The 72089-nt window shown below is 33.9% G+C and overlaps 4 protein-coding genes, 1 long non-coding RNA gene and 1 pseudogene across 9 annotated transcripts; 3 read left to right on the top strand and 3 right to left on the bottom strand.

The window, feature by feature from the left end:
- The first annotated feature begins 6816 nt into the window (after nucleotides 1-6816).
- On the top strand, nucleotides 6817-7929 carry LOC114758978 (disease resistance protein SUMM2-like). The gene has a single exon (XM_028948073.1). It carries the CDS (start codon nucleotides 6817-6819, stop codon nucleotides 7927-7929), a length of 1113 nt encoding a protein of 370 aa, XP_028803906.1.
- Nucleotides 7930-18429: 10500 nt separating this feature from the next.
- LOC114758972 (tyrosine-specific transport protein) lies at nucleotides 18430-25478 on the bottom strand. 3 transcript variants are annotated; one of them, XM_028948068.1, is made up of 14 exons: nucleotides 25122-25478; nucleotides 24334-24374; nucleotides 23012-23104; nucleotides 22675-22749; nucleotides 22331-22380; nucleotides 21876-21965; nucleotides 21676-21732; nucleotides 21259-21328; nucleotides 20992-21093; nucleotides 20870-20922; nucleotides 19837-19975; nucleotides 19640-19724; nucleotides 18931-19059; nucleotides 18430-18733 (listed from the first exon to the last, which is right to left on the bottom strand). In XM_028948068.1, exons 1-14 carry the CDS (start codon nucleotides 25444-25446, stop codon nucleotides 18531-18533), a joined length of 1512 nt encoding a protein of 503 aa, XP_028803901.1. In that variant the 5' UTR covers nucleotides 25447-25478; the 3' UTR covers nucleotides 18430-18530. The 3 variants fall into 3 exon arrangements, with proteins under 3 accessions (XP_028803901.1, XP_028803900.1, XP_028803902.1); XM_028948067.1 differs by having other exon boundaries at nucleotides 21259-21324; nucleotides 22331-22390; XM_028948069.1 differs by lacking the exon at nucleotides 21876-21965 and having other exon boundaries at nucleotides 21259-21324; nucleotides 22331-22390.
- Nucleotides 25479-33335: 7857 nt separating this feature from the next.
- On the top strand, nucleotides 33336-38296 carry LOC114758970 (uncharacterized; annotated as a pseudogene).
- Nucleotides 38297-41526: 3230 nt separating this feature from the next.
- On the top strand, nucleotides 41527-45179 carry LOC114759007 (dr1-associated corepressor homolog). Its single transcript, XM_028948104.1, has 6 exons — nucleotides 41527-41750; nucleotides 42531-42603; nucleotides 42704-42797; nucleotides 43199-43315; nucleotides 43402-43456; nucleotides 44432-45179. Exons 1-6 carry the CDS (start codon nucleotides 41718-41720, stop codon nucleotides 44939-44941), a joined length of 882 nt encoding a protein of 293 aa, XP_028803937.1. The 5' UTR covers nucleotides 41527-41717; the 3' UTR covers nucleotides 44942-45179.
- Nucleotides 45180-49583: 4404 nt separating this feature from the next.
- LOC114759006 (uncharacterized) lies at nucleotides 49584-53568 on the bottom strand. 2 transcript variants are annotated; one of them, XM_028948102.1, is made up of 8 exons: nucleotides 52457-53568; nucleotides 52000-52339; nucleotides 51789-51892; nucleotides 51042-51119; nucleotides 50785-50952; nucleotides 50565-50642; nucleotides 50418-50481; nucleotides 49584-50240 (listed from the first exon to the last, which is right to left on the bottom strand). In XM_028948102.1, exons 1-8 carry the CDS (start codon nucleotides 53534-53536, stop codon nucleotides 49678-49680), a joined length of 2475 nt encoding a protein of 824 aa, XP_028803935.1. In that variant the 5' UTR covers nucleotides 53537-53568; the 3' UTR covers nucleotides 49584-49677. The 2 variants fall into 2 exon arrangements, with proteins under 2 accessions (XP_028803935.1, XP_028803934.1); XM_028948101.1 differs by having other exon boundaries at nucleotides 51789-51901.
- Nucleotides 53569-60229: 6661 nt separating this feature from the next.
- LOC114758996 (uncharacterized) lies at nucleotides 60230-68933 on the bottom strand. Of its 2 annotated transcripts, XR_003741870.1 has the most exons (5): nucleotides 68744-68933; nucleotides 68180-68296; nucleotides 67563-67644; nucleotides 61474-61846; nucleotides 60230-60308 (listed from the first exon to the last, which is right to left on the bottom strand). It is a non-coding gene; the product is annotated as an uncharacterized LOC114758996 (long non-coding RNA). The 2 variants fall into 2 exon arrangements; XR_003741869.1 differs by lacking the exon at nucleotides 68744-68933 and having other exon boundaries at nucleotides 68180-68443.
- Between the last annotated feature and the right edge of the window lie 3156 nt (nucleotides 68934-72089).

Raw genomic sequence — 72089 nt, forward strand, 5'->3', positions numbered from 1 at the left:
CCACTTCTTTTCAGCCAAGTCATTTTGTTTTTAAGGGCACGTTTGGAATCCAACGATCGTTAATGGAATGGGGGAAAACTTTTTACTGTCTTTTGGGTCTTGTTTGACTTATATCTATTGTGAAAGCTAAGGAAAAATACAACTACAATGTGACATTGGGACATATACTCCTTTCAATTCAAAACGTAGGGGTTAGTTGATTGAGGAATTTGCATTAATCATAAATAAAAGATATTAATCCATTTTGTCTCAAAAATTCATAATTCTTTTTCCGAACATTTATCCTATAGATTGCACATACTAAAAAAAGACTTCATCGATAACGGCAGTTTCCAATGCAAATCAATAAAGCTGTGTTTCAAAAAAACTAACAAATTTATTATAAATAATTAAATTAATTAATTTTTTAATTTATATAAATTAGTTATCCATGTCCTACATTTAGAATCAAAAGGAATATTTAACCTCTCATGGTAGATCTAAATTTTTGGATAAAAGTCTTTGGGTCATCATTATAGTTTTCACCTTTGCTAGAATTTAGGATATCTTTTGGTTGATACCATCATCCTCCCTTGCTTTATTTATATACATACATATATATATATATATATATATATTGCCTTGTTCCGCAACTTTTACCTTCACAAATCCAATACATTATCAATTCTTTTTTCTACTATGCCCTCACTTGAAAGGAGAACTATTTCAGAATTATCTCTCTTTTGTATAGCCCCTTCTCACTTATGATCTTTTTTTTTAATTAATTTTACTTTTCTTCGTCTCTCTTAACTATTCCATAATGAGAGGGGATTAAATAAAAGGGCAAAACTTAGGTAGAGTTTGTTATATCCTTTACACACAGGTATTTAATCATGCGTGGCACGTGTCTTTCTAATTTTGTTTAGAAAAAGATATAGCATTTAAAAATCCAAAAAAGACACGTGACATGCATTGATTAAAAATCATACATGTAAAATACAAAACAAACTGTATCGAATTAATTTTTGTTCTAAATAAAAATGTTTTAATCGCCGGTAAAAAATAAATAAAAATATTTGAATTAATAACACCTCTGTTTTTTCATATGGCCTTTATTTAATAATAAATTAAGACGCTTCCTCATTAGCTTATTAAAATAATTAAAAGGAATTATAGTCTTATTATTTGACTAACTGAAATTAAAAAAAAAAAAAAGTTAGTAATGGGTCGTCCTCAATTACTATAAATGACTAAGATACTAATTATATTTTTTAAGGTTGTCTCTATTGCAATACTCCACTTGGATTCAGTTTGAGTAGTGACGAGCACCAAACTTAGTTCATTCAGATTAAAATTTGATGGTCCACATTTCCTTCAATTTTATTTCTATATTTTCAATGTAAGCCGATTTTCTCTGCTATTGGGACTTCTGATAATAACCATTCAATGTAATCAGAACGGCCTTTGGCATCATCGAAAATGCTTAAGATTGGTCTTCTTCATATCAGCTTGTAATTTCTTAAGTTCGATATTCTACTCTCAGTGAAAGCACCAAAATAAAAAAAATGAAAATTTATGAATGAGGTAATTCGTATTTCTACTTTATCATAGTCACAAGGTGAAATATACTTGATTTGACGCAACAAATCTTCAACTTGATCAGTACTACAACTCTATTTTCCAGGTTGCTAAAGCTGAAAATAGAAGATATACATGTGGTTCTTGGGAAGCCTTGCATTTTGGTCGAGACCTATTTCTGGCTTTTCTGATAAACAATAGTTTGAACTATTGGTATATGATTCATAAATTTGCAAGTTCATTTTAATATATGGAACAAGAACGTTACCATGATCATGATGTTGAAAAGAGAACAACAACAACAACGCAAGGAAGAAGAATAAATGTGTAAAACTACAGAGAACAGTAGTTCCCACAACAGACCTCCAGGTTCTGCAAATGCGGGGACAAAACCTTAGCTGATATCTTTGGAGTTTTAAAAGTCAGAACCAGCAATCGCAATAACAGAGCATCGCTGGGAGGTCCAAAGAAATTGTGATGGTCCAAGCAGATAACAGCTCACCATGCATAAAGGAAAGAAAAATCTCGTTCTTCCTTCAGTTCTTTTTTGTCTAAATTCTGCAAAGTGTAAAATAATATGTAACAAAGAACCAGAGCGGGGGGACAAAAAAGTGACGGCTCAAGCAGCTAGGCCTACAAGGCATAGCGGGCTAGAGAAGCAGCAGCCTGCGATCCTTCCACCGGGAGGAGCCAGAGGTTGTCGCTCCTCTGTGAAACCAGCCTCACGCGGTGCCCTCTTGCCTAGAAAAACGCGAGACTCAAGGCATTCGCTTGGGACCCATGGCTCCGCTCTCCGCTTGGAACGGGCAGGCCATCAATCAAATTGCCTCCTTCAACCCAACCCAGCTGTTGCCGGAGCCATGTTTCATCACTTTAATACCCCGACTCATGTTACAAGATAGGGTCACCCGCCCGCCTGCTGCCAATTGTGTAAGGTTTTTATATAGTATAGTTTGTTTCACATGCTAGTCCATGTGGGACTTCTATATTCTTATTTTTGTCCCTTTGAAAAACACAATATTACATATTAGAATTCTGCATATAGCTGGAAAATAGTTCCTGAAGTTGGGTCCATGGAGCCAAAGTCATCGGCCTCGTGTGATTTCATTCCTGGATTCTGACTTTTAAAATATTGCTTTCATGCGGATTGGCTGCATGATCTCCAAGATGATAGAAAATTTGCAACTACCAAAAGTGATACTAATATTTTAAATTTCATTGCTTGTTGATACTTAATAAGAATATTTTGAAAAAAAAAATACTAGAAATAAAAGAAATTATGGTTTAATATTTAGTAGTAGTAAAACAACCCCTTCAAGCATAAGTGGTAATTTCTTGATCATTGAAATCTGGATTGGTATTGGAATGGAATGGCTTTATTTGAACGAAACACACAAAATGGATTGTCTAATGCCGGGTCGGGAGACTCAGAAAGGAGGACAATGAAATGTGAAGAATTTTTTTCTTTCTAATTTTTAAACGATGGTGACACCAAATAAACGGAATATTTCAGACTATGGATATGGAGCCGGTGGTTTGTATACGACTAAATAATAGATTAATTTATACTATCACTTTCATGTCGACAGGCTTTAAGATGATAGAAAATTTGCAACTGATATGCGTGTCTTATTTATGATAAATATATGTCAATTTTTTTTTAAATATCCTTTTGATTATTACTCTGCCCATCGATGAAGACCAATTTGATATATGTACAATCAATAGGGGATAGGTTAAAAAATTTATAAATTTAGGATGCAAAATAAATTGATGTAACGATTATATTTAAGGAGCAAAAATATGTAAAATAAAATAAATAGGGACAACATATTTATAAATTTAGCATGATATATCCATTTTTTGAACATGACCTCGTCAGAAAAATGACATCTCTACGTTCAGTGGATACTGGATGGTACAACCTGAATTAATAAAGTGGGGGAAAAGGAAATGGGAAGAAATTATAATTTACTACTCAATGATTTCCGTTGCAAGAGGTATAATAAAGCCAAAACAAGCAGGAAATCAACTAATGTGAACAAATTGACAAATAACATATTATTATTATTACTACTACTACTACTACTATTATTAATATAGAGAGAAGCCAAAGAATACGTCAACAAAATTACTAAAAGAAAGACTTGGAAATTTGACTTATAGTCTCCAGTAATTAAGAGGGCAAACATTAGAACTTAAGAAAGCCGAGGGGTAAAGTGGGAGATGTAGGGTTGTTTTTAAGGTTGACATGGCAAGCTATTCCTTGTTTTGCATCCTTTTTCAACTATGAATTTTCCAAATTGAGCTTGGCTACAACGATATTTCCTTTCTTATCGTACACCCTTCTCTCCTTTCCCTTTCACTCATCTTCGTCTTCACCTCTCTCTCTCTCTCTCTCTCTCTAGCTGGCTCTGTTCTTTCCCTCAGGTAATTAAGGTTGCCGGAGTTGTGTTTTCAGCACTTCATTTTCCTTCATGAGGAGCTACTCTGCTTTTGCTGTACTATTCTTATTCTTGACTTGTACTATATCTTTCAATTATACACAGACTGAAAAATAATGAATGTATCATCTTTTACTTACATGTTCTTTTTGTCATGCTTGTTGTGTATTATACTCATTACTGAATATTTCCCTTTGCTTTGCAGTTTGTGCCTCCTGATTGCTTTGTACTTTTTTTTCTTTTTTGCGTTCAGGATGCTTTGCACTTTGAATCTTCATTTTAATTGGCTTCCCCTTCATTGATTGCTTTGATATTCCACGAAGCAACAAAAATTTAAAAAAACAAAAAAAAGGAGACTTCCCTATCGACAAGCACGGGCGGAAGACTCAGGAAAAAAAAAAAAAGGGTTAGCATATATTTTTATTGTATTCATCATATCACTATTTCTCATGTGTTATCCACCATAAGCCTTCCCTCCTTTGAACCTCACCCTTAAATATTAAGGTGCTGCTAAATGGAAGGATCTTATCAACGTTTATGGATGATAAATCTTGGCATAGATCAAACTACCAAATCAGAATAATTAGGTGTTATCATATAGCTTTGTATCAGTTAAGTTCACGGGTTGGAGATATCCTCTATGTTTATTATGCATTTAGTGTGTATTGTGTTCATGACATGTTAACACTTCTTAGGGTTAAGTAAAATCTCCAACACTACTCGTAAACTATATGGAAACCTCCATTTATGAAACTTACCTAGTGTGAATGCATGTTGCTGTTATTGTTACAGAAGGAAAAAGTGTATAATTTTATATACATACATATGTACATATGCATACATACACATACGTATGTACATGTATACATGCTTTTGCTTTTTAAAATGACATCAGCATTGTTTTGGTCGATTATTTGTCCTTCTTATGTCAATGTTTTCAGTTGCAGTCATCACCAGAGTTAAGACCTCCAAAGAAGAGGTAAATTGTTATAAAAGTACTAAAATATAAGAGAGATGTAGGATGAGATAAGCAAGATAAGAGAGAATTGAAGGAAAAGAGGGAGTAACTTATTCACTTAGATATGCCCTATGTGTATTGCATAGCATCTTCTTCTATTCATAGTCTTCTAAATTCAAGCAAGAGTTACGTAATATAAATAATAAAATTAATTCACATAAATGCACAAATACAAATTTGAGTTAGGGAATGAAAACCCTAAAAACTATTTGTTAGGGATGCTAAGGAGTGTAGAATATGAAAAGCCAAGAGTTAAGAAAGTTTATGGACATCCACATAATTTAATACCTATAACATAAATATAAATTTTGGATGAATTTTCGCATCCTTTTGTGTACATTATTGTTATTTGTCGTAATACGTTTAATACTCCCTCTAATCCTATATATGAGAGAATTTTTTTAAGCATGACTTACTCCTATTTATAAGAGACAATAACAGTCAATCTAAAATTTTTTATTATTTTCTAGTTACTAATTATTGGTTAGTCTCATTCCATATTAATTACTGGTTTGCTCATTCTCTCTTCATAAGCAAAAGTGTTTTTGAAAATCAAGTTGCATGGGTGACATATTTACTGCCTTCAATCAATTTTAACCTTTTTTTTTTTTAATCTGTGCAATTAAATTATGTATATTTTATTAAAAAGATGGGAAGTGCTATATAGTTTACATGGAGACTAGCTAGCTAGTAATTTCACTTTACTATATATTTTCATTTTTTTTTTCATACCAAAGATTTGTATCCACCCTTGAGCCTTGACTCTTGTGGAAGTTCTCGACCTTTTTGTTTTGCAGTTGTTGGGCAGCTTGTTTTGCTGGTATTTGGATATAGCTTTCTCTGGGTTAATTGCTCTGTTCTTCTACCCATCAACAAAAATCTAAAACATAAACAAGGTTAGTATGCTTTTTTTTGTTTCATTTTATTTGCGTTGTGTATCTTCCTTTATCTTGTTCTTAAACTCTACCAACACGTGTGAACACTCTTTTACATGCACATACACACACAAGGTTTAAGAAAGTTAGTTATTTTCTTAATTATGTACATGAGATAGATTTTTTCTTGAAATACCCCATCAGTAATGATGACTATTTATTGTCGCAATCCTAACTATTCATCTGTTGTAATTTTGAGTAGAGGCCAAATTGGGAACATGCACTAATACAACTTAAAATGGGTAGCTTTTGCTTATCATAAAAATGAAAAAAAAAAATTGTTAGATTTTGCTTCTACTTAAGATGGGAGGTAGTACAATCTATCATTTAATTCAACCAAAGAAAATCTAAAAAATAATCGCATGACTAAAATCTCGATATATAATAAGAACAATAAATTAAGACACATCTTTGTTATATCATTGGCTTTCAATTTATATTTTTCTTATGTCTAGGGATTTTTTTTTTCCCTGTTGTACTTGCTTAGCTATTGCATAAATGGCTTACTTTTTTACAATTCTATTGAGGTTGAGTTGCTTTCCATGGCGGGTACAGACTTTGGAGTCAATTTTGGGGCTGGGCTTGCAGTAGATTTAGTGAAGGCAGTAGGACAGCAAGCTCGTTATTGCTATGAATTCGGCAAGCTTGTTACAGATCTGGGTGATGAACAAGAAAACTTAATAGCTACCGGAGATGGCGTGCTAGTCCAATTTAGAAAAGACAGAGCCAACAGCAAAGAGCCAACAGGAGACGTTCGGCTGCAGTTGAAGGCAGCAAATGAACTCATAGACAAAGTGGACAAGCTGAGAGAGAAAGCAGAAGCAAAGCAAAGCTGTTGCCATGGGGTTTGCCCTAACTGAATATGCCGATATCTTCTTGGAAAGAAAATGCAGAGAAGAAGACGGAAGCAATGAAGCAGCTTAATGGCAAGTTGAGGCAAAAGCTATCATCTGCTCATCGTTTATCACTTAAGTATCTGCCCCCATCAGAAGATTTCGTTCCATTTAAGTGCACAGAAGAGGCGTGCAATGAAATCTTAATGGCACTGAGAGATGATAAGAAGATAACTATTGGGCTTTATGGAATGGGGGGTTGTGGTAAGACGTCCTTGTTAGAACAAGTGCGTAGGGAAGTGGAAGACCATAAACTTCTCAAGACAGCATTTGCCATTGTGTCAAATACTCCAAACTACATAGCTATTCAAGACAGCATTGCAAACTGCATAGGCTTGGTATTTGAGACGGAGAAGAATGTAACTGATCAAGCTGCGAGATTGTCCATGCCATTTGAAGAGGATAAGAAATATCTTATAATCTTGGATGATGTGTGGCAAGTGCTTGACTTCAAAGCCATAGGGATTCCTGTTCGTGAAAATTGCAAGGTTCTTCTGAGAACTCGGCGCCGACATTTATTTGACATGATGAAATTTGATGCACCGATTTATCTATCACTTTTAACGCCAGACGAAGAATGGGAATTGTTCCAAAAGTATGCTGGTGAAATAAAAGGACCATTCCTGCAAGAAGTGGCTCGAAAGATCACTGCTGAATGTCACAGATTACCCGTTGCAATCAAAGCTGTGGCCAGTACTTTGAGGGGCAGAGAACTTTTTACGTGGACAGATGCACTGGATACATTGAAAGATCGTAAACAGCCACTAAATATTGAAAAAGGACTGGATGATCCTTATAGGTGTCTCAAATTTACTTTTAATGAGTTGAAGGATAAGGCAGAGATATCACTTTATTTGTTATGTGCTCTGTTCCCCAGCGATTCAGAAATTGCAATTGAAGCTCTGATCAGACTTGCATTTGGGTTAGGCATATTTCCAGATATTGATTCATATCAACGAGCTAGGTCCAAAGTGCGTACGACCATTGATAAATTCAAGAACCATTGTTTGTTACTGCAGGAAGGACGGCACGTTAAATTACATGACATGTTCCATTCCTTGGCTTTATGGGAAGCGAATTAAAAAACTCAAGTAATTATGGGGCTTACACAGATTGTAGACCTGATACGGGCGGATCATATGAAAGATACAAACAGATTATATTGCCATGGCATAGAAATTCCCAGATATGTTGTTCGAAGTGATGACGAAGTTGAAAGTGCTGGGCATAGAAAATACATCAATTGGGACAAACCAAATCTATTGCTACCTCCATCAATTGCAGGACTTAAAAAGCTTCGAACTCTTTGCCTGAAAGGATGGACCTTAATCATTATCTCTATGTTTGAAAAGCTCGAGATGCTTGACACTATTGAGCTACTGGATTGTGTAATGAAAGAGCTTCCTAAAGAATTAGCGAACTTGAAGGAATTAAAATTGTTAGACGTATCGAATTGCAAAATAGGAGGCAATCCTTATAAGTTGCTTGCCAAATGTTTACATTTGGAAGAGCTCTACTTCGTTGAAAATCATCTTCCAGAACTGATGCAGATTGGTCAGAACCTTGCTGAATTTTATCACCAAATTGGCTCCTTTAAGGTACTGAAACGGTATCATCTGGCAACTGGAGGCTCTATAAATACTCCCAAGGATGATTCATTGTCTAAACTCATATCTATAAATAATTTTGATGCCTCCATTACAAATGACGCATTCCAGGCATTGTGCCAGACGCTAGAGGGTCTTTTCTTTGAAAAAATTCAGGGAGATAGTGAAAGCATCATTCCTGGCATGTTTCCAATACAAGGTGAATGTTTGAAGGAGTTAAAAGAATTTGTGCTTCGTGATTCCGATCGCATAAAATGGCTGATTGACACCGCAAATGATCCTATATCAGACTAGAATCCTCTTGGCCAACTTGCAAAAGTTGAAAGTTGAAGCCATGGAGCGCTTGGAAGCCTTATGCCATGGTCCCCCTCCTTCTGGCCTTTTTGAGAATTTAAAGGAACTATTTATAATAAACTGTAGCCAAAACTGTTCAAGCTCATTAACTTGTCAAATATCATCAGAATTTGCCCAGAAAATTATTATCCCAAGCTGCCATTGGATAAAGCAATTATAACGGGATGTCCAGGGTTGAGTGGCATGTTTGATTTAGATTCAGAGGTGAGACATAAAGATGGAGACGAGGCCATGAAGCAGGTAACTCACACACGCTATTATAACTTAGCCTAACAATTGCATCAATCACTTTCAAATTACTTAGTATTATGGTTTCTATTCAGGCTGAGTTGCTTTCAATGGGAAGTGTTGAAGACTTGAGATCCAATACTAGGGTCAGGTCTGCAAAAGATTTGGTGCAAGCAATAGTACGACAAGCTCGCTATTTTTATCGATTCAATACTTTGGTTGCAGATCTCAGAAAGGAAAATGACTTATTAATGTCAAAATTAGCAGGTGTTAAGACATCGGGAGACCCTCTGCAGCAGGTGCGAATGGAAGAAGCAACAGCTGTCATAGAAAAAGTGGAGAAGTTGGAACGCAAAGCAGAAGCAAGCAAGAGCTGTTGTAATGGTGTTCTTCCTAATTGGTTGTCTCGATATAAAGTACGCAAGCATTTAGAAGAAATGACTGAAACAGTGAACCAGTTCAATGAAAGGTTAACAGTGACACCAAACAGTGTGCCATCTCAACCCAGAATCACACGCCGTGACAATGTCAGTACCTTTGAATCTAGAAAAAGGCCGTACAACGAAATTCTGGCGGCATTGGAAAATGATGAGATTTACATGATTAGTCTTTGTGGAATGCCGGGTTGCGGTAAAATGTCCTTGATCAAAGAAGTATGTAATGAAGTGGAGAGGTTGGAACTCTTTGATAAGGTGGCCTTTGTCGCGGTGTCCTTTCCCCTAGACATTAGAAGAATTCAAGGTCAAATTGCAAGCCATTTAGGTTTCAGACTTGATTATGACATGGATGAGACTGCAAGAGCTAAAAGACTACCCGTGAGATCAAATAATGGTGACAAAATTCTCTAATTAGTTTTGGATGATATATTGGAAGTGCTTAAACTTGAGGACGTTGGGATTCCCCTTGGCAGAAATTGCAAGGTTGTTTTGACTACCCGTTCAGAACGTGTATATACCTTGATGGAGTGTCAAAGAGTGGCCTATTTATCACTCCTATACGATGAGGAAGCTTGGGTTTTATTCGAAAGCAATGCGGGCTTGATACAAGATACATCAAAAAATTTGGCGCTGCTGATTTCACGAGAATGCCAAGGATTACCTCTTTCAATTATTGCTTTGGCTAGAGCTTTGAAAGACAAACCAGAAGATGTTTGGAAGGAAGCATTTGTGACATTGAGAAATCATGAAACAACCAATATACCAAGTCAGATGGGAAGTGTTTGTACATGTCTGAAATTAAGTATCGATCACTTGGGTGGTGATGAAGCGAGATCACTTTTCTTTTTATGTGCCCTCTTTCCAGAAGATTCAAAGATCGCTCGGGAAATTTTGATCAGATTTTCATTTGGATTGGGCATATTTAAGGATGTTGACTCTTATGAAAGAGCTAGAATCGAAGTTGTAGCCATCATTGATAAACTCATCAACTCTAATTTGGTACTACAGGAAGACCAAGAAAGACAATACATGTGCATTCATGACATGGTGCGTGACGTAGCCTTTCGGTTAGCACGGGAAAGTCAAGTGATCATGGCGCGGATCCAAACAGACTTACTAGAGAGGGTTTATGTGGATACAACAAGATTATATTGTCGTGATATAAATGAATACCCAGCTCAATTAAATTTCCCCAAACTTGAGTTTCTGTTTGTTTCTCATGATGGTGGGTGTACATCAGATTTTTCAGATACTTTTTTCATTGAGACGAGAGAGCTCAAGGTGCTGACCATAATAAATACATCTACATGGACAATCCCAGATCTACTCTTGCCTCAATCAATGGCTGGGTTGAAAAAGCTTCGAACTGTTTGCTTGAGAGGATGGCCCTTGAACAACATCTCTATGTTGGGAAAACTGGAGATGCTTGACACTATTGAACTTGTATATTGTGTAATAACAGAGCTACCTAAAGAATTAGCAGAACTAAGAACGTTAAGTTTGTTGGAAGTGCGGGGGTGCATAATAGGGATTTTGAGGTGCTAGCCAGATGTTCCCAACTTGAAGAGCTCTATTTTGTTGAGAATAGTCTTCCAGAAATGGTGTCAGATGATCATAATGTTGTTGAATTATTTTACCAGATTGGCTCCTCTAAGGTACTGCAAAGGTATCATCTTGAAATTGGAAGTCTCATAGATACTTTGGAAAATTATTTGATCACAAAATTCATATCTGTAAATGGTTTTAACATCCCTACCTCAAATGAAGAAATGAAGCATATGGCGGAAAAATCAGAAGTTCTGTTTTTGGAAAATATCAAAGGAGATTGCAAAAATATCTTCCCTGACATGATTCCAATAGAAAGAGAGTGTATGAACGAGTTGACAGAAATTTTACTTCATGATTCTGACAACATAGAATGCTTCATTGACACCACAAATCAGGCTACAACTGTTTTCTCGAGGTTGCTGAAGCTGAAAATTAGAACGATGAAGTGCTTTAAGGCCTTGAGCTGTGGTCGGCCTCCTTTCAATCTTTTCGAGAATTTACAAGAGCTATTTATAGTGGAATGTAGCGAATTGCGCTGTATTGTCTCCGTGGGCAAGCTGAATTTTTGTAATCTCAAGCACTTGCAATTTGAGGATTGTCCAAATTTGACATGTATCTTAACATATACTACCGCTCAAACTATGGTATTGTTGGAAACCCTGAAAGTATGAGATTGCATTTCCCTGAAGCAGATAATAAAAGATGAGGAGGAAGATGCACTTACTCAAGCAGGGCCTATTTTCCCAAAATTGAAACAAGTCTGCGTCCAGGGATGTCCACATTTGGAATTCATCATACCAGCATCTTTTCATGGTGGCCTTCCACAATTGAGCATCATATCTGATTCAGATTCAAAAGTAGCGATTCAGCAAGGTGGTGGCAAGTCTAGGGAGCAGGTAATGCTAACGTGTGATTGTTTGAATAGACACACATATATAAGAATAATGCATCTTAAATGGTTAATTATTTGTTCTTCATCATGATACTTTTAATTTATTGATCAAGTGTGTAATTTTGTAGGAGTTGGAACTTCCAGCAAAACAAAGCAGCGACATGGTTGTGCAAAGAGCAGGAGACCTTCGTCTTGAAGAATACAAAATGGAAGGCAGTTTTCACTCAACCGAACCTACGACTGATATGGAATCAAAGTCATTATCATTATCAAGCTTCCAAAATTTGGTTATGGAGAATCTACCTAATTTGAGGTACATATGTGAGTATCACAAACAACTTCACAACCTTCGAAGACTGAAAATATATAAATGTGGAGAGCTAAAATGCATTTTCTCACTCCGTATAATGACGTACGCATCAGCATTGCGTGAATTAATCATAGAAAATTGTTCTCAGCTAGAGCAAATCATTGAGCATGAGTATTACGATGGCGAGCACACAAGAACACTTAAATATGCACCTTTTTTCTTTAAAAGTAAAAAAAAAAAAAACATACATATATACTTGCTTGATTAATGATAAATGTTACTCCTCCGGTCCTTAATATAGGACCCAATTCTTGAGTTGGTTTTGGTCCTAAATATAAGACCCATTTTTCATATTTATTAATTTTCTCTAAATTACCCCTATGGATACTCTCTCAACCATAATCAAGTAGAAAAGGGAGAGGGGGTATTAAGAAAGATGATTATGGTGTTTTAGGAAAAATGTGTCACTTTTCTTATAATTAACTAACTTATCTAACTTCCTTAATCTAATCAAATTAGTTAAATAGGTCTTATATTAAGGACCAGAAGAGTATTTTTGTACATCTGATATAAAAGAATCTATGTGTGACTACTTTCAGGGCCATTTAGCGATAACCGCAACCTCCAAAAGATAACAGTAAAGTCTTGTCCGATCTTAGGGTCATTGTTCACTGTATCAGCTGCTAAAACCTTGAGATTGATGAAGACTTTGAAGATAGAAGAGTGTCCTGGAATGAAAGTTCTACTGAAAGATGATAGTGCTGAAGCACATAAAAGGAAGGCAATAGTTGAAGATGGTGGACAAGCTATCTTTCCAAAGTCTTTTCTTCCTAAGTTTGAAAAATCTACCAGAGCTCATCCATATGTGCAAAGGGGATAAGTTAAAAGCTGTAAAAGGTGTCATGTTTCCATAATCGTTCAATGTATCTAATCTTCAAAGCCTGACTGTAAAATCATGTCCAAGGCTGAGATTGTTGTTCACAGTATCAACTGCAAAAACCTTAATGTGGTTGAACTCTTTGGAGATAACAGAGTGCTCTGGACTGGAATACGTAATAAAAGGCAAGAGTAAGGAAAGCGATGCGGAAGAAATGCTTCCTAAGCTCAATGTTCTACATTTAGTGAAGCTACCAAGTCTGATCATTATCCAACGAGGCATTAAGTTGCAATGTGAGCTACGTCACGTGCATGACTGTCCAAAGCTGAAACAAATATTGGCTCATGTTTCGAAGCCAGACGACTTGCTACAAGAGTACGAAAGCCCAGGTGAACGATTCTTTTCAAATTTTCCAAGGAAAAAATTAGGGGAACAAAACGGTTTTACATAATGAGACAATGCAGTGACTTATTGCCATGACTCATATACGAATATATGACCTCTTTTCTAAATTAATTTTTTATTTCTAAAATTGCAATCAGAAGAAGAAGATTGCCATGAGGATGATGGTGAAGATATGGACGGAGAGAAGAAAAACACAAGGAAGTAGAATATGCAACACTAGAGGACAACAGTAATGTGATTGAGCAGAGTTCCACAAGCTGTCAAGAAAACAAAGAAGTTGATGTGGCAGCTGTTGGAAATCCATCTGTAGATTCCTTGTCACCTGCCTTGGCTTTAGATCCGAGTGAAGTTGTTGCCATCCACCAAGACGAAGAAGCACCATCACAAGCTGGATCAACTCATTGAAATGAAGATATAATCTTTGTTATTGTCCTTCTAATGTTCAAGATGTTAATATAGATAAAGATAATCGGAGGGGCAATAATGAAATTTAAAGTGGATCCATCCCAACAGGTTCAAATTTTCATTTGCCCAAGCAGGATGCTACTGGTATGAATTTCTTAGTTGTTCTCCCCCCCCCCCCCCCCCTCCATTTGTAATCTTCATGGATGCGAATTTTTCTTTTGTTTTTTTTTTTTTTTTATCTACGTACAAGCAGCTGCAGAGGTTCTTCCCCACTCACAAGAAATTGAAATTGTTGGCACTCAAGAAGGCCTTCCAAAGCAGAAATTCTGTCCAGTTGATTCAATGAACCTGCAAGAGGTTTATCCTGATTCCTATTACTATCTTTCTTCATTGGTGTTCTTGTGGTTGTTGTAGTTTCACTCAATTGTTAACTATGCCCCCATATATATTAACATGTTAATTTAATCCCTGACATGAACATGTATGATTTATGACACCAAAAAATTAGTCTAAATTTTACTGATGCATCTAATCATATGGAATTTTGATGTTATGCATGTGTCTGACTTGTGCCAACAAATGGAGCAACAGTAGATACTGAAGTAACTTTAACTTCCTTACGTGCTTTGTGATGAAAATTTTATAAGTAACTCGAGTTAATTGATTTGGATTGTACATGCATACACACACACACACACACACACACACACACACACATATATGAATAAGATGAAATCTAGTAAGCCTTGTATATTAAATATAAGGAATTACTGCCAGAAATATAATAGCAAATTAAACACTAAATCAACTTCTTTTTTCCATCTATAACAGCTCAATTAAGAATTTTTGAATTATGTGGACCAAAAATTTAGCCTTATCCATAGCATTCAGAGCTGGTATTAACTCCCTCCTTTAAACCTTATGAGTATAATTTAACCTGAGGCGTTCTTCTTTAGGTTTATCAGAGTAAGTTCATTTATGAAGGTAACTCAGAAACTCTAATTTGTCATTTGGAAATTATTGCACAGAGCTGCACAAAAATAGGAAAGGGAGGTTCTCATAAAGATACTGGACTAGCAGAATCAAAAGTGGGAACGTCAACACAGGTAGGCTCAGTACCCTCTTCATTATAGCAATAACATTTTATGGAATACAATGTAAAACGCTAAAAATGGTGGTTGGTGCACAGGAGTTGATCAGTGAAGAACCACAGGTTGAACTTAATGCAAATGTTGCAAAGGTTCAAGACGCTGTAGAGGTTCATTCTCAATCAGAATTTGATCTAAAAGTTGGTTCAATGAACTCGAGAGAGGTGTATTTCGAGCCCTGTTACTTTCATTTACATCAATAAATTAGTTTCATTTTAGGTGTATAAAATTTAAGTTAATCACTGAAGTTAAACTTAGAAACTAATATATATCAATTGTCAATTAATGCATAGAGTAACACGGAAATTGCAAAGGTCGGTTTTCAAAAAGATTCTGCACCAGAAGAATCAACAGTCAGAACTCCATCAGAGGTAACTTCATCACCCGCTTCTTGATGGGATAACATCATAAAGAGTACCTAAAAGGCTATGATTTTTGGTTCCATTACAGGTGGTGATTGACAGACAACCTCAGATTGGGAGGGACCCACAACAAGCTCTTCAAGAATACAAAGGTATCTTTCGAATTGCTCAAAAGAATTAGTATATCTTGCCAGGTTTCTCATAATGCAACAAGTTCAAAATTTCAGTTGAAAATGTTTCCAAGCTTCAAATAGATTGCAACTTGTTATGACTTCCCACTTTCTCCAACTTTAAATAGTTAAACCGAAATTGGTATCATTGTTATAAGGAGTGTCTCTTCCTCTGCATGTAGATCCAACAGTGTTTCACCAAGTACTGGCATCACTACCACTCCCCTAATTGCAGAAGCACTGACTTCATCTTCAACAAATGAGCACGCTCCTGCAGAGCAGTTGGTTGATTTTCATTGTCTATTTAAGATTAAGGAAAGACAGGCTCGCTTACTTGACGAGGCATTTGTCAAATATCCACATTTATGTGAATGGAAACTCTCACAAAGGAGTCTCAGGATTTGCAAGGTGGGGTACAAGTCCTTAGCTGACATGTTGGCATTTTTAAAATCAGAGACTCCTAAGACAATGGATGATTCAAAGATGGTGGAACTTGCAAATCTATATTATGACCTGGATTATTTTGGCTTTGACAAGATGTGGTTGGCATCTATTCGCCAGAGAGTGATGGATATGCAAGCTGAACATGATAACAAGTTGAAGCAGCTGGATCAGTTGGAGTCTGAAATTAGCACGTTAGAAGAACAACTTAGGGCCTGTTTGGGTGACTCCCAAAACCATGGTTTGGGTGGAATGTCACCCAAACAGCATCAATTTTGATGTCATAATCTGAAACCATGGTTTGGGCTGAAACCATGGTTGTGGAACCCAAAACCATGGTTTCAAGAGAAGTGAATTCATTCTGCTTCTGGCTCAAATTAGAAAGTATGATTGTGCCTGTCAGAATAGATCTCAACCATAATATGACTTTAACATCCCTCAATTAATTTTTTATAAACATATTAATCTTATATCTTATAAATATATATACACATATTAATTATTCCTTAATTATATTATCTTATGTATTATTAATTATGTTAGTAAAAAATATATTAGTAACAATTTTATTCCTTCAAATTAAAATATATCATAAAATCTATCTTTTGTGTAATTATCATATTAACTTATGTCTTTTTTAATAATTTATATATATATATAAAAAGTGCTTTTGATAACAACTATCCAAACACTCTCATTTCTCAGAATCACTTTTTCATAAAATCTACTCTTCACAAAATTTATTCTCCCCAGAATCTATTCTCCAGAAACTATTCTCTAAACCATGGGTTGATTTTATCTAAACACCCCCTTAGTGATGCAAGAGCAAGCTTGGCTAGTGTGAAGGGTGACCTCTCAAAACTTGGCGATGTATTTGGCTTTTTAAGTATAGTTACTATTGAGACATGTAACTCTCTGAGGTCACCCTATTTGTGTTAACTTTGATTGGGCATGTGTTTTTATCATACTTTACCTTTCAAGAACCTTTTTTGTTCGAGTAAACTTCTAAAGACATAATAGAGATGATCATGTTCATTAAATCTCATCTGTATCTTGGATTTCAAATACTTGCAATACTCACTTTTCTTGCACCACTATATATTCAACATACATTGAGTAATATATTTTATCTTTGCATGTCCTGTGGTTCGTTTGGCTCGCGCCCAAATCCCTCCAACTCTTTTTTTTTTTTTTTCTTCTTTTCTTCTTTCCCCTAATGAAAAGAACTTATACAACCAAGATGCCCATAAAAAAATTAAATTCGCTACTACCCATTTAAAAAATTTAAAGAGATGTTTGGTATCATTGGTTTATAAGACCCCAACCCCAAATGCCCCCAAGTCTGACCGCAACTTTTGTGACCACTATTACAATAGATTACTGTTATAAATAAATGGTTAGAATGGAGAAATAAAATATAATAATTAAATCAAATAAAGTTTAATTGGACATTACACACGCGCGCATTATCTCGTTTAACTAAAAACCTTCAAACCTACTTAGGTCTTATCACTGTTCATTGAGGTTTCTAATGAGTAATAACAAAAAAAATTAATGGAAAATGATCATAAATAAAAGTTCAAGTTTTGCCAACAAAAGTTCAAGAAAATAAATTATGATACGCTTTTTCTTTAAATAATTACTTTCAATTCTGAAACAAAAAATGAGTAAGTTAGTAGCAAGATTTTCGTCCTTTTTTGGCCAAGACTTGTTAACAAGATTTAATTAATAATTCATTGATAGGCTAACCATAAGGTTTTCGAAATGATGATTGGCAGGTGGGCTTCGCCACGTTACCTTTTGATAAGAAACTCCGATTTTTTCCCTCTATCTGGAAATAAGAAAATTTTATAAGAAACATTTCTAGAAAAATATCAAAATATTACTCACAAATATAGCTCTTACCTTCACAACAAGATTTGAACCTAGCTCTTGTAAAAACAAGTACTTCCTCGAGTCATTTTATAAGAAAATTTAGTTCTATTGGTCTTATTTATAAGAAACATTGTCCTCTTATTTGAAATATTTATTAAAATTTTTCTTTTATGCTCTCATTAAAAAGATACTCCTCTGTTACTAAATGTAGAAGTTAGTTGGGGAGTTTATATTGATTCTAAATATAATATCTTAATCTAATTTTTCTCTTATATTTATCATTTTTCCTCAAATTAATTTATCTAGCTTATTAACTTATATTGGATATAAGGTTATTTTAGAGAAATCAAATCACATTTGTTAAAATTATATAATTTACTCAAATTAATTAAATAGCTCTTCTAATAAAAAACAGAGGAATATATAAATTTAAGAAAACCTAAGTTGCTGTTGAATCCTTTTGCTTCAAGGACACAAAACAAGGCAAATATTTGAAACAGCCTGGGGGTGCAAGATGATGGGGAGAGATGGATGAAATCTGTACGGAACCACTCATTCCAAGGCACTCCTTTACATTATAGTAAGATATACTTCATTTATCGTCGAAAAATGGAAAAAAGAAAATTAAATCTTTTGAAGGCTCTGGAAGTTCTCAAGCAATTCAGAAAGAACAACATATCCAGCACCTCCAAGAACCAGAAGTAGAGTTATCTTCCCTCCGGGAACGAGCTCAGGTAGTTTCACAGTTGGAGATGAATCTGAATTCGAATTTGAGTACCTATCAGACCAGGACATTGCTGCTGGAATAATTCCAAAGAGCACCAACACTACAAATTGAAATGAAACTATGAGAAAAACTTGCTGCACCGAATTAATCCCCGATAAAAAAAAACTATGAATTATATAGAAAAAAAAAATGAATCATAAACATAGTTCCGTTTCTCAGGCTGGACATTAACTTGACGATAAAATAATCGACAAACAAAAGTACAGAGACATGCCCAGGCATTCATTATAGATATACCTCCATAGGTTCCAGCAAAGTCTAAGGCTTTGAAAAATATTTCTGGGTCCAACGATGAGAGTACCAGCGGTGGGACTAAAGCTAAAACGAATGGCAGGGGCTTGTTTTGACCAGATGGGAACTGCAACACTGAAAATCCAGATGATGAACATGAGAAAAATTATATAACTCTTCATCAATCTTATGCACTAGAATGGAGAAATGATGCTAAAGGTCATGTAACCTAATGGCATGGATGCTCCCCTATAACTAGGAGGTCACGGGTTTGATCCTGCTTATAATCTCAAGTCACTAGTATCTACCTCTTTAACTTAAAAAGAATGGACAAAAGATTAAGAGGTCAATCCTAGTTGCAGCATAACTCAATTAATTTGAAATTTCAGTACAGATATAGACAGTCTCTATTTTATACAAGTTTGTAGCCTAAATGACCTTTTCATTATTTAAGTCAACAAAGGACCTCATTGCATATGAAAAGTTGAGATCTCATTTCAGCTGCAGAAAATCCAATCCTGAAGGCCTAAACATTATTTGACATCTATTGGAACGAAGAAATGGATCCAAGGCTATTAAAAAATGTGAGACATATATATATAGTGAAACATAAAGAGAGATAATCACAAAAAAAGTATCAAACTCTCAACCCTACATTATTACCGAACCCATAAAAAAAAAAAAAAAAAAAAAAAAAAAAAAAACAGACACTTACAGTCTGCAAGAAAGTCTGACAAACCCAAAACGAATCCGATGTAAGATGTTGCAATTGCAAGAAGCGAGAATGCTTCAACTATAGGCTGCAGAATCAGGTTGTGAGGAGGAACAAAAATTCAACAGTCGGATACCAAAACTTCAGGTGTCTTTATTATAGTTCAGGCTAAAAATGTATCAAATTTTGCAGAGACTTACTCCAACTATTCCATTTGTGGATCTCAATTGTTCTAATGGGTCCATTCCCACTTCATTATTACCAACAGTTCCAAGGATAACAGCATTCCAGACCAGAAAGAGAGCAAGAGGTATACCGGTGCCTAGGACAATTGCACTCCTGCAATTATTAGAAAAGTCAAATATAAGCCAAGAGAATCCTTAGGGTAGAGAATATCTAGAGCATTCCCTCATCTAGAATGCGCTGAGCAGTTCAACCAAAAGCATAAGTTGGCAGGTAAAAGACCATAGATAGTTATGTTGTAATTTGTTAATTAATATGCTCCCTCACACTAAAGATTTTTGGGCTGAAATAATAGGCAAAGCAGAGACCTCCCGTACGTTGTATTTTAAACTTAATTTCAGACCAAAAAAGACACAAGATAGAGGAACAGAGACAATCACGAGTTTGTCTATTAATAAGCAATATAAACAGGATCATATGATTGGGTGAATGAGCCAGTTGATTGGCCTAATATGGAAAAGTTGAGTAGACAGAGGGCTCCACCACTTGTCGGCAGTGGGCCCATAAGTTAAGGGTCTAGTCAGAGCCAAAGACAAGTGAGCAGTTAATCTCAGACCATTATGATATTAATTTTGATATGTGAATAATTTTGATATTTGGATAACAAGTCACCGTCATATATCTCAGTGTCAAAAGGTTTCAAGCCCTTTACAGTCTTGCACATCGTACATTGTATTTCAAACTTGATCTCAGACCGAGGAAAAAAAAAACAGAGAGACAATGGGCACGTAAGTAAGATAGAGACCATCTCTCTAAAACTAACTATTGAGGTGGGAAAACCTACACATTTAATACTCCATTGAGCATCCCATGCTACTAAATGTAGAACTTAGCCATCTCATAGATAAAAGGTCTCTGTTTTTAAAGCTTCATATTTCATTCTATTATTTTAAGTTCTCCCCCACATGACTGAAGACTCCCAAAGTCAGTAAAATTTGATGTATTAGAGCAAACACAAAAAAAAAACAAAATGACAGTGAAATTTGTCACCTTACTTTTGATAAGTCCCCTTCAAGATTCGAGCAAAGAACAGGCACCACATTCTGGATAAGCAATACCAAAGCGTCAAGATTATCTCAAGTTGTTCAACAACTTCAGATTGTTGATGTTACCTGGTAAACAAAAGAAAGCGCAATAATAGGTATACTCATAGGAGCTGCTTGGAAGTTGGCCTTAAGAAGAGCATCCCAGTGCAGTTCCCCACTTGCCACTGCCTAAGAATGAAAATTCAATCTCCACCATAACATGAATGAATATTCATTCTCAATTATCACCTTCAGTCATATATTCTTGCAATTGATTTTCGATCATACACATGGAAAGATTAAGATACTATATAACTAAAGCATGAGTTCAAGTTCTTGATTTGAGAATCTTACCAAAAGAGCTGCAAAAGAACTAACGATTCCAAGGACAAGAGTCCCGTTAACTGCACCTATAAAGCGCTGGCTACAGATTGAGAAGAATTCTTGGTTAACATTGCTACCCTTAGATATAGAAAAACTATGACTAAAAGAAATGTGAGTATTCACAGAAAACCTACTCATTTTCTTTTGGTTCCTTTTTCAAATGCAATCAACTGATCTTACTAAAATTTTATCATATGTGATAATTAATCAAGCCCTCGGATAACACTTTATGAATTTAAACATGATGAATATCTTGAGATATTCTTGAGAATATTACATCAATCTGCACTCATGTTTTCTGTTATTTTTCTATTTTTATCCCCATGATCGAAAGGGTATGAGTTGACAGAAGCTGAAAGTGAAAACTTTGATGAAATACACACCAACCTTCCAAAAAAGCATACGCCTCCGAAAACCAATGAAAACAAAGTAGCACTTCCCCATCTGCAGCCAAAATGCCACTATCAGCATCTAGCAAGTGTGCTAGATTTAATCGGAACACAAAAGTTAAGTCATGACTATAGATACGGGAGGCAAAAGAGCAGGCAAAATCTAGAATAATTGAAGGAAGATATTGTGACTCATACGAGGGAATTCCAAGAAAATTTGTCAATATATCTGAAGAACGAGCTACATATGCAACAAGGAGGGCATAATGGATGAAGATGTATGACCAACTGCAAGAAAATGAGAATTATCATATATATAAACATAATAATGCCAATGAAAGTTGCTCAGACCACTTGAAACACGTGATTAGATAGTTTTGGGATTGAAACAAGAAAATATAAAATGATTAAAACAAAAAACAAAGAAGTCAAATTGCACGGACAAACGTGAAATATAGGTTTCTTCATAATTTAACTGTCACTTTGTTTATGACTGGATGTTAGTGGTGCTCCAATGCAACTGAACTAATTAGCAGGTTTGTAGTCCCACTAAGGATTATTAAAAATCCATGAAGCATTGACTAATTCTGCACGTTGACTTAGCGTAGTACACAACCTCACTTTTTCATACTAGATTATATATATGAACCTACCATGCAATTTGAACTCCTGCTGTCCCTAAAGTTCTCCTGGCCATTGATACCTGAAATTAATTTAAAACAAGATACTAACCAGGCAATTAAATAGAATAGAACCTAAATATTTTAAGTACAATGACAATTCATATAGCCCTTTTACACATCTATAATCACAATAAAAGGAATCCTTCACTAAATTCTTCTTCATCGATCCTAAAGTAGGAACTAGGATGGAGAAGGGGTCAGCCACCAGCTGACAACTATATTTGCTTTTCGGAAATAGAGAAGAACCTTACTTTCAGACAAGTGAAATCTTTGCTAGCGTATATGAGCAAAAAAAAAAAAAAAGGAGAAATTACCAGCGACACACCACCAGAACCTAGTTCACACATGGTATTGACATTAACTTCGGCGATGAGCAAACCTGTCACAACCTGCATAAATTCTTTTTAGACTTGCTCATGCATTCTCCCCTTTGAATGAGTTGAATTATTTCGTCCAAGAGGCAAAGCAAAAATATACACTGAAGCTTTTTGAATGAGTTATATGTTTGCACAATGGAAAATGCTGGTAAAACTGATCTAAATAAACATATGATTTTACCATCAATAATATTCATTACCATTCATCAGCAAAGTGAACATTGGGTTATACCAAATAATTGGGAATTGATGCAAAATCACCAAGGGTTATTACCATGAATAGCCAACAGAGGATGCATACGACAGCAGAGGCTAAAAAGCCTGACTCTTGTGTTACAGCAGGAATTGCAAGGATTCCAGCTCCCACCTGTGATATTTCTTTCATATAAATATATGGAAAATCAGAATGGTTAAATGAATCAAATAAACACAAACAAAAGACATAAAATTTTGTCTAACCACTGTAGCTATGAATTTGCAGCGGTTTAAGGGAGCATGGAGATTCCGTCCTTAACATTCATATGATGATGTTGATGCCCGTGTTCAATTCTAGTAATCTGTGTATATAACCTACAAAAACTTCCCCCCAAAAAACTAATCACAAATCACATAAGCACAGCTTGCATGGGGCTTAGTGCCCTTTGTTCCTGTTGTCTCTCAATTTTTCTTCTTTCCTCTCCCTTCATTTTTCTTCCCTGAAATCTGTGCGTAAAACTGGGGGCCCACTGGTTCTATCTATATGCATCTGTGAATATTACTGCCCATCCATGACAATATAATATATAAGCAAGCTTCGAGAAACAGGTTTCTCTCAAGAGAGGTTTGAGAAGGATGGTTTGAAAGCACCATTTCTTTATGCTTGAAGCAACTGAAATTAATGTTGACATGCTGGGCTCTTATTATCTTTTAATGAGATCATTTGGATTCTCTTACTTCTAAGCTGGTTCAAATTGTATAATGCTAAATGCTGCAGACATCCAGATTATCTTGTTTGATTACAAACTTTTGCCACTCTGGGGAAAAAACAGGTTTTGTATGTGAACCCTTCTAGTAACTAGAGAAGGCCCCGCGCATTTGCACAGAGCCTGAAATTATTCACACTATTTATGATTTTTGGACAATGCAACTTCCTGTAAATTTTATATATATTGATACAGATTTTAGCTTAATGAGCCCATGGCTTTTTTGACTTGAGCCTAAGAAAAAGGGGCCCATACAATGAACATCGCACAGGCACGGAACACAAATGCAAGATACAACACAGCATAATTTAAAGTGTCACATCGCATCTAGCGTAAACATCAAATATGAGCATCACTACTTTTTTTTTTTTTTGGGGGGGGATAGACTGTATTCAGAGAAATATAAAGACAAGACCAGGGTATAAAGTATACTGACTAATAATATGCAATAGCTACCAAAAGTCACTATCAGCCACCTCCAGTTACAGGAGAATTTGATTCCTCTTTGATTTTCTTTGAAGAGCCAACCAAGTTAGTTGGCATTTAGTACCATTCTAAATATATGTGCCCAAATACATGCAGACAGGAAATAAAATAAAATTTGCAACGGTAAAAAGAAGCAAAACTAACGCACCGTGGTGCCTGCAACCAGGAAAATTGCACTGGATAAGCTTCCTGGAAATATCAACAAAAGGGGAAATTTTGAATACGAGAAAAATGCAGATAGTAGCAAAAACAGGGTTTTACTATGGATTATAACAACATTAAAAAGAATAGAATAACATAATGGCATATGTAAACAGAATAAATCAGAAGGTAAATGATCAGGGAGAGAGAAGGTCGTAATTTTAATTTTTCAAATAGTTAAAATTTATTTATCAAATAATTGAGGATAAAAAAATAACTATAAAAATCGTATAAGCATACAATTTTTTATTTTAATCTAATGTTCTTGTTCAGTTATCATATAACCAGCATGTAGCATTGTGGCTATTAAATACACAAAGTAAGTCTTAAGACGATGAACAACTTTAGCCTTGAAAGTATATCTCACTTTTTTGATCATCTGTAACGCCTCTTGAGAGCTGCTATTAGGATTTACCTAACATCCCAATATTGAAACTGCTCATTTAATATCAGCTCATGACTCAAGACATGACAAAAATGTTCAAGTGAAACAAAAGGTATTTTTTAATATTTACATAATGAAGCCAATAAAAAATTTAGATATAAGACACCATAAGGCAGTCAAATGGTAGTTGAATTACTTATGAAGCATCCAATAGCGTGCTTTGAATGACAAACTAATTTTGAGCCGATTGATAACTTAGCGACATTTGATGCATTAAGCATTTCAGAAACTAGAATTAGAAAGCTCATATATCAAAAACGAAATTGTAAATGAGTATGCAGATCACCAACCAGGTTCCCTTTTCAAAGTTGCTTGGTTGAGGTTCGAGAATAGCCGCTCAATTTCGAGTTCTTGATCATCTCGCTCCTGTTCCTTTTCTTCATTGGATTGGGACTGTCTCTGCACGAAGCATTTATGGAGGTTTCTGCTCAAAGCGCAGGGAAGAAAACTGGCAGGAGTGAAAATGCTTTGCTGAGGAGTTGATTGGGGAATTGTAGGAGGAAGCTTCCACGGTAGCGGCTGATTTCTTGGTGGGATCAAAAGGGTTCTTGGAACCTGAGAGAAAGGAGGAGTAAAAGTGGGAGAAGAGGAAGAAGGAGAAGAAGAAAACATCATCAATTGTTAAGCTCAATTGGAAGTTTAAAGTTCCAAGTATTCCGGAAGTAGAAAAATTGAAAAAACAGGAGAGCCATAGTGGGAAGTCGGAAGCGTGAGTGAAAGCAGGGGCTTCCCACGTCGGATTCTTTGAGATAATGTGGGCCCTGAGCAATCCAGTAATAGTAGAAAAAATATTTAATAATTTTAGGTAAAATTTACCCAGAAAATATTATTAATAGGGAAAGTTAATTGCAGATCCCAAGTAGAAAACTTAGATAGAAAGATATTCGCATTAAATATTTTTTCCATATATGGCCATATTTGATGAGGATAATAAGTAATAGTAGAAATTAATATAATGGTGAAATTTAGTACAGTTAATAAGCGTTATATTGAGAATCACTTAAACTTCCTCACAAATTTAATGCTTTTAATTATTCTTATTAGTACGTGTGAATTAATTAAAAACGTCTTATATTATGAAATGAAGAGAGTATTAAAATCTCCAATATTATTATTTTATTGAAAAATTCTCAATTTGTTAGGCACTGAAAAATCTCTCAAAATCAAAATACCTCTCAAATCATGTAATGAATAGTATTATTATAATTATTAATATTGTTATAAGAATTGTTAATTGTGTCACTTAAGTTAGAAAAATCACATTTTCACGTAATTGCATTGCAGTACAAGTCATGTAATAATATTAATAAATTTGGTAATAAAATTGCCAAAATTTATTTTCTAGAAAATTGTGAAAATGAAATTTTTTTAAACTTTAATAAGACTATTAACAACTCTGATAATACTATTTACCACTTAATCTGAGAGATATTTTGACTCTAAGGTATTTTTAATTGCCTTATAAAACAGAAATTTTTCTAATTTCATAACATAATTGATAAGTCATGCAATAGTATTATCAATTAAAGCAATTAGAAACCTATTTTCCAAATTCAACACGAACCATAGACTGCGCAAACTGCTTGGCCAAGGCAGCACATGACGACAACAGTCAGACCGTTCTCTTGCCAAGCACCCTTTCATATTGTAGGAATAGAGTTTCATAAGATCAACGATATATTGTAGAGAAATCAACTGATCATATATAACTTTTTGGTAATGCCTTTTTCAAGCTAACGTTTGCCTGTTGTATTCCCCCCTTCCAAAAAGAAAGAAACCTATTTTCCAAGAAATCGTAAAAATGATATTTTTGTAATTTTGGTAACATGATCACCTACTCTTGTAACGATATTAACGATTTTAATGATGTTATTCACTATGTAATCTAAAAAGTATTTTGACTTTGAGAAATTTTTGGGTACCTAATAAATTGAAAAATTTTTAATTTTTATAGTGTGGTTAACGATTCTAATTATCAATCTATTTTCCAAAAAATAGTGAAATTGGGATTTTCTTCAACTTCACCTGTATGCAATCCAGCAAAATAGCCAACAAGTCCGACACCCTACACAAATCCAAAGCCACAATCCAATTCAATCACCACATAATGCAACAAGGCCCAATTAGCATTCCAAGATTTAACGAACAACAATCACAGGCCACGGACAATTAGAACCCAAAGTCAAATAAAAGATCAAATGAGTAAAACATTTGAGTAGGCTTGAAGTACTTCAAGTCCATTTCAATTGCCAAGATACTTTACTTGGTATGCTATGTAAGAATTATAAAACGAATCAAACAATAAAATGTTCCCAATCAAAACAAGTTCAATTTTTTTAGATTTGAAAATCAATAGAAGGTTCCCAATCAAAACAAGGTTCCTTTTATTCTAGACGTGAAAATTTTAGGCAGAGAGTTGAGCTACCCATTTAAGTAATTTCGATGTGCCTAAATTATTGATTGAGGTAAAGTTGAAAATTAGTTTCAAATTTCATGCTTTACTCAGGATAAGAGATGCATCCCCGGCGTTGCATCTATTTCAGGAGTCAAATTGAACTTATTTCAGGAGTCAAATTGAAATTATTCAGCCCTTCAACCCTTCAACCATGGACTAGTGGGAAACAATGGCCAAAGTTACTCCTTCAGTTCTTAATATAAGATCTATTTAATTAATTTGATTAGATTAAGAAAGTTAGGTAAGTTAGTTAATTATAAAAAATATGACATGTTTTTTCTAAACTACTATAATCATCTTCATTAATATCATCCCTCCTTCTTCTACTTAATTATGGTTGAGGGAGTATTCACAAGGTAATTTAGAAAAAATTAATAAATATGATAAATAGGTCTTATATTTATGACCAAAATTAACTCAATAATTAGATCCTATATTTAAAACCAGAAGAGTACTTAAATTGGAAACACCTCAAAATCTTACTGGAAATTTGACAATTTTTTTTTAAGAAAAAGAAAACTAACAAAACTCCCAATCAAGTCACATATTCTTGGCCCACTAAGCATGTTGAAGCTACCTATAATAATTATTCAAAATTTAAAAGCAAGATCCAACACCCAAAGCCAATCCCCCAACACTTTATCTATGATTCACAGCAAAAATTCGAAATCGCAATAATTCCATTGATTAAATCTGTTTAAACTTCATAAACAAGCTCTATTACACTCTTTAAATATAATTCAAACATCCCACAATCGATACAAGGTAGATTTCAGAGCACCCAAATTCGTGTTCCTGACCAAACACAAAAATAATTGGTTGAAAGAGGGAGAAAAAACTAGGTGTAGATGGAGACTTTGATCTTACCTTAGTGTTTAATATTATAATTAATATTCTTAAAAGGTAAAAACAAAAAAAGGGTTCTTAAAAGATATACAAAATATCATCTCCCTTCTATATTTTGCTTCTGTCAGATATTGTGACATTTTCAACACTGAATATTTTAGCGTAGATCCATCTTGCGGGGCGTCATCAATTGAAAGTTTCCAAATATTAATTCTAAAAAGAAACCCAAAAAGGCTACATCTTGGATCCATATGGGCAGCATGTTCTTATCCTTTTGAACAAATAAAACTACAAAAAGCGAAAATTTGTCGCCATTCTGCAACAGTAACACTTATGAATTTTTTAGTTAAAAAGAAAGAAAGATAAATAAAAACCATAAAAATTACAAAATTTCAAATCAGTTACGACACTTGGGTTTTTGATAATAATTGATTTGCATATAATAACACATTTTTGTGAAAATGTCTTATTTATGATTTTACAATTTTCACGGTTTTTTTGTCATGTTTTTTTTTAAAAACACTTCGTGAATTTTTATGCACAAAAAATGTAATGGCCATCATGTATGTATATAAAAAAAAAAAGGTGAACGCGGGCATGCTGTATTAAGAGGAAAATATTTTGTGATTGTCCTAATAATTTTAATTCATATAATTGACGTGAAGTCACGAACAATTATATTATTAACCAAACCTTTATATAAAAAATTGTTTAAGAAAATTATTAGCCAATATATATAATATAAAATACATAGGAAGTCCCGAGTAAAAAATATAGATGGTTAATACATATTAAAACTAAATTTTCTCATTATATTCTAATTTTTTATTTTAAATTATTTAAGAAACAAAATAATTATATTTTTTAAAAAAAATTAGATGGAAGTATAGACCAATTGAAAACCCAAAAGCAGAAGAGATATGTTGGGTTTTATCAAGTCCACCTTGGGAGGATTAGGACTCAAGTCCAATATAATTGGGGCTATTATGTGAATAAAAATAAAATATGGGTCTAGATAAAGAGTTTTATCTATTATTTTTTAAAAATTTCCGATACATCTATTAATTTAAAATTTAAATTGTGATAACGTCCCATAAGTGAGTCATGGGATTATATACGATTTGGGGGAGTCAGTTTTTATATGTTGAACAATAACTCCCATATAACTTTTGTCTTCTTCCTTTCATTCTGTCAGTGTCTTTGCTGTATATCCACGTAGCGTTCGTTTTGCAATTCTACACCCCGCAGGCATATCGAATTGCTTATTGGATCCCACATATCCCCCAAAATCCTTTAAGAAATATTGGGATAAAAGTCATTTTACCCCAAAAGCTTTTACAAAGAAGCATTAATTGCTTGGAAGTTTTTTTTGAGCAATATTGTCCTAGAAGTTGCAAAAAGGGAGCAACGTAGGCCTATTTGGAAGACCCAATGTTTTTCATTAAGTGACATGGTATCGCACAAAGATGGAATCCTGGGAACGACGTGGCATTTAGTTAGATGGGTAACATGGAGGTAGGATGGACACATGTAAAATGAAGTGGAAATTAACCCTGCGGGGTTAGGTTAACTGGTTGGGACTATCCTAGCGTAACCACGGATCTCAGATTTGAGACGTGGGAACGTAGTACTCCAAGGGGCTAGGAGGCGCCGTCTGAAAGGATCTTTGCAAGCCCCCGAATTCGGACTAGTCTGGGGTCATTGTCACGGTTGAAAGACGCCTATTACCCTGAGATATCGGATGGAGTAATCCAAAAAAAAAATGAAGTGGAAATTAGATAAGGATAAGAAAAAGATGTTGAGGGAGAAAGACAAAAGGACTCTGAGAGTTTTATATGTTGACAAAAAGAAGTCACTCTGCTAAGGTTAGAGGAAGTATGAAGTGGGAGTGAAGGTAGAGTGTTGCGAGTCTCAATGGCGTATGAGTAAGAAAAGGATGAGATGAGCACATAGATTCTCCAATAGGTAGGTAAGAATCGAATCTTTTTTAGTGTTACCATGTAAAAAAGCGTGGTTGGAAACTTTTTTTTTTTTGTTCTTTTGCAGATGGTGAAGTTCATATTAGCTTTTTGTTTGCTTTAGATTAAGTTGGCTTATTTGTTAATTAGTTGTTTTTTTGGTTAATTACTCTCTTATTTAAGATGGTAATGGCATCGAATAGTGGAAAGGGTGTTCTCATTGATGGTTTCGAATCTAGTCTTGATTATTAGTGTTATTTGGATAGTTTGTTGTGTGAGTTTAATGAGAAGAAGAAAGAGAAAAAAAAGTGTCTATGCAAGGGGTTATGAATTGATTATAACATATGGGTCATCTCTTATCAATAGTGGGGTGAAGTGTACAGAGGGCGTCAACAAGAAAGGAGAAGTCGAGGCAAGTGAGGGGGAAGGGACGTGTGTTGAGGAAGACAATAGTGGTGAAAATAACCATGGTAATTATAGAGATAATCAGGATGAGATGGATTAGAATCAAAGCACGGTATTAAAAATCGGACTGAACCGGCCAGTTCAGATCAGAAACCCACGAACCGGCCACTTGTCCAATCCGATTCTTTTCAAAACAGGAAAAAATCTAACTTGAAATAAATCGTTTTGGACCGTTGTAACTCAAAGAACAGAACCCGGCTAATCCATTGGGTTGGCGGTTTACCTGGGTTGCTTCCTTTTCTCTCCCAACCGTGACACCACTCTCTTACTAGAGAAAGAAAAACGAAAGCTTGCAAAAGAAAATGACAGAGAGAGAAGCGTGCAGATGAAGAACAAATTTGAAAGTAAAAAACATGAAAGAAATTACCTAGCAATAATGAAGAGGAGAAGGAGAACAATGATGAGAAGGGCAAAAAAATAAGACACCAGCCAGATTTTTGCAGAAGATGAAAGAACACGAGGAGAGGAGAAACAGAAAAAGAAGAAAACGGCTGAAGGAAGAAAGAAGGGTTTGTGTGGGGGATTGAACTTAATATCATCAATGTCAAATCTGCTGCTGTATGGGGAAAATACAAAGCTGAAAAGCTACATAAACAAATAAATGCAATTTTAATTCCAACCTCCAATGCAATTTAGTTGCTTAGTTGATAATAAATTAATAATATTAAATGCATGGGTATAACCATATATGCCCAGCGGATACTTTCAAAAAAATATAGGTCTAGCCGTCTAGAAGCAAAATAAAATCTTATCTGGTCACTAATTTTTATTATTTTAAAAAAATTATTATGATTTTGGTCTAATATTATTTTTTATTTAAAATATTTACTATATAATTAAAACTTTTATTATTTTAGTTATGACCGGTCTGATTTCGGTTTGACCCCGATCTGATCCACTAACCCTTAATCCACTATCTTAATCGGTTCATTAACCAACCCAGTTTTTAATTCCTTAAATCAAAGAACATATTTCTTAGAGACTTTGAAAGCTGAACTGATTAAGAGATAGAATGAAATACATACATAAAAATCATTTGATTCACCAAAAGGTTCATACATTACTTTTCTAGTTCCAAATAATACAACCAAGGTTTCATACATTACTTTCGCATTTAAAAAAAAAAAAAACCTTCAGGCCATTATTCTTCTTCATCTCACCAACTATTGCCTCAATATCGCCATATCTATTCCTCTGTCCAGTATTTTCCTCATGCAACCTTTTGACATGCCCGTGAGCTCGTTTATCACCCCTATCACCCTGTCTCCTATCTCCTCGTCATAATAGTGAAAATATCCATAGCCCCCTCCTTGTTCATTGCAAATAGAGCATTATATATCACTCTAACATAGCTTATAACAGAGCAGTAACAACACGAACTTGCTGATAATTTTGATACCCATAGAACTCTCCCATTTCTCCTCTTCTATGCTCTTCTCCGCCAGTGGGTTGGTGGACTTTAGTGGTGCCTTTAAACTCGCCCTAACGAATACAATCCTCACCAAAAAGCTTGAAGGGAAATCGGCATTTCGTCTGACATTGATGATGGGGATCGCTAATCCACTGGGGCTCATCTACGTGGCAAAACTTCCAACCTTGCGCAGCAAAAGTTCCTTTACGGAGAACGTCTGTTAGGTCTCCGTCCAAATAGATCCCCATTGCTCCCGTTTTGCAACTTTTCGGACAACATTGCTATTAAATTTTTTTTTATTTAAAAAAAAGGGCTTCCCAGTAGCCACTGCTTCCTCGTAAAACTTTCAAAGCGAAAGTAACATTTATTCCAAAAATACTACCTTTCGTCCTGATTATAAGAACCACTTGACTAATTTGAGAAGATTAAGAAAGTAAATTGAATTAGTTATTTGTCTTAAATAAATGTTGTCTTTCTTAAAATATCCTTACTAATTAAATGTATTGATTAGAACTATAATTACTAGAAGGATTATCTTAGAAAAAATTAAGTAAATATGAGAAATAAAGTGGATTGGGGTCTTATATTTAGGACCAAAATAAAAGTTAAATATGGTCTTATATTAAGGACCGGAAATAATATTTAAGAAGCGTTCAAAGACAAAGGCAAAAATAAAAGAATAAAAATGAAATATGAAATAAAATTGTGGACTAAATCAAAACTAAACGTAATCCAAGATGCTTATCTAATCTTATTTATAAAGTATTTTTAAAATATTTTTTATAAATCAAGAAAAACCTTAAACTGCATTAATTCCTTATTAAAATATAGCAACTTTTCAACTCTATTCCTATTTAATATATACACTTTTAAAACAATAACTATCTATATTATAATAAATAAAGGACAATATAATACATTCATGATAAAAATTTAATGAAGTGAGAACAAAAAAAAAATCTCTCTTTATGCTATAAATAGGAGCATAGTAGTATGAAACAAAATTTAGAAACGGAATCAAAACTAAACAAATTGAAGAGCTGAATGTAATATTGGAGAAAAAAATTAATGAGTAATTAAAAAAGTAATTTTTGTACAGGTGACAGATTTTTGTATTAAAAAAATGTAATTTCTTTTCTAACATGCACGGCTCATCTTTAGGCACGATGTAAGATACACGTCAGTTGAAAAGGTAACCTGAAAATTGGAAAGAAAATGAAAAGTAAGTGTCCCAAAAAATATACATATAAAACATGTTGCCCAAAAAATAAAAATATAAAAAATATAGGGGACAAAATAATACTTTAAAGAGGAAAAAAAATATTATTTCACTTTTATTTATCATTTCCAGATCTTCAGTTCCTCAAAACCCTGATTCTGCCAAAATCAGTTTGAGCCTCGAAAAACCTATCTCTCTCTCTTCCCTCTAAACTTCTCAACGATTTTGTCATTCAACGCCTTGATCCCTTTATCGTCTTCGTCAAAGCTAAACTTCCATCAAGCCGAAGGTTGGTTCTTCTTCTTCCTTCTAACTGAATCTGATTTTGTTTCTCCTCATTTTGATCCGTTATATGATCTTCGTCAAATTAGCAGCTCTGGTGATTGACGGAGGATGAATTTTGTGTGTTTTTTGTTTCGCTTTTGTTCGATCGTTGAACTTGGTGATTCAAATCCTGCATTATTGATTATCGAATTTGCTGGTCGGGAATTAGGAATTTTGGGTCAGTTTGGATTGGTTTCGCTTAATAGGATGAAGTATAATGGATCCTGTAGAGCGCGAAGTATAATGGATCCTGTAGAGCGCGAAATGCTTGCGATACTTTGGTTCTCATCCTTTTTCCTCATCTGGGAGATGGTTGTGATTTTCAATCTTACGGTTACCAATTTCTCCTATTGCGCAACCATTAGCGATCGGTTGACATTGGGAAGGCGGAATTTGAGTTGATTATGCATGCTATTGAGGAAATGCAATGACGTTGCTGCTTGCCGAATTTATTAATTTTGTCGTCGAATTGCATGAGATGATAGCCGGAAATGTGTTGGGGGCCTTCAGGCGGAACATGAATTTGGCTTTTAACTTAGACTTCGAGTGGGCATCTATGTCCATCTGCTGTGTTGTTTCAGAATATCTCTCCCTCTGCCATTTCACCTCTCTTCTCTTCCCTACCTTGTTTTCTTTTGTTTACTAGATTATTAGAAGGTTACCATTGAACATTGCAGCAATTTACAAGATGCTTTTAGATTCTGTTCAATAGAAAGTTCAGTTTTATGCCTCATTTTGTTGATGATAGGACGCACACTGCAACTGCTACATCCTTCTGTTTTTTTTTTCCCCCACCATTGATTTCTCTGAATTTACTTTTTATACATGGTTAAAGAAGTTATTCGGTGGGGCTGAGATGAATTCTTTCATATGAATGGTAGGATGAGAGTTCTGGCAGAAAGTTGAAATTGTTTTGATTATTTGGTTGAACTGTTGGAGGCATAGAAATGCTGAAGAATGCGAATGGGCACTAATTAATTTTATCAGATATCTTGCGGTTGATAATCTGCAAATTTGGACTGTTTTCATTTCTGATATGGCTGTGCTTATCATATTCATTTGAATGAGATGGTGGGTGGGTTATGTTGCGCTGATCTTATGTATTGCCATGTCGGGATTTTATCTGCTTGGTGGCATTTTGTTCGATTGCTAGCGTTCTTTTCACTAGAATAATTAATTACTGTTTTCTCTGTTTACTGGTTTTAAGATATAGGTGGTTTTCTAGGGCTGTTATGATCTTCTCCTGTGTTTCACTTTGGTTTCTTTCCTTTTCTTCTTGGATCACCTTACCTTAGTAGAACTGAGCAATGTCTTTCAGCATCTAACATTATTTTCTCTTAAGAAAAGGATTGGAGGGCTTATTTTTTAAACTGCAGGCCATCTTCATTGGTTTGGGAGTAACGCAATAAGTTGAATATGGAGTAATCAGATGTTATATGTTTCTGTTTAAGTGAGTGTTATGAAGCCAGAGTTAATTCTGGCCACTAGTTTTTGGCTACATTAAGAGAAGGAATCAGAGAACTGAGAACTGGTATTAACTTACTAGCAGTTTAGTGCTATTGATTGATGCTAGAAACATTTTTGGTGTGGTGCTTAAAAGTTAAAATATTTACTGTTTTAAATTAGGGTTTTCATGCGCTAACAACTTGCTGCTCTCAAGTCCGTGTCTATGTGGAAATTCATGCGTAGAGTATGTAGTTCATGCACTAGCAGTTCCATGCTTTCAAAACCATGACTAAAGATATGATCTACCTATATGGCTGCCAGTCAGTTTAAAAGCTTCTCAATTACCATGTTCCTGCCCAGTTTTTTTGGATAGATTCTCATTTTCATACTTTCAGGTGAGTTATGTAAAACTATAAATGGAGTAAACAGCCAGAGTTCGTTTTATACGGTAGTATCTAGGAGAGAATAGGGTATTGCAATAATCTGATCTCATTTTACTCTGCGTTAGCACTGGACACATACAGCTAGGTAGTTAAGTACCAAGCCATGTCACAGGAAGCCTATGGGACTGGGTCTATGCATCAACCATGGTCACTGCACATGAATGAAGCCACCTGTCACTGGCATCAAAGGGTCCTATTATTCTTATGATTAAGTTATTTTATTCATGCGTGAAACTGCAGATATGGATTTGGAATAGTTAGGAAGTCCCTACTGCCTTTTCCTTTCCCTCTCATTCTTCTCCCTTGAGAGAAAGACTAGTTATCTTTTTAATTTTTCTTTCTTTGCTATTAGTTTATCAGTTTGTCTTTGTTCTGGTTTGCTGCGTTAGACAAGGATTAGTGACAATTTCTACACTGTACAAAAATCAACACTATTGTTCTTGACCCTCTAGCTAGGTATGAGTTTCCTACAATGATTTCACCCTCCTCTCTCTTGGCTTACTTATAATTATAATCTTACAATTAACAATCGCCTTTTTTTTTTTTGGGGGAGGGGGGTGCAGGTTCTGAATTATCTGAGATGTGCTGCCACTCTTGCAGCATTCATTTTTATCCTTTAACTATGCTTTCTTGCAAGCAGATCTGTGCTTGCATGCAGTGGTGTGGATATTAACTAAAATGTTGACTGTTAAAGATGTTTGATCTTTTGGTTTGTCGTATGTTGCTATTCTCCTTATTCGAAGTTAGATGAAGTCTCTAAATTATTTCTTTTACTGTTGCAGAACCTTTTATGCCTTCAGCTGACATGTCTCCTGCTTCCCGTTCCAAGTCCAAAGACAAGAAGGCAGGTAAGGAAGCCCAGAAGGGTTCTACTAAGCCTTCAGGATCTGTTAATGCAGGGGCTGCTATACCAGCTAGTGCATACAACCCATTATTAGGAACATTTCATACTCTTGAAATGTCACCAGTGTTATCTACTTCCCTAATTCATTCTAATGGCCGTTTTCGCAATGTGGATGAGACGGAGGAGCGTCCTGGGGTGTCAGTGATTGCTGGTGTTGATTATGATTCTGTTTCAAATAATGATAGTTGGTCTGGTGAGTCAGAGGACCACAAGGAGAAGCTCTCCAATCCTCCTGCTCAATTGGAAACAGTACCTGGAGCTGATATGATAAGCGAGAGAAAATCCGCCAGAAAAATGAGAGAAAACATCAACGCCAGAAGGAAAGGCGAGCCCAAGAATTACGTGAACGTTGCAGTGGCTATCTTATGTCAAGGAAACTGGAGGCCCTAGCTCAACAGCTCGTGGCTATGGGATTTTCTCATGAACGAGCAACAATGGCATTGATTCTGAATGAAGGAAAGATGGAAGAATCAGTCGCATGGCTGTTTGAAGCGGGTGAGGAAACAGACAATCAGAAGGATAAAAACATAGGTGGAAGTAATTTAAAAATTGACATATCAGAAGAACTTGCTAGGATTGCAGACATGGAAACCAAGTTTAGTTGCTCAAAACAGGAGGTAGAAAGAGCAGTTGTGGCCTGTGAAGGAGATCTAGAAAAAGCTGCGGATTCCTTGAGAGAACTAAAGCTGGACCCGCCATTTGCTCCCCCAAAGCCGGAGGAAAATGGTGATACTCCAAGTGTTAATAATGGTAAGCAGTTAGGGGTTACAAGTCAGAATTCAAGGCCACAAACAAAGCCTATTCCTTCTCCCCACCAACTCAAAAAGGATGAGAAGGATTTTAACTACACAAAGGCAGCAATTATGGCTGGGGTGTCTTCAGAATCCAGTAATAAAAGCGTGCAGCCTTTAAAGAGAATTCAGCCTAAGTCAGAATGGGCCAAGCCCCACCAAGCCCCTATACTGGCCGACAAAAGGTGGCCAAGTGCGTCATCTAATCCTTCTGTGTCCTATTCATTGGCATCACCTTTGCAGGTCGCAGCGGCCCCATCTGGTAAGTCTGAAGCCCGATATATGGCTGCTGGAGGTGATTACAAAAACCTTCAACCTGGAGCAGCTAGGGAACCCTTAATGGTCATGCAACGGCCTCAAACTGCAAACGTAAAGCAGGTTCCAGCCACAAGCATTAGTTCTTCCAGTATAGCTGCAAGTTGGCATCGGAACGGTGAGGGAATAAGGTCCAATGGCTTTTTACCGCAGGCTTCTAGCACTAGAAGCCTCAATGCAAGCTATCTCGGTTCAAATCAGATGCACTACCAACTTCATTATCAGCCTCAGCAGCAGTTTGTCCCTGGTAGCAGCAACTCAATAGATCTCCAAGCCACTAGCCTAGGGAACAGAACAGGTGCTTCACCAACACTCGCAGCTGCCGCTTCTCTCGGACTCTTTTCGGGGTTAGGATCAGCAGCCACATCCGGGGCATCATCTCCAATAGACTGGAGCACTGGAGGGTCAATGCAATTTGATTATGCCAACATAGACTGGTCTTTAGATAGAGGTTTATCTTCACCAAGGTCAAATGCATTATGGGTAGGGCTCTCACCATTCACAAAGGATAGTTGTTCTAATATATGCAGCTCAAATGCTTCTGGGTTTGGCGGTCAGCCTTCAATGAGATCAGCACACTCAAATAGGAGCATTGTTCCCCTGCCTGGATTGCAGGATGGTGGAATAGCTTCTGCTGAAGCATCTGGTGGTTCTAGTAGGGAATGGAGTTCTCCATTTGAAGGGAAAGATCTTTTCAGTTTACCCAGACAGTTTGTTTCTTCTCCTTCGCTGTAGAATGAGAGGGAGAGAAATCAAATAAATGAAAAGACGACAGGGAAAAAAAATGTGTTGATTTGATGTTGGTTATGATGCCAGTGTTGATGTTGGTGGTAAGCTTACAAGCATCTAATTCTTTTCGGGCGTTGCTGTGATAAGTTCGACTTTCTGACATATTTTGAGATTGTTGGGCTTTAACCACTTTGAAATTCTCACTTTCTGTAAATGAAGTTTGAATTTCAAGGTCGGTTCGACGGCGGAAAGATGAAGGATCCTCTTGAAAGTCGAATTTTTCACAGCATTTTTCTTTTTGTGGGGTCCGAGGCTGAGTTGCGTGCACGTATGCCCGATCCACGTTAAACAAAATAATTAAAAAAGAATTTATCAAGTAATTTTAAATTAAAAAAAGATAGTGAGAAGAGAGAAAATTTTGAAGACATAGGAAGACATCCGTTTAATAATTTTCTTAATAAAAATCGTCCTTATTAATTAAGCTACATTAATTAGTTATGAGGTGAAAAGGGGGGGTAGTAGATTTCAATAGCTTTAGGGACAATTTTGAAAGAATAATACAATATAAATTATTGGTAAATTTATTGCCACCGACGAAATTTACTGACATGTGCACGGCTTGATGAGCGTGTCTGTCTATACGCCTAACGGCCTGTGTCGTCGTTTTAATTTTTTCTTGATCTTGCATGGGGATGACTCTTTATAAACAGAGTTTGATTCAGCTTTTGTAATTTATAAAACGATTTTTATGCTTAAAAAGTCAACTCTATTTTTGACTGTCGGTTTAAAAAGTCAACTAAAAAACTAATTTGATATTTAATTTGATTCTAAATATAAAATTGTAATCTATTTTTTTTATTTTTATACATTTTTTAAAAAATAGTTCTTATAATAGTTGTATATGTTAAAGTTTTCATCAAATGATAGTTCAACTAATATATATAATTAGTAAGGATATTTAAAAAAAAACTATTTATTATAGATAATTAATTTAACTAATTTTTTAATTTATTCAAATTAGTCAACTAGTATTAAGGATAAGAGTATTAATTCTACTTGTAATCAGTGTATCGAAAAAATATACTACCTCTGGTCCTTAATATAAGACCCCATTTGACTTTTTATTTGGTCCTAATTATAAGACCCCAATCCATTTTGTCTCTTATATTTATGCATTTTTTTCCAAGATAGTCCTTCTAATAATAATAGTTATTGCCAATACACTTAATTAGTAAGGATATTTTAGAAATGACAACACTTATTTATTACAAATAACTAACTTAACTTACTTCCTTAATCTCCTCAAATAAGTCAACTGGGTCTTATAATTAGGACCAGAGGTAGTATTAAACTAACACACTGCAACAGCTGACTGACATCATGACGCAAAGCAAAAGTTACACGCGCACAAACAAAATTAAAAAGCAATGTTACTTATACTTCATCAATTAGTTCTATGCCCACCATAGGCTCTCTTACACGAGTGATGGAACAGAAGTCTAATTGATTGACCAACTGCTATAATATATCCAATCACATCTGCAACGACATAAATAGTAGGTCAAAACAAATAGGATTGAACTTAATGAATTTAACCATTCAGCCATGAATGCTTAGCAAGGATCTTTGTGCATGGTGAATAACCAAATTTCAATTGAAATGTGTTTAGTCCACATAATATAAAGAACTGATATTCGAATTTTTATTAGAAGAGATATTTCACACAAACATGATTACTTTCAATTAATGAAGGGATACATTGATAGGAACCGTCATATCATCTAATTATTATGCTAACATACTAACTAAACAATGATTAACAAATTATGAACCGAATATAATGAAAGCACTTGTAGTCGAATCCAAAATAAGGATTTCGTCCATCATTGGCAGCAATAGTATGGTATTCATGATCAGTCGTGAGGTGTTTTTCAACATCAAAACATGATAATAGACATGATCTGCCTATAACACGAATGACAAAATTGTACACTATAAAAAAGATCTTATATTTAGAGTAGAAGAAATAACTAATTAAAACCAAGATACATTCATGCATGTATAAAATGGCTATCATCACTATCCCCCCGCACATTATTCTTATATAAGATTATAATGCTTAGAGAAAACATTTATCTGAAAAATAATCACTAATGACTCAAAAATTAAAAAATTGCAAAAAAAAAAAAGAATTTTCCTAAACTAGTTGAACTAATAACCTAGTTAACTTTTTGGTAAACAAATAATCTAGTTAATTTTTCTGTTTTTTTCATTGAATTTAATAATATAATCTTATAAGTCCTAACCTTTCAAATTCGTATTTGACCCAAAAAAACCTTTTAAATACGTACTTGTACAGTTGTACAAGTTTAATTCGTTTTGATGACTGACTTAATATAGATATTGACATATGTGATTTTTTCCTATAATAGGATCTGATAAGTCTAGTCAGCTTTCACTTTCTTTTTCACAAATGCTATTTCTTTTGCTCCCAAGTCATCTCAAAATATTTCACGAATATTTCTTTTTTTAAGAAAATTTGATGTTTATTAACAGTTTTTTCCTTCTTACTGTTCAGATACAAATATCGACAATTATCAAACTAATGGAAAAAGACGATTATCAATATCTTTAACCAGTTAAAAAGTATATTTAGATATGTTATATGGAAAAAAAAAGTAGATTTAGATATGAATTTTTTATATCTTATCATTATCTTAAATGGAAATACTATAAATTTAACATTAATTAACATTAATAAGTATAAAAGTTAATTTAAAAAGCCTATGCTTATTTAATTAACATTGAACAAGTATAAAACTTATAAATTGATATATTCACTATATTAGCTAGAAGTATAAAAATGTCATTTTTTTTGAAAACAAATTTAACAAATTTATGCGAGATTTTATATATTATACTACAAGAAAATTAATAAAATTAGTTTATACATACATTATTAGTACAAGTACAATTTAAATGGTTTCTCTTTATTTTATAAATATTATTTTTAAATTTCCGTCTAGTTTTTTTGGTCTGAATCTGAATTTAAATTTAAATTTTTCATACACAATTTAATTAATAATTTTCCACTCAAAATTTTCTATAAATTATTATCTATGTTATCCATACAGCGCAGAGATATATTAATAAATAAATAAACCCCAATAAAAAAAATTATTATTGAGATAAAAATATTGCGGTCAAAGGTAACATTCACGTTTCACGGATAAGAAGGACAGAAATAGAAATGGTAGAATGTTCAAATTTAGAAGTTGTAAAGACCATATTATCCTCCCTTCTCTACCGTAGGTGGGTCCGAAAATAGCGGTTCGAGGAAGGGGAAGCCAGCCACAATCGAAATCGATTCGACTTTTTTTTCCTCCCAAAAAAAAAAAACTTCCCTTTTCGTCTTCATCTTCTTTCAATGGTCGGTCCCTCTACGTCCTGTTTCTGGGTGTTTCGTTTTATATAAACAGCGCGCGACTGTCTGGTTTCTCTGGGTGTTTCTTTGTTCCTGTGGGTTTTTGGCTGTTTTCGGTTGTCCGGTCGGCTGAATGTTGAAGAAGAGTTCGACGACATGAGGAAGAAACTCGACACTCGTTTCCCTGCCGTATGTTCTATATCTTCGCTTTATCATTTTATTCGGTTTATAATTTTTTTTTCCTCTCCTGCTCATTGGGGTTTCATATATTTTGGGTTTTCGGTGTTTGTAAGTGTCTATTGACAACATGCGTATGTTGATGGGTTGTTGTCTTGGTGCAATTTATCTGTATGGCACGCATGAGGGATGCGCTTTTTGTGGTTTTTCGTTTTGTCTTTTTAATTCGCTTAATATATTCAATTTCTTCTCTATGTTGGGGGGCTTACCGGATTGTCTTGCTTTCTCTACACATTTGCTATTGCCCCTGGACATGATAGTTGTTTGAGATGATGATTTTTATGCTTATATTCATTGGCTGTGTTAATAAATAAGAGGTTTGGCTATCTTGTCGACGAAAAGTGTCTTTCACTTTAGTTCATTATGGATTTGTCAGAATTAAGATTGGTTATTTTCTGGGTTATTTCTTAGGAAAAGTTTCTTGGTTTATTTTCAAATGTTATTAGATTTTGAACGTGTTATCCTTTCTGTCCTTGTTTCACAACACAGTGTGCTTGATTGTGATCAAAGTTGATAATGCCTTTACAAGAATTAGAGCAGGACAGCTAGCTGTTCCATAACATTCTTATCTGATATTCCCCCCCCCCCAAAAAAAACTTTAGTTGTGATGTCACTGTTTTTCTTTTTCTTGGTCCAAGTGCCATTTCACTCATTTTTTCAATCAAACCGAATTATTTTCTTATTTTATTTTTTCCCATATTTTTTTTAACTAGTTGGACTCATCATTGACAGGCTCGGATTAAGAAAATTATGCAATCAGATGAGGATGTAGGGAAGATTGCCATGGCCGTGCCTCTTCTTGTTTGTGAGTAGTTCTGTCTAAGTCATGGTATTTTTTGTCACATAGTGTAGGGAATATGTGGCAAGTTATCTCTTGCTTATGATAATGTTTTAACTATTTGCAGCTAAAGCACTAGAGCTCTTCCTGCAAGATTTATGTGATCGGACGTATGAAATAACATTGAGAAGAGGGGCAAAGACAATGAATTCTTTTCATTTGTAAGTGTTGTTTATACTGATTAATTTTGGTTCAATGAATTCTAGTATGTTCCCTTTGTAAGTATGGTACACAGAAATGTTTTCTTTCAATTTTATGTTGCTGTTTTTAATGAAGTTCTAGCAAGAACGGGAGTGTTCCAAATGTGATGATGATGTGTTTTGTCCATATAAGCCTTTGGATTTTTCTGGTTTTGGATTCAAGATGCCTAAAATCATAAATACACTCCTATCTTTAATTCCCTGCATCAATTCTTCTGCATATGTATCTGAAAACAAATATTTGCAAATGAAAAGGCAGAGAAGTTGGGATGTATTGCTTTTGGAAAATTTGCTGTTTATTTGCCTTTCCTTCTCCTTTGTGTATCTAACAGCTTAAGTTTCTTGTATCTTTGCCTTTGTAGAAAACAATGTGTACAGACTTTTAATGTCTTCGATTTTCTGAAAGATATTGTCAGCAAGGTTCCTGATTTAGGTGGCCACGTTACTTCTGGAGATGACCGCACTGTCTGTAAGAGAAGGTTTGTGGTTTTCTTTTATTGGTCAGAAGATTCTTTTTACTGGAACAACCTTTCTGTATGCTGATTTTTGGAAACTATTTTATCAGGAAGGTTGATGATGATGGAAATGACAGTGACGATGATGCCAAAAGAAATAAGATGGTAACATATCAATTCTTTTTTCAGTTTTTGTTCAAGAAGGCAATTTCTCTCTCTCCAAATTTTATCGTCAAACTCTTGTCAATTGTGCATGGAATGTCTGATTCTGTGATTGAGTGAATAATGCAAAGCACTATGTGGTTATCTTTATGTTGAATCTTATTTAGTGATGAGGTTAAGCAAAGTTTTCAAGTGGGCTATTACTCTTTCTGGTAGTCAGTAGTCACTTAAAATTGATGCCCAAGCTCTTTCCTTTCTGGGTCCCATTGTCCTAAAGACATAAACCTGTTTCCTGTCAAAACTGTTGGCCATGGAGTTCGCACTGGAATTTATTTAGTCACTTTATGGATCTTTTGTTTCGCAATTTGGTCAATTTAGGATTTGGATGCTACTGGAATTAACCAAGGCATCTGGTCCTCAGTTTTATGGTCCCATTTTAGTACCCTAGATGGGTTAGCATACTCTTTTTTTTTTTTTTTTTAAAATACTCCTTCCAATCCTAAACGTATGAGTTAGTTGAGCGAATTGCTTTGGTTCTAAATGTAACATTTTAATCTCTTTTGTTTTCCATATTTATTATTTTTTAAAACCATTCCTAATGATTGCACATATCAATAGGTGTCATTGTAATTTTCAATATAAGTGATTAAAATGATGGGTGTTTCCTTAAGGCATTTCAGCCTAGCTTTTGGTGTCTACCTGCAGTCTCCTAGATGGATTAGGATACTATTTTTATTTGATCATGATTTTGATATTTTAATTTGGTAGCCCGTAAAGAGGCCTGGAGACAAACTATTTAGTTAAATTGATATGTTGAATTTGCTTGATTTTATTTTTGGATTTCATTCTTAATTGTTATCAGCTTTAGCACTTGAGGTGAATTGGTTCCCTGAGGAGTGTTACTATATGAAGTATTTTGAACCGTTTGATGTTATTTCCTTTCTTTTGCTGAGTACGGTACCCTTTCATGATTTGCAGGCAGAAAATGTACATCATGCTGGTGGTAGGGGAAGGGGACGGGGCAGAGGCAGGGGCCGTGGCCGAGTAAGTAGAACAACAGATCGAGAGATTAATGCACATGTCAAATCTGAAGATGATCATCATAATGATTCATTGATGCGCACTCACAGCAATGAAAGCATGGAAATTGGTACGGAACATGACGTGAAGCCTTCCGTTGGCAAGACATCAGAAGCATGCTTTAGAAATTTTGACTTAAATATGGATCCCGTGGAGGAGAACGGATATTCACCAACCAGCATGGCTCTTGTCCAACCTTGTCCATCAGAAAAACCAACGTCAATTTGTCCATCTCAAAAACCAACGACAACTTGTCCATCTGAAAAGCCAACCCCAGAACCGAAACACGAAGAAATCCCAGGCTGGTCGCTGTCTGATGTGGAAAAAATGGCCATTGATCCTGTTCAACTGGTCAACATGAATGGGAGGTTGGATGAAGATGATGAAGATTATGATGAAGAATGTTGAAGTTAGTGATGGAGAACTAGGGTTAGATTTAGGCTTCAGAGTTATGACAGATCCTTAGTTGTTAGGGAGACTAACTAACTAGGAGGTAGATGGAGATTGAAATGCAGTCAGGTTAGTTTTAGGCTGACAATTATTAGCTTTCATTTCAGACACTACAAATATGTAAGGCAGTGTGATATTATGTTCTGATTGATTAGTTCTCCTTTTAATCCTTTAAAATGTGGCATTCTAGGAGATAGTTTCTGTTGCTTAGGGCATTCATCAACTTTCTAATTTGATTAGTTGTTTTTGGGCTGAAATAAATGGCTGAAATATATGGTTATTACTTTAAAATGGGAAATTGAATCTTTGTAAAAAAAATGTAGGTTAAACGCGAGAAGATACTCTAAATAAATCTATGCGGTCTCTACATTTTTTGGGGGGTATTCATGTTCATCTTTTTGTGCCCATTGTTCAATGAGTGATGTTAAGTTCACACCTTGTCTTTATCTCTTAACTGGAGATTGATGAACAAGATCTTCATATAAACATGACTAAAGGTGTGTTTGACATCACGTTTGAGAGCCTAAACTGACTTCTCAATCGGTAAAAGCTGGGCTTATATGAAATGGTGATGTTTGGTTTAGCGATTTGGCAATTTGACCTTTTTGTCTTAAATGAGTTTTTTTGCATAAGCTGCATCATCTTACTTTTGACGGTAAAGACCATTAGTGCGGTAGAGAAAACTATTAGAGAGCATTTATTATTGTACTTTAAATTCTTTGCCTGCCTAACCCTCTTTCACATACATATCTCTTCTCTGAAAAAACAAGAAAAAACAGAGCCAGCGGCAATTGATTTACACACACACATATCCATTAAATATATTCAATTAAGTATTTCAGTATTTTTTTTTCAATTTCTTAATAATAATAAATTAATTTCTTTATTTCTAATAATTTTATTTTCAATATTTTCTTTATAATTATCACATTATATACATTTAATATTAAATATATATTACTTAATAAAATTTATGTCCTTTTAATCATTTTGTATCTAAACTGACTTTTTTATTAATTATTCAAACAACTTTTAATTTCTCAATCTGACTTTTTTACAAAAGCCAATCCAAACATAAATCACAATTTACCAGCTGACTTTTATCCAATTTGACTTTTGTAAAAATCAGATTGAAAAAAGCTTACTTCTGCCACCGCTAATCCAAGCATACACTAAATTTTTGGCATGTGAAAAATTTAATTTTTCTTAATGGTCCTAATTTATTTTTAAAATATTTGAATATAAAATTATATAATTATGTCATTGAGACTGAGTACTTCTAGTATTGTTGATATTTAACCTGGACCCCTGCAATGTTATGTTTTCTATTTTTAATTTCAGGTAAAACTTTCTTAAAGGAATTAATAACTACAAATTATTTTATATAATATTATAATTAACAGACGTAATTATTGAATAATGTAGATTTATCATTCAAAAGTTTGTTAACAACCAAGGAGCATCCAATGAAAAATTTTAGTATAGACAATGACAATAAGGTCATGTTGCTCACTTTTTATTAGGACTTCTTAATAATTAAATTTATTCATTAAAACTTTATAGTAATTTTTCTTAAAATATTAAACTGCAATGTCCGTATTAAAATATTTATATAGTGAAAGAACTATGGTTAAATCTTACGTAAAATTTTAATAATCTCACTTTTTATTAGGACTTCTTAATAATTAAATTTATTCATTAAAACTTTATAGTAATTTTTCTTAAAATATTAAACTGCAATGTCCGTATTAAAATATTTATATAGTGAAAGAACTATGGTTAAATCTTACGTAAAATTTTAACTATGTGCGAGTAAATTAAACTATAAGAAACGTGATCAATAACACATACTCCTCCGGTCCTAATTATAAGACCCAATTGACTTATTTGAGGAGATTAAGGAAGTAAGTTAAGTTGGTTATTTATAATAAATAAGTGTTGTCATTCCTAAAATATCCTTGCTAATTAAGTGTATTGGCTAAAACTATCATTATTAGAATGATTATCTTGGAAAAAAATGCATAAATATAAGAGAGAAAATGGATTGGGTCTTATAATTAGGACCAAATAAAAAGTCACATTTGGTCTTATAATAAGGACCGGAGGAGTATTAAGTTTGAAATATATTTTTTTGGTGGACAATAACGTCTTGAACAGACAATAGACAAAATAATAAAATCAAGAACACCAAAAAAAAAAAACATAGTAATTTGAGCTTACCTATTGTCTGACTCACACATAAGAAAAGTAGGTGGCGAGGAGATTCAGGTAAAGCCCAATAGTGCTTGAAGGGCTTCTTTGGCTAGATGACCTGCAACACCATTTGCATCACAGGCAGTCAGGCACAAGTAGAAGAAGAATCAATTGTACATCATTCTCTGGTTAGCATCTCCCTTATTTGGTCCACCAAAGGTTTTCCTTATGCCAGAGGATTCTCTCAAATATTGTACTAGTAAAAGAAAAAGAAAATGTTACTAGAAATGAACAACAACATACAAGTCCATTACTATGGCTCCATCGATATGCAGACCCAACTTGTCGAAGAAATTCCAACAATATATAAATTTTAACTTGGATTTCCATATATATATATATATATATATATTAAAAAACTGCTTTTCAAGACTTTTTATGGTTAGCTTGAGGTGATGAAGAACCATGTATCTGACTTCATTTGTGTCACAGACCGTAACGTTTTGATTTATGGTTTTGCTTCGCTTTATGCTCAGAAGGCGTTCCAAATGATCACAACACATCAATGCTGTGTTCTCTAAAGGGACAAAAAATAATATTCGATGCAAAACTTGCAATTTTAGAAAGAATTACGCGAGAAGTCCCACATAGACCAGAATGAGAGAAAAATCATACTACATAATTATCTGACTTGATTCACTGCACGCCGAGCTGGGTAGCACTAGCTTGTAACCCGAGTGGGGGCATTATGGTGATAGAACATGGTGCTGGGTATGCCCTGGTTGGGTTGAAGGAGGCAATTCGCTGGCTTGCCCGTTCCAAGTGGAGAGTTTTGAGCCATGAGTCCTAAGCGAAGGCTTGAGGCTTGTGGTTCCTGAACAAGAGGGCACCGCGTGAGGCTGGTTTCACAGAGCAGCGACAACCTCTGGCTCCTCACAGTGGAAGGATCACAGGCTCCTGCTCCTCCAACCCACTACGCCCGGTCAGCCTGGCTGCTCGAACCATCACCTTTTTAACTTGACCCCCTAACGATGCTCTGTTTCTGACCTCTGCCGATTTGGCCTATTTAACAGAGGAGGGGTCACATCTTCCTAACAAATCAAATTTCATACTAACGAGTGTACAGTAATTTGATATTCAAGATCAGTGGGGGACAAACCCCAAATACATTTGAATCTAGACCAAGTAGAGTCAAAAATTAAATATTACAAACCTAATATATAGTTACTTACCTATCAAATATATTAAGTTACTGAAATTTAACAAACAAACCAACCTAGTAGATAGTGCAGATCTTCCCTGATTTTTATTATCAGTATGTAGCAAATAAGATGGATTTTTTTATTGTGACTTTTTAAAAAATAAATCAACCAAGTAAATTATATTTTGACTGAAAATGTGAACCTGCTGCCTTAACAAATACCTCATCTGGCAAGTGACCATATCTTGTTAGACCCTGAAAATCAGCTGATAACTCTTCTGCCACTTCTTGTTGCTTCATTGAACATGAAATCAGTTCTTCTGAAGTTGGTGAAGGGGTCGTGATACTGGAACTTGGCGAAAGTACTGCTTCATGCACATAAAGAGGAAGAGACAAGCGTAAAAAGTGATAACAATTTCTGTTTGAATATTTAAAATTGGTGAAAGCAGGGAAGTCATAGTAACAAATTGCAATTTATCTGTGGTTTGGAAACATATTCACTTGAAATTTTAAAGTTATTAACACACAAGGGACATAGAAAGATATATTACTTGTTAGGAGCAGTTTAAAAGATACCTTTGTGATCTTGAAGACCTAGTTGTGGGTCTGTCACAACCTTTGCTTGTTTGTTAATCTGTACCTCTATATGTGTAATATACGTGTTATCATGTCAAGCGAGCCAACTCGTTGATTTACTTAGTTTTTTAGATTGATGCTGTACATCACAATTGAGGCATTCAAAAAGAGCTTAAAGTAGAAAACATATCAGATGTGAAAGTTGACAATTTTCCAGAGTCGCTTTTCTTTCATAAGCTTGAAATTGTGGGCCAATGAATGAAGGCACCAGGCATGTATTTCAACGATGTAGAAACAAATTTCCCGGACAATGTGAAAGTAAATTTAGAATAGCAAACTCAGGACTTCATAACATTGGCATTTGCCAACTGATGCGATTGGTAAACCAATACTTGGTAAATCTCATCATGAATAGGAGCTGGATAATTAATTTACAAAGATTAAAAAAAATTAGTTTAGTTTGTTATTTATAAAAGATATGTGCTAGCTTGCTTAAAATATATTCTTTAGTCACTTGCATTGGGTGAAAACCTCGTTACCATGTGTAATGAATAAAAAAAAGTTAAGAAAAAAAGATTATAAATTTAAAAGACAAAATAAATTGAAATCTTATTTTTATTTAAAGAAAAGAAAACCCCCTAACTAACTTTTACATATATAACGGAGTAGTTTTTTTAGAAGTGTTATGAACGCAGCGAGCTATACGTCTCAATACAAACCATACTTAAAAGCCAAATACATCGCCGGGTTTTGCGAGATCATCCTTCACGCTGGCCAAGCTTGCTCTTGCATCACTAAGTCGTTCTTCTAAGTTGCTAATTTGAGACTCCAACTGATCCAGCTGCTTCAACTTGTTATCATGATCAGCTAGCATATCCTTCAGTCTCTGGCGAGTAGATGCCAACCAAATCTTGTCAAAGCCAAAAAATTCCAGTTCATAATATAGATTTTCAAATTCCTCCATCTTTGAATCATCCATTGTCTTTGGTGTCTCTGATTTTAAAAATGCTAGCATGTCAGCTAAGCACTTGTATCCCATCTTGCAAATCTTAGGAGTCCTTTGTGTGAGTTTCCATTCCCTTAAATGTGGATATTTGACAAATGCTTCATCAAGTAAGCGAGCTCGTCTTTCCTTAATCTTAAATAGACCATGAGAATCAACCAACTCCACTGCGGGAGGGTGCTGCTTCGTTGAAGATGAAGTCAGTGCTTCTGAGGTCAGGGGAGTGGTAGCGATGCTAGTACTTGGTGAAAGCACTGTTGGATCCACGGGCTGAGGAAGAGCCGCTACAAATGATACAAATGTCGGTTTAGCCATTTAAAATTGGAGAAAGTTGGGAAGTCATAAGAATAAGTTGCAATTTATTTGAAGCTTGGAAACATTTTCAACTGAAAATTTGAAGTTATTACATGATGAGAAACCTAGGAAGATATATTAATTCTTTAGAGCAATTCAAAAGATACCTTTGTATTCTTGAAGAGCTTGTTGTGGGTCCGTCGCAGTCTGTGGTTGTTTGTCAATCAACACCTGCAAATGGAACCAACAATTACAGCCTTTCAGGTTGTCCTCTTTATAATGTTATCCCATCAAGAAGCAGGCGATGGAGTTACCTCCGATGAAGTTCCGACTGTTGGTTCTTCTGCTGCAGAATCTTTGTCAAAACTGACCTTTGCTATTTCTATGTTACTCTGTGCATTAATTGACATTTGATACATATTAGTTTCTAAGTTGAAGTCCAGCGATGAACTTAATTTTATAACCTATCATATAAGCTAATTTACAGAGAACAATTTATTAATGTAAAAGAAAGTAACAGGATTCAAAATACACCTCTCTCGAGTTCATTGAACCAACTGAACAAAAGTTTTGCTCTTGAAGGCCTTCTTGGGTGTGAGCCATTACATCAAATTCTTTTGACCGAGGATGAACCTCTGTAGCGTCTTGAACCTTTGCAACTTTTGCATCGAGTTCAAACTGTTGTTCTTTATCGATCAACTCCTATATTCCATTAATAACCAACAATTTTAGCCTTTTAGGCTGTATTCTATAAAATCTTTTCGCTATAATGAAGAGTGTAATGCGCCTACCTGGGTTGATGTTCCCACTTTTGATTCTTCTAGTCCAGTATCCTTATGAGGGCTTCCCTTTCCTGTTTTTCTGCTACTCTGTGCAATATTTTCCAAATGATAAATTTCAGTTTCTAGGTTACCTTCATAAATGGATTTACATTTGTAAACCCAAAGAAAAACGCATAGGGTTTAATGATGCTTAAAGGAGTGGAGGAGGAAGCTGATACCAACTCTCAATACTATGGGTAAGGTTAATTTGGTCCCTGTAGTTCAGAAATTCCTATTGAGTTGTTATAGAATTAAAAAAGAGAGAGAGAGAGAGAGAAGAAAAAGTTGTCAGTAGTGTCTGCTATTATACTTCTGGCAGCAATTCCTTGCATTTTATATACACGACCTACTAGATTTCATTTTATTCCTATATATCTGTATAATCCAGATCAATTAACCCGAGTTCCTTAACAGAGTTTGTATCGCAAAGCATGTTTGTAAGTTAATTTTACTTCACTATCTACTTTTGGTCCTTTAGTTGGCATAAGTCAGACACATTCATATCGTGAAAAGTTCATATAGTATGCATAAGTAAAATTTAGATTAATTTTTTAGCGTCACAAATCATGCATAGTCATGGCAGGGATCAAATTAGTTTGTTAATATGTATATATATACACATAGGTAACAATTGAGTGAAACTATGACAACAACAAGGATAATTTACTAAGAGCAGTTCCCTAATGGTAAAAGACAGTAATAGGAATCAGGATTCACCTCTTGCAGGTTCATTGAATCAACTGGACAGCCTTTATGCTTTTGAAGGTCTTCTTCAGTGTCCACGTTTTGGAATTCTTGTAAGTGGGGATGAACCTCTGCAGCTGATTGTACTTCATAGAGTGAAAAAAAAAAAAGAGAGAGAAAGAAAAATAGGTATCCATTGAAAATTACAAATGAAAAAAAAACCAAACAATTAAGAAATTTTTACCAGTATCATCCTGCTTCAGCAAGTGAAAATCTGAACCTGTTGAGATAGATCCACTTGGAATGTCATTATTGCCCCTCTGATTCTCTCTATTTACATAATCATCTTGAATATTAGAAGGGACAATAGCAAAGCCTCTGTCTTCATTTGAATAAGTTGATCTAGTATGTGATGGTAATCCTTTGTCTTGGTGGCTGGCAAAAAATTCACTCGAACCTGAAGCCATGATAGGTGACAAGGAATGTACAGAATGATTTCCAACAACTGCCTCATCAACTTCTTTCCTTTTTTCTACGCTTTCCACAACCATGTCGCTGCTTTGTTTTGCTGGAAATTCCAACTCCTACAAAATTTCCCACATGATCAGTAAAATAAAAAAATCATGGTGGAAAAAAAAATAATTAACCACTCAAGATGCGTTCTTCTTATATATGTGTGTCTATTCACACATTAGTATTACCTGCTCCCTGGACTTGCCACCACTTTGCTGAATTGCTTCTGAATCTAAATCAGATGGGATGCTCAATTGTGGACATCCCTTTATATATTGTTTAGCAACATTCGGCCAACTTATGTGATAACTCTGTGGGCCGATGCTTGTGACATTTGGCAAGTCAACAAGTTTTAAAATTTTCAGATATGGAAGACCAACCATACCGTTGGATTCACTCTGATTTTGGCCTTCTTCACGTTCATATTTACCAAATACATGTTTCAACAGACTGGCATCTTCTATTTCCAGACTCTCTAGTTGTGAAAGGCCGCCAAGAGAAGATGCTGGTATGATGAATTCCAAATGCTGACATCCCTTGACGCACGCTCGTTTCAAACTTTGGAAGATAGGCACTGCCAGAGTAATGTCATCTTCCTCCTCATCTTCTATTATATGCTTCAGGGAGATGCAATCTCGTACTGTCAGGATTTCCAACGAGACCATAGTTTGAGCAGTGGAATATGTGAAGATAGATGCCAACTTTGGACAATCCTCCAATTGTAAGTGCTTGAGATTACAAAAATTCAGCTTGCCCACAGAGACAATACAGTGCAATTGGCTACACTCTGCAATGAACAGCTCTTGTAAATTCTCAAAAAGATTGAAAGGAAGCGGACCACAGCACAAGGCCTTGAAGCACTTCATGGTTTTAATTCTTAGCTTTAGCAACCTGGAGAAAACAGTTGTAGCCTGAAATAGTTGATGATTTGTGGTGTCAATGAAGCATTCTATGTTGTCGGAACCGTGAAGTAAAAATTCTGTCAACTCTTTCATACACTCTTTTTTTATTGGAATCATGCTAGGGAAGATGTTTTTGAAGTCTCCTTGGACATTTTCCAAGAAAAGAACCTCTAGCTTTTGTGCCATATTCTTCATTCCTTCATTTGAGACAGGGATGTTGAAACCATTTATAGATATGAATTTTGTGACAAAATCATTCCCCAAAGTATGTATGGAACTTCCCACTTCAAGATGATACCTTCGCAGCACATTAGAGGAGTCAATCTGGTGAAATAGTCTAACAACGTTATGATCATCTGACACCATTTCGGGAAGACTATTCTTAACAAAATACAGCTCTTCAAGCTGGGAACATCTGGCCAGCACCTCAAAAGGATTGTTCCCCATTTTGCACCCCCGTACTTCCAGCAAACTTAACCTTCTTAGTTCTGCTAATTCTTTAGGTAGCTCCGTGATTACACAATACACGATTTCAATAGTGTCGAGCATCTCCAGTTTTGCTAAAATAGAGATGTTTAAGGTCCATCCTCTCAAGCACACAGTTCGAAGCTTTTTTAACCCATCCATTGATTGAGGCAAGTGTAGATTTGGGATTGTCCTTGTAGTTTTATTTATTATGGTCAGCACCTTGAGCTCTCTCGTCTCAATGAAAAAAGCATCTGAAAAATCTGATGTACATCCACCATCAAAGGAAACAAACAGAAGCTCAAGTTTGGGGAAATTTAATTGATCTGGGTGTTCATTTATATCATGACAATATAATCTTCTTGTATCTTTCATATCCATCAGGTTCTCTCCAGGCCCCATGGTCACTAGACTTTCCGTTGCTAACCAAGAGGCTATATCACGCACCAAGTCGTGGATCCGTATGTATTGTCTTTTTTCGTCTTCCTGTAGTACCAAATTAGAGTCGATGAGTTTATCAATGGTGGCGACCACTTCGATTCTAGTTCTTTCATATGAGTCAACATCCTTAAATATGCCCAATCCAAATGCAAATCTGATCAAAATCTCCCGAGCGATCATTGAATCTTCCGGAAAGAGAGCACATAAAAAGAAAAGTGATCTTGTTTCATCACCACGCAAGTGGTCGATACTTAATCTCAGACATCCAAAAACATTTGCCACGTCACTTGATACATTTGCTATTTCGTAATTTCTCAATGTATAAAGTGCTAGCTCCCAAACAGGTGCTGCCTTGTCTTTCAAAGCTCTAGCCAAAGCAATAATTGAAAGAGGTAATCCTTGACATTCTGTTAAAATCAGCAGCGCCAAATTTTTCAGTGTATCTTGTATCAAGCCCGCATTGCTTTCAAATAAAATCCAAGATTCCTCTTCGCTTAGGAGTGGTAAATAGGCCACTATTTGGCACTCCATCAAGGTACAGACTGCTCGGTTTCGGACAGTCAAAACAACCTTGCAATTTCTACTAGGGGGAATCCCTATGTCCTCAAGATTAAGCTTTTCCCACATGTCATCCAAGACTATGAGAATTTTGTCACCATTATTTAATCTCATAGATAGTCTTTTGGCTCTTGCAGTCTCATCCATGTCACAATCAAGTCTGAAGCCTAAATCGTGTGCAATTTGACCTTGAATTCTTCTAATGTCTGGAGAATAGGACACCACGGCAAAGGCCACCTCATCAAAAGATTTCACTCTTTTCAATTGATTACACACTTCTTTGACCAAGAATGTCTTACCGGAACCCCCCATTCCATAAAGACCAATCATGTAAGCCGCATCATATTCCAAAGCCGCCAGGATTTCATCGTACACACTCTTTCTAGATTCAAAGATACTGACATTGTTACGGCGCGTGATCGTGAGTTGTGATGGAAGGCGGTTTGGTGTCTCTGTCAACCTTTCATTGAACTGCTTCACTGTTTTTGTCATTCGTTCTAAATGCTTGCCAACATTATATCGAGACAACCAATTAGGAAAAACACCATGACAACAGCTCTTGGTTGCTTCTGCTTTGCTTTCCAACTCCTCCACTTTTTCTATGAGATCTCTTGCTTCAACAAGCGCATGCTGCTGTATGCCTTCTAATTTTGATAGTAACAAGTCCTTTTCCACACTGAGATCTGTAACAAAAGTATTGAATCGATAAAAATAGCGAGCTTGTCGTGCTGATGCTTGTGCCAAATCTTTTGCAGTCCTCACCCAAGTACTAGATCTTAAGTCCTTACCACTCGATGGTGAAAGCAACATAGCCTAAATAGACACCACAATTATAAGCAATTAGAAAGTAATTGATGCAATTGGTAGGCTAAATTATAATAGTTGTGCGCGGGCTCACTAGCCTTATATTACCTGCTCCATATCCTCATCATCATCTTCTTGTGTCACTTCAGAATCTGAAGGTATGCCTGTCAACAGTGGACATCCCGTCACAACTGCTTCAGGCAACTTGGTTTCATAATTTCCTGGGCAAATTCTGATGATACTTGTCAAGTTAATAAGCTTGAATATTGTCAACGCTGAAAGGTCAATGCTGGTCTGGTTCTGGCTTTCAGCTTTTTCATGATTATCTCCGCCGAATACATATTGCAGTTCAGCAGCATCTTCTATTTCGAGACTCTCCAATCGCAGAAGACCACTAGCAACAGAGATCGGTAGTATGCATTTTAGATTTTTACATCTTTTGACACTGATTTGTTTCAAGTTTGAGAGCACAGGTCCCACTGATATATCTTCATTGTCGTTTTCAACTTTTATCATGTACCTTAATTTACCACAATCTGTTACCTCCAGCACTTCCAACATCACCAATCCTTGAGCAGTGGTGGTCGTGAAGAGAAATGCCAATTGTCTACAGTTTGCTATAAATAGCTCCTTTAAATTCTCAAAAAGGCCAGAAGGAGGTGGACCATGGCATAAGGCTTCCAAGCTCTCCATGGCTGCAACTCTCAACTTCTGCAACTTGGCGAAAAGGATTCTAGTCTGATATAGTTGATCTTTTGTGGTGTCTATCAGCCATTTTATGCAATCAGAATCACGAAGTACAAATTCTTTTAGCTCCTTCAAACGTTCACCTTGTATCGGAAAAATGCCAGGAATGATGCTTTCGCTTTCTCCTTGAATTTTTTCCAAGAAAAGACCCTCTAATGTCAGGGCCAATGCTTGGAATGCTTCGACTGTAATACAGGCTTCACAATTATTTATAGATATGAGTTTAGACAATGAATGATCCTTGGAAGTATTTATGGGACCTCCAATTTCTAGATGATACCTTTGTAGGACCTCAAAGGAGCCAATTTGGTGAAAAAAATCAGCAACTTTCTGACCAAGCTGCACCACTTCTGGAAGATGATTTTCAACAAAATACAGCTCTTCCAAATGTAAACATGTGGCAAGCACCTTATAAGGATTGCCTCCTATTTTGCAATTCGATACCTCCAACAATTTTAATCCCTTCAGGTTTACTAATTCTTCAGGAAGCTCTTTCATTACAGAATCCAGTAGCTCAATGGTGTGAAGCATCCCAAGTTTTTCAAACATAGAGATATTGATTAATGTCCATCCTCCCAAGCAAAGAGTTCGAAGCTTTTTCAGTCCTTCAATTGATGGAGGTAGCAATAAATTTGGTTTTGTCCCAGTAGATGTATTTTTTATGGCAAGCACTTTCAACCTCATCATCTCTTGGAAAAACATATCTGGGAATTTTGATGAGTATCCACCATTATTGGACACAATTAGTATCTCAAGTTCTGGACAAAACAACGGATCTGGGAATTCTTCTATTTCATGGCAATACAACCTATTTGTATCTTTCATATGATCTTTCTGGGCTACAATCTGTCTCCGCCCCGTAATCACTTTAGTTTTTTTCTTCGCTTCCCACAATGCTAAAGCATGAAACATGTCATGTAATTTAACAAACAGTACTTCCTGCAGCAACAAACAGTGGTTCTTGAATTTATCTATGGCTGTACGCACTTTGGACCTAGCTCTTTGATATGAATCAATATCACGAAATATGTCCAAGCCAAATGCAAATCTGATCAGAGCTTCAATTGCAATTTCTGAGTCGCTGGGGCACAGAGCACATAATAAATAAAGTGATACCTCTTCTGCATCCTTCAACTCATCAAAACTAAATTTAAGACATCTATATGGATCTTCCAGTCCTTTTTCAATATTCAAAGGCTGTTTACGATCTTTCAATGTTTCCAGTGCATCTGTCCATGCATAAAGTTCTTTGCCCCTCAAAGTACTGGCCACAGCTTTGATTGCAACAGGTAATCTATGACATTCATCACTGATCTTTCGAGCCACTTCTTGTTGGGATGGGTCTTTTATTTCACCAGCATACTTTTGGAACAAGTCCCAGGCTTCCTCTGGCGTTAAAAGTGATAGATAAATCGGTGCATCAAATTTCATCAAGTCAAATAAATGTCGTTGCCGAGTACTTAGAAGAACCTTGCAATTTTCTCGAACGGGAATCCCTATGGCTTTAAAGTCAAGCACTTGCCACACATCATCCAAGATTACAAGATATTTCTTATCGTCTTCAAATGCCATGGACAATCTTTCAGCTCGATCAGTTACATTCTTCTCCGTCACAAATTCCAAGCCTATGCAGTTTGCAATGCTATCTTGAATAGCTATGTAATTTGGAGTATTGGACACAACGGCATATGCTGTCTTGAGGAGTTTACGGTCTTCCACTTCCTTACGCACTTCTTCTAACAAGGACGTCTTACCACAACCCCCCATTCCATAAAGCCCAATTCTTATCTTTTTATCATCTCTCAGTGCCATTAAGATTTCTTTGCACGCCTCTTCTGTGCACTTAAATAGAATGAAATCTTCCGATGGGGCCATGTATTTGAGTGATTTACGATAAGCAGATGATAGCTTTGGTCTCAACTGGTCATTAAGCTGCTTCATTGCTTTCGTCTTCTTCTCTGCTTTCTTTCCAACAACATATCGGCATATCCAGTTGGGGCAAACCCCATGGCAGCAGCTTTGCTTTGCTTCTGCTTTCTCTTTCAGCTCGTCCACTTTGTCTATGAGCACATTTGCTTCCCGAAACTTCCTCTGAAGGTCTGCTGCAGGCTCTTTACTGTTGGCTCTCTCTTTTCTAAATTGGACCCGCACGTCATTTCTTGTAGCTTTTAAGTTTCCTTGTTCATTTTCCATATCTGTAACAAGCTCGTTGAATTCATAACAATAACGAGCTCGCCGTCCTACAGCCGTTAGTATACTTACTGCAAGCCCGGCCCCTAAATTGACTCCATAGTCTGTACCCGCCATTGAAAGCAATTCAACCTGAATAGGGTGGTAGGAAAGTAATGGTAAGCCAGTCATGCAATAGCAAGGCAAGTACGCACGGTAGAAAATTCCAGACATGTATTAAAGATGTGTCTTACATTTTTTGATTTTTAAGAGAGTTGAATTAAAATGATAGATATGTATTACCTCCCATCTTAAACACGGATCAATAAGAACAACGCCTAATTTAATTTCAATCCTAATCCTAGTTGTGACCTTCTGTTTTTGTTAGGAAAAAATGTGACAATTACAAAATTCTCCTCTTCTCTATTTTTGTATTGTCCTAGAACAAAACAAAGCATAACAAAATATCAAAAAATTGTTCTTTTTGTTTTTCAAAATAATTTTTAATTTTTTTTTTCAGAACGTGTAACCAAAAATACATTTTCAAACATATTCTTTTATTTTTTTTTAAATAAAAAATACATATCGAGATCAAGAAATCAAACATTTTGGCCTACGTGTTTATTTTCTTGTTTTTAAAATTTTTTTATTTAAAATAAAGTAAAAAAAAATAAAAATTTCTAAAAAAAATAACTCTAAAATTTTAAAATCCCAAATCACAAAAATATTTTGATATTTACTTTTCAAATATTATTAATTGTTATTAAAGTGTAGTGAATAATATTGACCTGAAAATTTAAAATTCAAAGGTATTTCTTTAAAATTCTTCCATAAAAAAACTTGTTTGGTAATATATTTGTAGCCAAGTGTTTTTGTATTGTTTTAAAGACTCGTTTTTTCCCCACCGGATAGTTTTTTCTCTACTTGAGGACTTGAGCTCTCATCCAAATTTTACCCTCTAATTTCAATATGTTTATTTTCCAATGTAACTTTTTAGATAATAATCCAAATATATTTTTTCGTAAGTTTTAAAAAATTGTATAAAACCGTTTTGAGGGGGGGGGGGGGGGAACTAAAAAACAATCTCTAAATCCTGTAACCTCTGTTCTCCAACTCAATAAACTTTGCTCGCTGCTTCACTCCATACACAACAATCCACTTATTTTTGGTTCTGAATATCCATAAACGATAATAATGTAATTAATTCCATAATGTTGGCAACAAAAAGAAAAGTGAATAACAAGACATTAAAAGGACAAACTAAATATTAATCAGATTACAAATAGCGCGCAACGTAGCCTAAAGGATGAGAAAATACGTTCAAAATGTATATTCACCTTTTCTTTGGAGATTTCAACTCTAGTTACTTGACGATGTCTTGAGCAGGAAACATCTCGAAAGAAGGAAAAGAAATCAAGCCGAAGAAAACTGAAAAGAGTTGAAGAATCCGAATATATTAGGAGAGAGTACTAGATCATGCTCATTTCGAATAATAAAGTATAGAAGCATATGAGCTTTAATTATACCCTCCCTATTTTCATAATAATAATTACTACACACATTTTCTTTATATTAGGCAACTTTCATATAAATGGATCAATGTGTCCATATAGCTCATGAATAGTATGCCTTCCTATAGATTTTATTCATGTGGTATAACTAAAAGATGGATCCAATTACTACCAAGTCTGAACAATACACACTAATCATATCATAGTGGATATAACAGATGAGAAATAGTGATATGTGTACAATAAAATAAAAATAACATAATAAAAAAAAAGACAACCTTTTTTTAGGAGTCTTCTGTTCCTATCAACAGGAAAATCTCCTTCTTCTTTTTTTTCCTTTTTCTGAAATTTTTGTTGATTTTTATTGTTGATTGTTGATTTTGGGAATATCAGAGGGAAGCTAAAATGAAGAATCGAAGTGCAAAGAAACGAGGATGCACAAACTGCAAATCAAAAGGGAAATATTCAGTAACGATTAGGATACATCACAAGCACGAGAAAGAGAACATGTCGAGTAAAAGATGATATAAATATATATATATATATATATTATTTTTCAGTCTCTATATACACTGGAATGATGGTATCACACTACTACAAAAAATACATTTAACGGCGGTTAAAATAAGCTTTTTATAGCAGTTTTGAGACCGACGTCTATGCCATCGACGTAAAATGTAGAGAATTTCACGGCGGTTTAAGAACCGCCATGATATGTGACATTTCACGGAGGTCATATAAATAACCTCCGTGAAAATTTTTTATTCCTTTAAGCTACGTTTCATTCTACTGATCAGGAGGGAACAGGAGAACAAAGCCTCAAAGGAAATCTCTCTCCAGTTAAAAGCATTCTGATGGAGTAAATATAGATTCTTTCCTGCCTTCATAGTGTCACTTAGCTTCACCTTCGGCCACCAGATCGAAGCAACTAAGATTTAATAAAGGTAAAATCAAAGACTCGGATCTGATAAAATCAAAAACTCAGATCTGCTAAAAATCAGATCTCTTTAAACTCAAATTAAGCATCTTATTTTTAACTAAAGAAAATAATCATATCAAACCACAAAAACTGTAAAATCCACAGAAAGAATGGAGGTGAAAAACTCACAAATAAGAATGAAGAGGATGAGGCGATGGTGACGACAACAGCAACAGCGACAGTGATGGAAGAATATGACGAAAATGATAGAGGCAATGGATAAACGCCGATAAATATAGGAGGAGGGAGAAAATCGAGTGAGGATGTGGTATGGGAGACTATGAGCTCTGACTCTGAAAAGTAAAAACTATCGCGCGATGGATTTTAAAATACTGATAGACTTTTTACGGCGGTTATTTAAAAAACCACCGTTAAAAGTACTTTTTACAGCAGTTATTTAAAAAACCGCCGTTTTTTTAAATAACCGCCTTTAAAAGTCCGCATATAATTACAAAAATGCCACCGTCATATTTTTTACAACATTTTTGCTAATGACCGCCGTAAATTAACGTCGTGAATACTCTTTTTTGTAGTGATGTATATATAAGTCAAGAATAAGAAGTAGAAGCAAAAAGTAGCCCCTCATGAAGGAAACTGAAGTGCTGGAAACACAACTACGGCAACCTTACCTGAGGGAAAGAAAAGAACCAGAGAGAGGGAAATTGAAAACCAAGTAGGAGTCAAGATGAAGGTGACTGAAAGGATGAGGAGAGGAGAGAAGGAAAACTGGGGAAGTGTTGAGACATCACCGATGGCAGCAACTCCATTTGATGATTGGCAGTTGTGGTGTGGTTTGGATTGGTTGTTGAATTGACCGACAGACTGAAACAGTTGACTTAATCCCGAATTGACTCCAATCCAACTACCGTTTAGTGTTCCATTCTTTTTTCTTTTTTGTTTTTTTTAAATTCCTTGAATGGAACACGGCTCTGGCATCATCTGGTCGGGTTGGAGGATGCGATTGGTTCCAAAGGCTTCACCGGCCATTGAAAGAAATTCAACCTGAATATAGAATTGTAGAAAAGTAAGCCGTTTATGCAATAGCAAAGCAAGTAAAATGAAAAATCCATGGACATCAGAAGCATTTTAAATTGAAAGCATATGATATATCAAAGATGTATCTCAAAATTTATTTGACTTATTATATACCTACGTAGACTTTAGTCGCGCGATTAATCTTTAAAATTTTTGGGGTTCAATTAAATGAAAGATTTGTTTTACCTCCCATCTTAATTATATCAATTTTTTATTTTTATTATAAACAAAAACTACCCAATTTTAAGTTGTATTATTGTGTGTTCCCAATTGCGCCTCTATTCAAAATTACAACAGATGAATACTTACAATAAATAATCATCATTACTGATAAAGCATTTCAGGGGGGAAAAACAATTTCATACATAACTAAAAAAATAACGAACTTTCTCAAATCCTGTGACACAATTATTTTTACTTAATTGGAGGGAGTATATTAATAATAATAATACACCATATGCATGGTAATATTAATGTTGCATAGGATTAAAGAAAAAAAGGTGCCATGCTCTGCTATTTGTTAAAATAATAAGAAATTTTAAAAAATAGAGACTTTTAGTATCAAAGAGATATTTGTTTTACATATTTTGTTCGCAGTGATATATTATTGGGTACAATAATAGCCATATTATTCGATAAAACTGTAGAACTAATTTCCAATAAATTTAGACTTAATATCTCATAATTATATAAAATAATACATTTTTGAAATAAATGGGGCCTATTAATAAAAAGCTCAGGTAAAAAAGAATATGGCATATATCACTCTATAAGGTCATTGTAGAAGTTAATATACAAAAGCACATCCAAATTTTAGGGTGATATAACGATTTGAAAACTATATAAAAGCCTTATTAAAAAAAGAAAGAAAACTATATAAAAGAAGAAAAAATGACAGAAAAATCTAGAAAATACTAAATGACAGAGGCGTGATATAAAATTACAAAGTTCTCACAAGGTATCAAATCCCAAAATAAGATTTTGAAATTCATGCAGAGCCATAAATGCCTTTTGTTTGGGGGGAAAAAATAGAGTAAGAGAGAGTTCCCAGCTCCCTTGCCGGCGACGCCAATGGCGACCGTTGCCCAACGGCACCACAGCCCCCCACTGGCTTGGAGCTCTAGTGAGCTAGGCTGCTAGTGGGAGGAATTTTTTTGAGAGAATGGTGAATGTGGGGTTTAATTACACAACCACTTGCATCTTAAAATTATGTTACCAAAATAATATATAAGTTAATTAACTCTTCAACTTTAATTTAACTGCAAATCATTCACAATTGTTGTTTAGCTATTCGTTACATTTTATTATCTATTAACAAATTTTGTTTAATTATTCACGCTTTTGTGCTATTAATAATTTTTATTCAGTAATTAATTAATAATCACATTTTTAAATTTCAAACTAGTTAAAATAAATACATGACATTCTTTAACTACAAGTTATTTACAATTTTTGTTTAACTATTTAGTACACTTGATTAGCCATTAACAATTTTTGGCTTAACAATTACCAAATCCACTCTTTTATGTTATTGACAACCTTTATTTAGTTATTCAGTATGTTTCATTAGCCATTAACAATTTTTATTTAGAAATTAATAATTAATTAAAAAAAAAGCTAAGAGCCAAAAAAGAATATGAGGCATACATCACTCCAAAAAAATTACTTAGAATTAATATACAAAAGCACTATGCCCCCCAGTTCACCTGTACGTACGCATTAAATTTCTAACTTTTTCCGTAGAATAACCCAACCAATAATTAAGGGTTAAATTAATGATATTTTTGTTCCTAATAAATTATTTTGCAGGAGCACCAAGGGGTTGAAATCGTTTGTTGGAGCAATCTCACTCTTTAGGTCTGAAAATCATGTCCTTTAACCCAAAAATGAAAACATGCCAAAAGAAAGCGCTTTTTTTATTTTTCCAAAGAAAGCTTCTTTTTTTTTTTTTAACTTACATAGAGTATATAAGAATAAGTTTAAGAATAAAATACCCTAACCACCTCAATGCCCTGTCATAATTACACATATCTCTCTTTTATTTTAAGAACATATATTTTAGTCTAAATTATTAATAGTGTTAAAGAACATTCTAAAAAATTCTAAAAGCTTAAATAAATAGTTATCTACTTAATGTTTTTATCATATTGGAACACAAATTTAAGTAATTTAGTTAAAATATACTACTTCTGATCCTTAATATAAGAGTTCGTTTGACTTTTATTTTGATTATAAATATAAAATTCCAATCCACTTTGTAATAATAGTAGTTTTAACCAATACACTTAATTACTGAGAATATTTTAGAAAAGATAATACCTATCTATTAAAAAATACTAACTTAATTATTTTTTTGTGAAACTTAATTTTTTTTTCTTACTCTACTAAAATTAGTCAACTAACTCTTATATTAAGAATCAAGTGTAACATATAAACATAATTGATTCAAAATTTGGTCATTCTTTTAATAAATGTATATTTGATTTAGAAGAAAACTTAGGTCAAGTTCTTTTTATCTGTTATGTCAAGTTCTAAAACAATTTGACTATTTTTTAGTAAATATGCATTTAATGATATATATTTTTAAAAAAATTATATATGTGGAATAAATAAGTTCATAATTAAAATAATATGCTCAAAATATCATTCCATAATTTTTTTACTTGCAAAACATTTTTTAGCCAAGCATATATTCAAAATGTTATACTATAAATGAGTTTAAATAAATGAGACTAAATATTTAAAATTATGAAATCCATTTAAGAAATTTAAAATTATAATAAAAAATTTAAATATATACATTAAAATTATTTTCTTGACTAAAAATGAATGATGAAATGATTGTTAGGTAATGTTTATGTCGATGATGCGGTGTTTGACGTGTTGAAACAAAATATCAATAAGGTGATGAGTAAATTAAAAGGTTGATCCTCAAAATAAAATAATATATTTATATATGATTTAAATTAAATAGACAGAAGGTCCATATATTTAACTCTAAATATAATTACAGTTTGTTATATTTAAATAAACGATAAAGTGAAAAAACGCATATATTAAGATTTGATTAAAGGATTAATTATAATGACTATAAATAAATAGACAAGTCTTCTCTTATTTTCAAATTTAATGTAGTATAATTAGAAGATCTATTATTTATAGAGTAAAATATTCTAATTTCTCTTGTATTTTGTCATAATTACACCAACCTTCTTTCTACATAAAAAACTAAAGACTAAATGGTGAACTCTAGTAAGAATATTCTAAGAAGATAATTTTTTTAATTAAAAATCATATTAAAATATTTTTATTTACTAATTTACTTTTCATAATACTAAATCCGTTAATTTTGGTTAAAATTTTTTGAAGAATTTATTTTTTTTCTTGATTCTTTTTATTTTTGAAAACAAATGTTTAATATTTTTATCATATTGAGACAGAAAATTAAATAATTTAGTTAATGTTGACATAAAAAACTTGAATGAAAATTTATTAAATTTTTAAATAAATATACAATTGACTAAATAAACTATATATATATTTCTAACAAAAATTTTTATAAAAATTTTAAATTATCAATTTAAATAATTTCTATAATCTCTCAAAATTAGGTAATTTATATTGTAAAAAAATATGTATTTAACATATCTTGTAGCCATTTAAAAGAAAACTAAAGAACTAAGTTTCAATATTTATGATGAAAAATTAAAATTATGAAATTTCATAATATAATCAAAATTAATAAATTTTATTATATATTAAAAAGTTTGAAAATACATGTATTAAAATTATTTTTTTACGTAACCAAAAAATTTTTTTTATCAACAATTTTTTAAAAAATATAAATGTTTAAAAATTTTTATGTTAAAGTAGAGTATTTTAGTCAAAACAAAATTTTTAAAGTTTAATAAATTTTATTATATATTAGAAAGTTTGAAAATACATGTATTAAAATTATGTTTTTATGTCACCAAAAAAATATTTTTTTACCAACAATTGTTTTAAAAAATATCAATATTTAAAGAAATTTTATGTTAAAGAAGAGTATTTTAGTTAAAACAAAAGTTTTAAAGTCGAGTCTGACAATCAACTAACGATTGGATTGATGGAAATAAAATCTCAAATATATAAAGGAGGTTTACATACTATACATTTTACTTTAAAGAGAGATTTATATACATTTTTAAAATAGAAAGAAGATTTTTATAATTTAACTAAAATAAAGAGATAGTTAGTGTATTTTACTCTTGTTATTTCCAGCATGATGTGATTCGTGGAAATATATGAAATAAGACAATTAAAATGTAGATAGAAGATTTTCTTTCTACCAAAAGAAAATGTAAACTCACCGTTTTTGCTGAAGATTCCAACTCTTTTTTATCAATGCTTGACAGGAAAACTCTTATTTCACCTTCTTTTGACTTTTTTTGTCATTACCATTGAAATTACTTACCTTATATTCTATAAATTGCGGCAGAACCAAAGCAATTTAAAAAGACTGAAAGAAACAATCTGAACATCATCACAAGGAAAAAAAAGAAAGAAAGAAATAATCTGAACATTAAAATATTATTACCTCTGGTTCTAAATACAAGAGCTAGTTGACTAATTTGAATAGATTAAAAAAATTAAGTTAGTTATTTGTAATAATTAATACAAATTGTCTTTTTTTAAAATATCTTTATTAATCAAGTATATTGGTTAAAGTTGTTATTACTAAAAAGATTATATTGGGAAAAAATACATAAATATGAGAGAGCAAGCGGATTAGGATCTTATATTTAGGATCAAAATAAAAGTTAAATAAATTCTTATATTAAGGACCAAAAGTAGTATCACACATACTATTAAATTTAAGTAACTGTTTTGATCCTAGAGGATTTAGTTTCTTCCGGCTGCTTACTAAAATATTAATTGTAGTTCATAATATAAAAACTAAATAATTAATTTGAGAATATTAAAGAAATTATTTAAGTTGTTAGATAACTAAAATACTCTTTTTGCGAGTTTACATTTATAAAATTCATATTATTTTTTCTATAATATCATTTAACTAAAAATTACTCAAAAATTGATATTATTTTAGCATCAAGAAATGATCGCTTATATTGTATTAAAAAAAAAAACAAAGAAAGAAAGAAAGAAATGACCACTTATTCTTGAGCTAAATTTTAAATCAAAACTGCTTATATATTATTAGAATATGAATTGCAATACTTGTTGCTGAATCTTTAATAGATTTAATGTTCAAGGCTCTTAACAATAAATTTACCTTTTTGTCCCCTCCTTTTTTAATTTGACCGAAATTTTATTACTCAATTTTTTTTTATAAATATAAGAGTTAATTAAAAAGTTTGTTTTATTCTTAAAATATAATATTATAATTCTTTGTCTTTCATATTTATTATTTTTTTAAAACTACTCCTACTCATTATACATAATTTATAGCATGCGTAATCAATATGAGCATCTTTCAATGTAAATGATCAAAAGAAGGGGCATTTAAAAAAAAAAAAACACACACACACACACATTTCTTTTAATAAATAGCTTACTTAATTTTTTTTAAATTTTGTGAACTAATTATCTAACTTTTATATTTAGTACCACAGACTAATGTGTGTATATAATTGGTAAAGTTCAAGCATCAAAACAACAAAAAGAAATCATTAGCCATACTAACCTTCCTTATGTTAAAGGTCTTTCTTGATATGCTGAAGAACAAAGCAATTAGCGCAGAGAAAGCTAAATCCAAATACCAATAACTGCAAAACAAAAGAGTAGAGAAATTCCGTAAGAGTCCAGGTTGGATAAAAATCCATAGTATAAGATGAATATATAATATTATTTCATGATGTCTAAATAATTAATTTATAAAAATTAAAAAAATTAGTTATATCAGTTATTTTTGAACAAATGTCTTGATTTTTTTTTTAAAATATCTTATTTAATCATCATTTATATTGGAACTATTGTTTGATTAAAATCATTTTACTAGACTCAGATAGTTTGGGAAAGAAAAGTTACAAAATTTATGAAATAAAATTGATTTGAATCTTATATCTACAACCAAAATAAAATTCTTAGGTGAGGATTAGACGCTTCGGCGCTCGGGGCCGAGTGGTCTGTGTGATCTATGTGGTGAAAAGGAAACAACTCTACATGTCCTGAAAAATTGCAGTTCTGCTAAGGAGGTCTGGATTTGTTTACGATTTACAGGTCAAGATTTTTATTTTGCCCTTTCCACCCGGATCTCAGATGAAAGAAAAATTATTCAGGCTTGGCTTCAGGGATGCTCACCTCGAGGCTTGATTTTTGGCGTGACTTGCTGGGTTTTGTGGAAACAGGGGAACGCTAGATCGTTTCGTTCTGACCTCTCTGGTGCTAGATCTTGTGCTGAGAGAATTCAGCTTTTCGCTGTAGAAATTAACCAAGTTCAGCAGAGGAAGCTTTTAAATGGTTGCAAGAATGAAAAATCACATAATGTAGCTGTGCACCGTTGGCAAAAGCCAACGAAAGGGTAGGTGAAGACAACTCCGATGGTGCTTATAGACGAAATCCTGGTCCTTCTGGCTGCGGAGGGGTTGTTGGAGGTAACATGGGCGGATGGATCAATGGCTTTGCAGAGCAAGTTGGCTCTTGTGGTGTTTTTGAAGCGGAGGCGTGGGGAGTTAAACGGAGTCTTGAAAGTGAAAAAAGTGAAACTTGAGATTGATTCTGAGGATTTGGCAAGGAAAATAAAAGGGAAAGCTAAAGAGAGTGACTTCTCGAGTAGCCTGTCACCGAGTATTTCGAAGCTTCTTGCGAAGAATTGGAAGGTTACGGTGAATTACATCAATCCTGCTCAAGTACTGCAATACCCACCTGAATTATATAAGAATCAAGCTCAGGAGAACCAAATAAACTTGCAGAGCTCTCGAAATAGCGGGGAAGCATCGCTCTGCCCAGAAGGGAAGGCAAAAAAGAGCAGCTGAAGTGGAGAAAAGGACGTGAACAGAAGGTTTTAAAAAACAGAGCCAAAATCAACGGCTCAGAGAAGAAAGGATAGAAAGGAAGAAGAAAAGTCTGAAGGGAAAGTGTGTGGATTGGGAAGCAGGAAGAAAGATAACCAGCGGGTCAAAGAAGGCAGTGGCAGAAATTTCCAAGCTCGGGGACGACTAGACCGCGTGCGGGAGAGCGGAGACTTCGGGCGTGCTCGACTTGCTGACTGGATTTTGCCCCATTAAAGGGGCATGATGGCCCAATGAAAATGGAAAAAGATTTGGAAACAAAGTCACTCCTAAGCCAAATGTCAAAATTCATATCCTTCCGGAAAGATACGAAAAGTCAATTCCTGTTATTGCCTTTATTGATACTGGAGCATGCAGAACCATCATGAATCCTGATATTCTTCCCCCTGAAGCATGGATCCCTTGTGATCAACTTTTCCTTGCTTTTTATTATTAAACGAATATTGAATTTTTTTTAAAAGAATTTGGCTTTTTGCCCCCTCATTTATATAATTTATGAAGGACAGTCCCATCTAATCTAGTTTCTTTAAAAAGTGTGATTCTGATAATAATAACCAATATCAACAAATATAATTGTTACATAATATTTTAGAGTAATATTTTGGAACGTGATTTAATTTATCTAAATATTTGTTGGAAATTCGATGGTTAATTTTGTTGAAAAATTGAATAACAGGATATAATAATAATATGTATATAACTCTGAATTATTTCTAAATATAAAGAGAGTAAAGTAACACTAGTGCTTTCTATTTCTTAGTTTGCCTTGCTATAGATTTTATATATTTATGTCTAAAAAATGGATGCAAGTACGTATTACCAAGTCATGAACAAAACGCCCCAAAAGCATAATAAACATAGTGGATATAACATATGAGAAATAGTGATATGATGTTCCGTGTGCCTGTTGATCGGAAAGTCTCTCTTTTTTTTCGTTTTTTTTTTTTTAATTTTTGCTGATTTGCGGAATATCAAAGTAGAAAGAAATGAGGACGCACAAACTACAAAGCCAAAAAAAAAAATCAGTAACCAGTATAATGTATAAGAAACATGAGAAAATGAACATGTGGATGTCCATATATCTCCTATTATTTTCTATATCTCTTATAATCTCTGATATCTCTCATTATCTCTATATTCTAAATTATCTTATATTATTATGTTATCTTTAAATTCTATCAAAGATGTAAAGCTGTGTTTATAAATAGAGGTCATATATAATGTATTGAGCACATTTGAATGGAATGAGAAATACTCTCTCTTGTTGATCATCTCTTCCTCTGTATGATTCTTTTCTAAATTTCTTCTTTATTTATGACATGTTATTAGCACGAAACTTTATCCAAAGTGCATATGATATATCTTTCTATCCCAGCATAATTTTAGAGCATCATATCTATTATTTTTGTAGAGTATCTTTTGCTCTGTTTAAATAAAAATATCTCGAGCATTACATATATGGTGTTTCAAAGTATCCGTATTCTTATTCAATTTGTTTAGAGTAATTTAAGCCATTATATGGAATTAAAAAGATTATCTTCTGTTGTTTTAAATATCAGGCTCCATAGCTATGATTGGAGATTTTACTTTACTTTTTAGTGCTACATTTAATTTTGATATAGATATTATACCTTCTGAACTAATTATGATGAGAGGATTTTTCCCCTCTATTTTTTATTAACCTAACATCACTATTTTGATGGAACTCAAAGTTCCAATAGATACTAACAATATCCTTAAAGAGTTACCATCTAAAGTTAAATATGATCAGAAGTCATATAATTCTAAGTTTTCATCTCATCGTAATTAAATGGCCAAAAGCCATATAACTCTGATTTTTCATTCTTTTCAAATTAAGTGACTAAAAACCATATGATTTTGACTTTCTATATTAGAGCCAGAAGCTCTACAACTTTGATTTTTTTATCTTATGGCTAAAAGCCATATATATATAGTTAATTCTCTATTTTTTTTTAAATAGCTTGAAACCATATATATTTGATATTTTATCTTATTAAATAACTAAAAGTATTTAGGTATAAATTTTTCATCTTATGGCTAGAAGCCATATAATTTGAATTTATTTTATGATCAGAAGTCATATATATATAATTTTTCTTTATCTTATTAAATGGCTAGTTGCCATATAACTTTGATTTTCTATCTTATGACCAGAAGCCATATATATTTGAATTTTTTTTATCTCATTAAAAGGCTGGAAGCTATATAATTTGTATTTTCTATTTTATGGCTAGAAGCCATATATATTTAATTTATTTTTATTTATATATATCATGTTGAATTTTCTATTTTATGGCCAGAAGCCATATATATATATATATATATATATTCTTAAATGACTCACATCCATATAACTTCGATGTTCTATCTTATAGCCAGAAGTCATAAATATTTAATTTTTTATTATTTTATTAATTTGCTAGAAACCTTGTAACATCAAATTTTTATCTTATAGTTAGAAATCATATATCTTAAATTTTTTTTATTTTGAAATTAAATAACTAGATGCATGTATCTTTATTTTCTTTATTAAATGGCCTAAAGCCATATAATTTTGATATTTTCTTTATTAAATGGCCTGAAACCATATAATTTTGATTATGAGAAGGATCATTATATGGTTTGTTTATAAAAAAAATTATGACAATTATAATTATAAATAATGTAGTCCAGAAAACTAATAACTATGTAGTAAAGGATGCGTTGGTAAAGAGTTTACCTTTTCTTGTTATTTCATGTTACATTTACTTAATTTAAAATTTAAGTTTTATTCTTATCTTATTCTTATATATTCTTGTCATTCAATTTGATATTTATTAATATTATAATTTCCTATTACTAAATGGCTAGCAGCCATTACACTCATGTTATTGAATGATATGAAAATAATAACTTATGATTTTTTTTAAAGCCCTGAAGACTTATGGTTTAGATATTAAGGGACACAAATGATTTTTAAAATATATATTTACTATATAGAGTCTTGAAGACTAATGACTTATAAATAGTCCTGAAAGTTTATGATTTAAATTTTCGTAGCTATATAGTTTGATTTTAGTCCTCATAGATCTTTTCAAATTTTGATTGGATTTATAAATTTATAAATAAGTTTTGAAGCATTATATAATATATACAAAGAAATGAAGTTTTTGAATAACGAAATATCCAGAAAATTTTAT

Source organism: Neltuma alba, unplaced genomic scaffold, assembly GCF_004799145.2.
Source record: "Neltuma alba isolate B1F8T4 unplaced genomic scaffold, ASM479914v2 tig00010779_pilon, whole genome shotgun sequence".
NCBI lineage: Eukaryota > Viridiplantae > Streptophyta > Magnoliopsida > Fabales > Fabaceae > Neltuma > Neltuma alba.

What these genes read in the sequence shown, in the direction of transcription:
- LOC114759007 (XM_028948104.1), top strand. Translation starts at nt 41,718, where the DNA reads ATGAGGAAGAAACTCGACACTCGTTTCCCTGCC. An exon ending in ACAATGAATTCTTTTCATTT is followed by an intron (nt 42,798 to 43,198) that starts GTAAGTGTTGTT and finishes TTGCCTTTGTAG; the next exon opens with AAAACAATGTGTACAGACTT. An exon ending in CGCACTGTCTGTAAGAGAAG is followed by an intron (nt 43,316 to 43,401) that starts GTTTGTGGTTTT and finishes CTATTTTATCAG; the next exon opens with GAAGGTTGATGATGATGGAA.
- LOC114759006 (XM_028948101.1), bottom strand. Translation starts at nt 53,536, where the DNA reads ATGGTGTCAGATGATCATAACGTTGTTAGACTATTTCACCAGATTGAC. An exon ending in ATTCAATGAACCTGCAAGAG is followed by an intron (nt 51,120 to 51,788) that starts GTGAATCCTGAT and finishes AATATTGCACAG; the next exon opens with AGTAGCAGAAAAACAGGAAA. An exon ending in CAGTCGGAACTTCATCGGAG is followed by an intron (nt 50,482 to 50,564) that starts GTAACTCCATCG and finishes TTCCATTTGCAG; the next exon opens with GTGTTGATTGACAAACAACC.
- LOC114758978 (XM_028948073.1), top strand. Translation starts at nt 6,817, where the DNA reads ATGCCGATATCTTCTTGGAAAGAAAATGCAGAGAAGAAGACGGAAGCA.
- LOC114758972 (XM_028948067.1), bottom strand. Translation starts at nt 25,446, where the DNA reads ATGATGTTTTCTTCTTCTCCTTCTTCCTCTTCTCCCACTTTTACTCCT. An exon ending in GCAGGAGTTCAAATTGCATG is followed by an intron (nt 21,966 to 22,330) that starts GTAGGTTCATAT and finishes ATTTTCTTGCAG; the next exon opens with TTGGTCATACATCTTCATCC. An exon ending in CCACAAATGGAATAGTTGGA is followed by an intron (nt 19,725 to 19,836) that starts GTAAGTCTCTGC and finishes CTGATTCTGCAG; the next exon opens with CCTATAGTTGAAGCATTCTC.